The following is a 70,206-nucleotide window of genomic DNA, read 5'->3' on the forward strand; positions in this document are numbered from 1 at the left end:
AAGGGTTCGCACCCCCTGAAAACACACACATACATAATCCAGTCGACCGCCTCCGGGCACTGAGACGTAGGGCTATTACTTCCTCCGCGAAGGACCTGAACTCGTAAAACTCGTGTGTACAACTTCGCCATAGCTAGGATCTTGCCTCCTTATACCTACCGCCCATTCTACTGGCAGTCTTAGATCCACGACAGTTGGCGCCCACCGTGGGGTAGGTGTCTTAGCGACTTTCTGATGGAGTTGCAATTTTCCGATTGTCATCATCATGGTTTCCGCCGGTGGACTGGTTGAGGGCCACGAGATCCGTCTCGGCGCACTTGTGTTCATCGCCGACGATTCCGCATGGCTCCTAGAAGCTCCGCTCGATGTCGACGCGCTCCCCGTCCGCGGGTCGACGCACTTTCGCACGTGCGTCCGCGGCGTCCTCCTTCGGCAACTGTCGACTCAGTATTGGTCGGTCCCTATGGTGTCCTCATCCCCCGCTGCTCGCCAACACAAGCGTTCCGGTCGGTCACGGCTCCAGCGGTGGGTGAGGCACGCGGTGGCCCGCCAGTCGGCCACCTCACAGGTCGCGGCAATCGAGCCCGACAAAAATCTTTACTGCCTGTTCGACTGGCTCCGTCGAGACCGCATCCGAATGCGACAGCAGCGATCCCACGGCAGAAGTCTTGATGGTCGACGGACCACCCAGTCCCCCTGGCTTCCCCCGCAACGATGGTGGCGATGATGGCGGCGATCCGTCGGGCGTCCACGAGGAGTACCACCCTGAGCCCCTTTCTTCGTCGCGGAGGGAGGAGCTTCGCCGCCGCAACATGGATGCACTTCACACTCCTATCGTCGGAGAAACCCCCAAGGCTCGGGCCTTGGAGGAAGCGCGCCTGGCCAACTTGGCTGAGCTCACTCGACTGGAGAACCTGCAGTGTGCACTCGATGAGCGTGCTCGGCAGCGGATCCCCGAATCCAGTCGACGACAGCTTTTTCCACCTCAAACTCAGGTATACCGCACTCCGATCCAAAATCTCACAGCCGCAGCCCGAATAGCAGAGTCAATCCAGCCCTCCCAGTCAGAGGCAGGCAGAGGTTTGATGCAGATCCGGGCCTTGCTTCGAGCAGCTGGAGAACAGAATACAACAGTATCTCAGTCGCGGAATAGGATTCATAGGAGGTCTGTGGTGGCAGACACGGTCCAGTCGGCTCACAGCCCAAGATCGCCTCCGCAGCGTGAAGGACGTGGGAACCGGCAGGATCAGTACAGAAACCGCGAGCAGTATGATCATCGACTCAACCACGATGACCGTCGTCGAGTGCCCACGCCTCCTCCGAGGAGTGGGTCATACATGCCTCGGCGGCAAGATGACAGACACCCCCACAGCGGTGAGCGAAGAGTACCAGTCGACCCGAGGGAGCCAGGCTTCGATGCGAGATCGATTCTCGTTCAAGGTCTGGTCGACAGGAACAGAGCGCACAGAGAAGGTTATGACAGAGATTATCCGACTGGCAGCAGAGTGCACGTCTCCGGTCCCGAGTGTTTCAGCAGAGCCATCAGGGCCGCAGTGATTCCTCCCAACTTCAGGCTGGCGACTGGAGTCAGCAAGTTCACCAGTGAGTCTAATCCTGACACTTGTCTTGAAGATTAACGAGTGGCTGTGCAAATTGGTGGTGGCAATGATGAAGTGGCAATGAAGCACCTCCCTCTCATGTTGGAAGGCTCGGCCAGGGCGTGGCTGAACCAGTTGGCACCTGGTAGCATATACAGTTGGGAAGAACTCGCCAGAGTGTTTGTTAAAACTTTTGAAGGTACTTGCAAGCGACCAGCAGGGTTGACAGAATTACAGTGTTGTGTACAGAAACCGAATGAAACCTTGAGAGACTATATCCAGAGATGGATCACGTTACACCATACGGTGGAGAATGTGTTAGATCACCAAGCAATTTGTACCTTCAAGGAAGGCCTTAAGTATCAGGAGTTGAATCTGAAATTCGGTCGGACAGGAGATATGACTCTGACTCGGATGATGGAGATCGCCACAAAATACGCTAACGGCGAAGAGGAAGACCGACTCCGGAGTGGCAAGCACAAAGCAGTCGCCCAAGACATCGGTGGAGGTACTTCCAATCGGAAACAGAAACATAAGGCCGAGCCAGTTGCTCCTGGTGAAGCCTTAGTTGTGGCTCAAGGGAAGTTCAAGGGGAAGCCCAAGGGGCCCTGGAATCCCAAGAAAGTGAAAGATCAAGATGGAAATGATGTGTTGGATTTGCCGTGTCACATTCACACCAAGAAAGATGAAGAGGGTAATTTGATTTATCCTAAACACACCACTCGGCAATGTCGACTCCTGATCCAGCAATTCCGAGAGAAACAGCTCAAGGAGAAGGAAAAAGAGTCGGACAAGGATGAGGACAAGGAAGAGGATGATGATGGTTTTCCCAACGTCAACTCCACTCTGATGCTTTTTGCTGATGTTGAGAGCAAAAGTCGATTGAAAGTTATCAACAGGGAAGTGAACATGGTTGCTCCGATGACACCAAGTTATTTGAAATGGTCCCAGACTGCCATCACATTCGACCAGTCCGACCATCCAACACGTATAGCCACCCCTAAGAGGCAAGCGTTAGTGGTCGACCCAGTTGTTGAAGGTACTCGACTGACTAAAGTGCTGATGGATGGTGGTAGCGGCCTGAATATCCGTTATGCTGAAACCTTGAAGGAAATGGGGATTCCGATGTCCAAGCTCAGCGAAAGTAATATGAGTTTCCATGTTGTTATGCCCAGCAAGAAGGCTGAGTCACTCGGCCAGATCGTCCTTGACGTGGTTTTCGGTGATTCCAAGAATTACCGCAAAGAAAAGTTGACATTTAAAGTAGTGGATTTCAAGAGTGCTTATCATGTCATTCTGGGTAGGCTTGCCTATGCACGTTTCATGGCTCGACTGTGTTACGTGTACCTCAAATTGAAAATGCCTGGTCCCAGAGGAGTGATCACTATCACTGGCAATCGGCAGAAAGCGGAAGAGTGCTTCCAGAAGGGCTCAAAAATTGCCGATGCACAAATGGCGGCAGTCGAAAATGCAAGAATACCAAAAAAAAATGCAGATCCGAGTGATTTGCTGCGCTCCAAGAAGCCTGCCACTGATTCTGCATTTCAGTCGTCCGGTAAACCAAGCCGATTCATATTCACCCGACCGATCCTAATGCTGCTCCTACTCATATTTCAACTTCACTCGACAGCAAATAGGAAGAAGCGCTCACCCAGTTCCTCCGTGAGAACTGGGACATCTTTGCATGGAAATCTTCTGACATGCCGGGTGTACCCAGGGGACTGGCTGAGCATCATTTGCGAGTCGACCCGAAAGTGAAACCAGTCAAAGAACATCTTTGACGGTCCGCCGTACAGAAGAGAAAAGCAATTGGTGAGGAAGTGGCTCGGCTCCTGGCAGCTGAGTTCATCCGCGAGATTTACCACTCAAAGTGGATCACCAATGTTGTTATGGTCCCCAAGAAGGACGACTCACTTCGCATGTGCATTGACTTCAAGCATATCAATCGGGTCTGCCCGAAAGATCATTTTCCTCTCCCCCGCATCGACCAAATTGTCGATTCGACTGCGGGATGTGAGCATTTGTCTTTCCTAGACGCCTATTCCGGGTACCATCAGATCCGACTGTATGGACCCGATGAGATAAAAACAGTTTTCATCACTCCATTCGGGTGCTTTTGTTATGTCACCATGCCATTTGGTCTCAAGAAAGCTGGGGCCACATTCATGAGGATGATTCAGAAGTGTCTGCTCAATCAAATCAGTTGGAATGTGGAAGCATACATGGATGACATTGTGGTCAAGTCGTGTAAAGGTTCCGAACTACTGACTGACCTTGCTGAAACCTTTGCCAACCTGAGAAGATATGATATCAAGCTTAACACATCAAAGTGTACTTTCGGAGTTCCTGGCGGAAAGTTACTCGGCTTCCTTGTTTCCGAACGAGGGATCGATGCGAACCCAGAGAAAGTTGGGGCCATACTCCGGATGAAGCGCCCTGTGTGCGTGCATGATGTCCAGAAGCTTACTGGTTGTTTGGCCGCCTTGTGTCAATTCATTTCTCGCCTCGGTGAAAAGGCATTGCCTCTTTACCGACTGATGAAGAAATATGACAAGTTCAAGTGGACTCCTGAAGCTTATGCAGCGTTTGCAGATCTCAAAGCCCCGCTTTCCACCCAGCCAGTGCTCGCTGCCCCAATCAGCAAAGAGCCTTTACTGCTTTACATTGCAGCCACTAGACAAGTTGTCAGTACAGTGCTGACGATCGAGCGGGAAGAAGAAGGAAAAGCCTATAAAGTTCAGTGCCCAGTATACTGTTTCTGAAGTTTTAACTCCATCCAAGCAGAGATATCCACATTATCAGAAACTGGTTTATGGGATTTACATGACCACGAAGAAGGTTGCACATTATTTCTCTGATCACTCCATTACAGTCGTCAGCGACGCACCATTATCAAAAATTCTGAACAACAGAGATGCAACTGGTCGAGTGGCAAAATGGACGATTGAACTCCTTCCCTTAGATATCAAGTTTGAGGCAAAGAAAGCTATCAAGTCCCAAGCAATAGCAGATTTCCTCGCCGAGTGGATCGAACAGCAACTGCCGACTCAGATTCACTCGGACCACTGGACCATGTTCTTTGATGGATCTAAGATGTTGAATGGTTCTGGTGCTAGGGTGGTATTGGTATCCCCCCGAGGCGACAAGCTCTGCTATGTTCTCCAAATTCATTTCGATTCCTCCAACAACGAAGCTGAATATGAGGCACTATTGTATGGTTTGCGTATGGCCATTTCACTCGGCGTCCGTCGCCTCATGGTCTACGGCGACTCAGATTTGGTGGTGAATCAAGTGATGAAGGAGTGGGACGTCAGAAGCCCAGCTATGACTGGATACTGCAATGCGGTGAGAAAGTTAGAGAAGAAGTTTGAAGGTTTAGAACTCCATCATATACCCCGACTGAAAAATCAAGCAGCGGATGATTTGGCGAAGATAGGCTCCAAGAGGGAAGCCATTCCCAGTAATTTGGCGAAGATAAGCAGCGGATGATTTGGCGAAGATAAGCAGCGGATGTTTTTGGAGCATATTCATACACCTTCAGTCCAAGAAGATCCTTTCACTGAAGAGCCCCCGCAACCAAAGAGCACCACTGATCCGACTGAAGTCGAAGTCCCGGCCGTGGTCGACTTGATCATGGAGGTTTTGGTCATCACTCCCGACTGGACAGTGGCGTACATTGCGTACATCCTTAGGAAGGAACTCCCAGAGGACGAAGAAGAGGCCCGACAGATCGTCCGCCGATCCAAAGCTTTTATTGTGATAAGAGGGCAGTTGTTCAGAGAAAGTGTAACTGGAGTCAGCGAGAAATGCATAACACCAGAGGAAGGTCGAGTGATCCTCAACGACATCCACTCGGGGACCTGTGGTCACCATGCGTCCTCTCGGACCAATGTTTTCAAAGCATACCGAGCAGGATTTTTTGGCCACGGGCAAATGAGATGGCATAAAAAATAGTCGACAAATGCGAAGGTTGCCAGTTTTACTCCAACATGTCTCACAAGCCCGCGTCAGCCCTGAAGACCATTCCACTCGTCTGCCCCTTTGCTGTTTGGGGTTTGGACATGGTTGGACCTCTGAGAACAGGTAGGAGCGGCTTCACTCATGTACTCGTGCCAGTCGATAAATTCACCAAATGGATTGAAGCCAAACCTATCAAAAGTCTTGAAGCCAGTACTGCGGTCAGTTTTATCACAGAGTTAACATTCAGATATGGTGTTCCGCACAACATCATCACTGACAGCGGATCGAACTTCGATTCGGATGAGTTCAGAGCCTTCTGTGCTTCCCAAGGCACTCGAGTCGACTATGCTTCAGTCGCCCACCCCCGGTCGAATGGACAAGCTGAAAGAGCAAACGGGTTGATCCTCAAAGGACTGAAAACCCGACTAGTGCGTGATCTCAAACATGCGGCAGGCGCCTGGGTCGATGAACTTTCGTCAGTACTTTGGGGTTTGAGGACGACTCCGAATCGGTCGACTGGTCGAACTCCATTCTTCTTGGTCTATGGAGCTGAAGCTGTGCTTCTGAGTGACTTGCTTCACAATGCACCTAGAGTCAAGCTCTTCTCAGAAGCTGAAGTAGAACAGGCTCGGCAAGACGCAGTTGATCTCCTGGAAGAGGAAAGAGAGATGACTTTGATCTGATCGACCATTTATCAGCAAGACCTGCGTCGATTCCACGCCAGAAACGTGACAGGTCGAGCATTTCAGGAAGGAGATTTGGTTCTTCGAGTGGATCAACAGAAGCCACACAAGCTCGCCCCTACTTGGGAAGGTCCTTTCATCATCACCAGAGTGCTTCACAACGAAGCGTACCACCTCTACAACGTCGAGCATAAGAAAGACGAGCCACACGCTTGGAACGTGGAGTTGCTCCGCCCCTTTTACACTTACGCATTCAGACTGTTGAGATGTAATAAGAAATACCCTTTAGTTTGATTATCGAAGACACGGTTTTATAGTCTTGTAAATGATCGTTGTTCCTTTTTTGTATGTTCTAAATCCCCTAGTGGGTGCCTTAGGTGCGAATCTGTTTCGCCTAAGTTTAACAAATCCTACCGAGTGACGAGCAAGTCTCTCACTTGGGGGCTTAGCTGCGAATCCGTTTCGCCTAAGTTGAAAAAATCCTAGCGAGTGGTGAGCAAGCCTCTCACCCGGAGGCTTAGCTGCAGTCCAGTACTCGCCTAAGTTGAAAAAATCCTACTGAGTGGTGAGCAAGCCTCTCACTCGGAGGCTTAGATGCAGTCCAGTACTCGCCTAAGTTGGAAAAATCCTACCGAGTGGTGAGCAAGCCTCTCACTCGGAGGCTTAGCTGCAGTCCAGTACTCGCCTAAGTTGAAAAAATCCTACCGACTGGTGAGCAAGCCTCTCACTCGGAGGCTTAGCTGCAGTCCAGTACTCGCCTAAGTTGAAAAAATCCTACCGAGTGGTGAGCAAGCCTCTCACTCGGAAGCTTAGCTGCAGTCCAGTACTCGCCTAAGTTAAAAAAATCCTACCGAGTGGTGAGCAAGACTCTCACTCGTAGCTGCAGTCCAGTACTCACCTAAGTTGAAAAAATCCTACCGAGTGGTGAGCAAGCCTCTCACTCGGAGGCTTAGCTGCAGTCCAGTACTCGCCTAAGTTGAAAAAATCCTACCGAGTGGTGAGCAAGCCTCTCACTCGGAGGCTTAGCAGCAGTCCAGTACTCGCCTAAGTTGAACAAACCCTACCGAGTGGTGAGCAAGCCTCTCACTCGGAGGCTTAGCTGCAGTCCAGTACTCGCCTAAGTTGAACAAACCCTACCGAGTGGTGAGCAAGCCTCTCACTCGGAGGCTTAGCTGCAGTCCAGTACTCGCCTAAGTTGAAAAAAAAATCCTACCAAGTGATGAGGAAACCTCACACTCGGGGGCTTAGCTGCAGTCCAATACTCGCCTAAGTTCAAAAAATTCCTACCAAGTGATGAGCAAACCTCACACTCGGGGGCTTAGCTGCAGTCCAATGCTCGCCTAAGTTCAAAAAATCCCACCGAGTGATGAGCAAACCTCACACTCGGGGGCTTAGCTGCAGTCCAATACTCGCCTAAGTGCAAAAAATCCCACCAAGTGATGAGCAAACCTCACACTCGGAAGCTTAGCCGCAGTCCAGTACTCACCTAAGTGTAAAAAATCCTACCGAGTGTGAGCAACCCTCACACCCGGGAACTTAGTTGCAGTCCAGTACTCACCTAAGTTTAAAAACTCCTACCAAGTGAGAGCAACCCTCACACTCGGGGGGGGGGGGGCTTAACTGCAGCCCAGTACTCACCCAAGTTTGAAAAACACCCCTATCCGCAAGGACAACGAGGAGTTGGTCGACTATAACCCTCTCTTCGGAGCTGCGTCACAAGTACAACATGCGCTCCATCCCTATCCGCAAGGACGACGAGGTGCAGGTCGACTACAACCCTCTCCTCGGAGCTGCGCCACATGTACAACGTGCGCTCCATCCCTATCTGCAAGGACGACGAGGTGCTGGTCGACTGCAACCCTCTCTTCGGAGCTGCACCACAAGTACAACGTGCGCTCCATTCTCATCCGCAAGGACGACGAGGTGCGGGTCGATTGGGATATCTTCCTCAGAATTGCATCTCAAGTTCAAAGAATATTCCGAGTGAAGAACAAGTTTCACTCGAAGGCAAACACAAGCACATGCTGAAGATAAACCAAGTTCGAATAGAATATTAAAAGTTTCAGGACGAAGATAAAAGTACTCGGGCATCAGGCCCGAAGGATTTTAATGGTTACAAAATCACTCGGCATTCCGAGGCAAATTTAAGGCAAGGTATCAAGTTTATTCACTCCGCAGGAGGAGGGCTTGCAGGCTCGACGAACACGTCCAGATCGATCCCTCAGCGATCCGAGTGACAGTAGCAATGAAAGTCTCCATGAAGGATTGGAAGTCGTGTCTTTTGGTGTTAGCAACCTTGATCGCCGCCAGCTTCTCTTCTCGAGCTTCTTTGAAGTGGACCCTAACCAGCGACAGAGCCACGTTAGCACCGCATCGGGCAGAAGACTTCTTCCATTCCTGCACTCGACCAGGAACCTCATTGAGTCGAGTCATCAGAGACTCGAGATCATTCTGAAGTGTTGCCCTTGGCCAGAGTGATGTATCAATGCACGACGTCTCCACCTTCAAGCGAGCAAGATAACTGGTAACGCTAGCAACGCGAGATTCCAGTCGAAGCACATTCATGGCAGCCTCATCGTCGACTGGAGAAAGGATGGGATCCAAGACCGTCTCGATCCGTCCAGTTTCCTCTTCAAAATTTTGGCAAAATTCTGCAGATTCAAGGAGTTAATGATCCGACTGATCCGCAGTGACTTGCAAACAGTAAAACAGTCGGATAAAAAAAGGGGTGCCTTTGAGCATAAGGAAGAGCTTCTTGGCGAGGGCTTTCAGATAAGCTTCCAAGTCGTTTCTCCTACAAGACATGCTTTCCAGCTGCTCATTCAGAGTCACCTTATCCTTCTTCAGACGAGTCGCCTCTCGGTTGGATTCAGTAAGAGACGACTTCAGCTTTATTTCCTCCTCTAGCGCTCCGACTGAAGCCAGCTTTTTGTCAGCAAGGGCAGTCTTCTCCTGAGCCTCCTTTTGCGCAGCTGCAAGGTCGATGTCCTTCTTCGCTAGAGCCAGCCTCATTTTCTCTACAAAACACACATTTGGGTCAAACAGAAGAACGAAGGGATAACTTGAAGGATGGTCGAGATAAGCAGTCGACAGGCCGTTACCTTCCGTACCAGCAACTTCATCTTGAGCCTTTTTTAAGTTCTGTTGGGCCAGCTCCAAGTCAAGGTTGAGTTGCCTTTGCTTTTCCTCGAATTTAGCGAATTTGGAGATAAGCGCACATGATTTCTACAATGAGTAAAAGACATGTCAGTGGACAAGATCAACGATTATTTACTTCCGAGTGAATAAAACTTTAAAGACTACTGCAGAATCAAACATTCTATAGCAGTCTCGGGGACTACACCCAGTGGGTGCACTTAGCGTGCCCCCACTGGTTCAGACTCCACTTGACACGGTCCGCCTAGACCGAGTGGAAGAAGAATAAAAAAAATAAAGAAATACTCAGACCCCAACCGACTGCCAGCAGTCGACTGCGGTCTCGGGGACTACACCCGGTGGGTGCACTTAGCGTGCCCCCACTGGTTCAGATTCCACTCGACACAGTCCGCCTAGACCGAGTGGAAGAGTGAAAACAACAAAGATGACAAAACACCCAGTGGGTGTGCAGATGCGAAGTGCGGGACAACAAGAGATTACATGGATAAAAGTATTCAGGTAGCATATCCTAACAGAACAAGTTCAGTCGGAAGCCAACTTACTTGGACATTGTCTCGAAGGGCCGCGTTGACGTTGTAAGCAGCCTAACTATTTTTGTGCACCACCTTCACCAGCTCCATCATTATGCTAGCCTGGTGAATGGCTTTCGCAGCTGCGTCCGCCTGGCTTTCTGGAACGTGATGAGTGGTGAAGGATGGGACTGACAGTCCAGACACAACAGCTTGAAGTTCTGAGGTATGAAGTTGCACGGTTGAAGCAAGCATTGGCACAGTCGACGATGTGGGGCGTACACTCAACACTGGATCAGCAAAAGTAATAGAAACCCTGCTCACATCTTCAAGCTGTTGAACTACTGGCTCTGCCGCCGGTTCCGATTGGGATGTCTTGCCAGCTGACATCTTCTTGTTCCTCCTGGGCCTCAGCGGCATGTCCTCGTAATCATCTGGAAGCTCAATGATATTGGGATGGACTGCAAAGAGATCAGTCGACCCCAGATCAGTCGTCAAAATTTAATCGACCAAGTAACCAAGGACAGGATTACGAGAGTTGTACCTGGGTTGGAGGTGACTGCATCTTCCATCTCTTCATCTTCGTACTTGTGGGTGGAAGTCCCGGAGGTAGCAACTCTGCAAATTTCAATATTCAGTCAGTCACGTCTATCGCACCGAGTCAACCAAAGAATCGGGTCTGATTATTACCCAGAGACAGTAGGAATGGCCACTTTGATCTTGGGCAAAGCCTTCGGCGGTTTGGATGACACGGCCTTCAGTTGTTTCGGCACCTTATCAGTCGGCACTGGAGACGATGCAGCTTTCGGTTGCTTCGGTGTCCTCTCAGTCGGCACTGGAGAAGACGTCTGAGGGCGCTTCGACGACTGTCCAGTCGGCGCGGTCGCTTTGTCATGGATGCTTGTCGGGTCGTGAGTGTGCTTGGATCTTTTTTCCCTACGAGGAGGTGAGTCGACCTCTTCTTCATCACTTGGATTGTCACTCTCCTCGTCCTCCTCTTCGTCAGAGTGCCACTCGCCGCTCTCGCCCCCGCTCGCCTCCCCCTCCGGATCCTGCTCCCCGTTGGGCATCGAGTACATCTCAGTAAGGGCCTGAAAGATAACAAGTGAAGTAAAAAATCAGTCGGTTGTCAACAAGCGATTACATGATGAATCAAGAGAACACTCGGCAATCCAGAGTCGGACCTAGTCTGGCTGGCGCGAATTGTCGAATGGAGGGACTCTCCTGGACCCCCTTGGGTTATCCTTGTTGCCAGTGATGCCTTTCAGCCACTTCTCCACCGTGTCCTCGTCGACCTCCTCCGGGTGGATCCAAGTGGAATCCTAAATACCTGAGTACATCCACATCGGATGGTCACGGGCTTGGAGCGGCTGGATGTGTTGTTTAATGAAGACCTCCAACAGATCCGTACCGGCCATGCCGTCCCGGACGAGCTAGACCACCCGCTCGACCAACACCTTCACCTGCGCCTTCTCCTCTGGGATCACTTTCAAGGCGGAGGGCTTCTCGACCCGAGCCATGGAGAAAGCAGGAAGTTCGGTCGACTGACCTGGAGTCGGCTGGTCTTTGCAATAAAACCAGGTCGACTGCCATCCTCGGACCGACTCGGGAAGGATCATGGCTGGGAAAGTGCTTTTACCTCTCATTTGAATCCCAAGACCCCCACACATCTGAATCACGTGCATCCTCTTGTCACTCGGGTTGGCCTTCTTGACCGACTGGGAACGACACGTGAAAATGTGCTTGAAAAGACCCCAGTGTGGCCTACAACCTAAGAAGTTCTCGCACATGGACACATAGGCAGTGAGATATACGATGGTGTTGGGAGTAAAGTGGTGGAGTTGTGCTCCAAAGAAGTTCAAGAATCCCCGAAAAAAGGATGGGGAGGCAAAGAAAATCCACGGTCAACATGGGTGGCGAGGAGAACGCACTCACCCTCTCGCGGATGCGGTTCGGTCTCGCCTTCCGAGAGTCGCGCCGATTCGTGGGGAATCAGCCCCCCTCGACCAGATCGTTGATGTCGTCCTGACTTATCATCGACCGAATCCAGTCGCCCTGGATCCAGCCACGCGGCAGGCCAGACCTCGACGAAGATCCGCCCCGGCTGGACTTCTTCCCCTTCGCCTTCACCGCGCTCTCCAGAGCCACCGTCTTCTCCTTCCCCATGGCCGTGGGCGAAACTCGAACAGAGCAGTGACGCCGGGAGTAGAGGTGGGTATGGCGGAGAGAGCGGAGGAGAAAGGAGGAGAATGGGGACGCACTGTGCACAAAACCCCAATCTGGCACCTTATATGAGGCCGCTTCCGAGTGGCTGACCTGTAAGTCTGGACGATCCTATCAAATCCCGTAACAGTCGCGCGTGAGGTACGTGGCAAAAAAGGTGGTGCGGTGATCGAGGCAGCCTTGCCTAATCTCATCCGATTACTGCGGCCTCCTCCGTCCCACACGCTTCCCCAAAATACGAATCCCACGATATCCGCAAGCAGCAGGGCAACCTGTCAGACGGAAGATTTCTTTCATATCAATACTCAAAACATCACAGTAAAGTTCACTCGGCAGAACCAAGAATGGATCAAGGCGACTGAAAAAGAAGTTGAAGTCATCATGGTTGTTCATTTGGTCCCCATAAGGCGCTTCCGAAGTGCGAAAATTGAATCGGAGGTGTTCTCAACTCCTTCTCCACTCAAACCCTGAACCATTCGGGGGCTAATGATGAAGCTATGTACCTAGGGTAGGGTCATAGGCCTGACCTAGACACCCTCCCCTAGGACACCATCTTAAAACCAGAAACGTTCAAGGGATAGCGTCATCAACTTGACTACAAGTCGTTCCACTCGGAAGATCCAAAGTCACTCAACCGTAGCAATTATCACTCGACGGCAGAAGGCCTAAAGTCACTCTGCACGGCAACGGTCGGACGTTTACTTCATAGACTTAATAGGCATTTATATCACTTAATTGCTAGCGTTAGCAGTAACGCCTCCTTCTTAATGTACTTTAAACCCTTTGTAACGTGGGCTGGCTGGGGTCCTGACGCACTCTATATAAGCCACCCCCTCCACTGGCACAAGGGTTCGCACCCCCTGAAAACACACACATACATAATCCAGTCGACCGCCTCCGGACACCGAGACGTAGGGCTGTTACTTCCTCCGCGAAGGGCCTGAACTCGTAAAACTCGTGTGTACAACTTCGTCATAGCTAGGATCTTGCCTCCTCATACCTACCCCCATTCTACAATCAGTCTTAAATCCACGACACCCACCGATGACGTACCCTACCGCCCCGGTCCCCCGCCGGAGCGGCACCCAATGGATGCCGAGGAGGGCCGGCTCCTCTTCTTCCTCCTCCCGCTCCTCCTCCCACTCCCCCGGGCCGTTGGTGTTGTTCGACGTCAAGGCCGAGCCCGCGGAGGCCGCGGACACGCCGCTTGGCCGGCGCATCCGCAGCGCCGGCATCGTCATCAACAAAGGCGGGCGCGCCTCCTCCTCGGCTCCTCCCCGCTTCGTCAAGCCGAAGACGGAGCCAGGGCGTGCCGGTGTGAAGACGGAGCCAGGGCTCGACGACGCGGCGGCCTTGAAGTGGGCGCGCGAAGATTGGGCGCGAACGGAGCTGGAGCGCCAGTGCCGCGCCTTTGAGCAGTTCGCCGCTCGGCACCGTGGCCGCGACGAGGGAGGCATCGTCGTCCTCAACAACGACAGCGACGACGATGCGCCGCCACCGGTTCGTCAGGGCGACCCCGGCCAGGGGTCCAGCAGGGACGGCCGCGTGAAGGAGGAGAAGGACGACGAGGGCAACGGCAGCTGCGCGGCGGCGACTTTGCCTCTGTGAGCGTGTTATTCGGCCTGTAATCGCGGCCTCTTTGTTTTTTTCCAAGTGTTTTGTTATCTATGTAAAAAACAATTTCAGTTCGCCGAAGTAATGTACTGTTTTGTCAAATATTTGTTCCGTTCGCTGAATTTTAGTCAAATAAATGTTAAAAAATGTTTAAAACAGACGTCTAGGCCGACCTTGGGGGCGTCGGCTAGGAACCCGATCATCATCAGGCCGATTTTAACGCCGGTTTGCCTCCAAATGGCGACGGCTGGAGATGCTCCAAGAGGAAGGGTCCATGAAGGATGCACTACAGAACAACATGTGGATTGCCGACATTAGAAGGCATCCTCACTATGAGACACACATCTGAGTACCTCCGTGTTTGAACCTGCTTCATGCTGTAAACATCAAACTCAAACCTGACGAAGACAATGAGATTATCTGGAAGACTACGGCTTCGGCTTCAACTTCCTATCGCAGTCCAGCAGCCTCCATAAAATTTTCTAGAAGGCCTGGGCGCTGGCATGATGCAAGTCTTCAGTTGTCTAGTGCTTGAAGACCGCATCTAGTGCGCCAAATTGGCTGCTTCGATGGGGATGGCCAAATGGATATTTCTACCTATCTATATATAGGCGGTCACCAAATCGGGGCCCTTAAACATCCGCCGAAGCGTCCGGGCGAGTCCATGGGCACTGACCGGTCCATTCTTAAGTCGTGTCGTTCATTTCCGTGTATCTTATATTGGATCCCTTATATCCATACTAAACCATGCAACATAGATAAAACTATGCAGATCGTGCAATGTACATAGAATCGGACATAGAAATGCACAATCCGTTCATCAAAAGATCACCAACGGATCTGCAAAAGATCACCAAAGTTTACATAATGCACATAGACGATGGACAAGCTTAAACTACATTACTAAAAACTTGAAATTAATGTGAAGACGGTGGATCTTCACCACTTCCTAGCCGGCCCTTTGCCCTTCCGGTCGACGACGCAACTGTAGGCGTCGGCGCCTGGTGGTGGATCATCCAAATCGTCGTCGGAGGCGTTGTGGTCGTTGGACAAGGAGTCAGAGAGGGCGATGAGCACTTTGAGCCGCCGGATGGCCCCGTCCTGCTACCGCTTGAGCTTTGCCGCCCGAGCCGCTGCCTCCGCCACCTTGCCCTTCGACTGCTCAATGCAAGCTGGAGCGCCTTAGCGTTCGTCTGACAGAGCCGCCGAGTGTTCGTCTCCGCCGTCAGAAGCGACCGGCAGTAGACCCAAGCAAGGAGCCGCTCGTCCTCGTTGGGCTCCGTTGGCAACCCACGGAGGCGACACGGATTGCTCCGTCGTGTTCCTCTCCCATGCCTGCTGCCTCTTGCGACGAGCCAGCGCGGTGGGCACAAGTACCCACCGCTACCATTGCGGAGCAGCGGCCAGCGGGGGCAGGGGACGGCGTGGGGGAGGCACGGACTACACAACCTTCGCGTGAAATGCGGAGGGCCAACTCCTCGTCGACATCGAGGTCGGAGTCGAAGCGGATGCCGGCGCTCGACATGGTCGCTCGAGTCGTCAGAATGGATCAGAATTGGAGAAATCGGAGTAGTGGGAGAAGAAGAGACGGAGCGAGAGTAGAGTGAATTGCGCTAGGGTTTTTTGATTAGCAATTTTGTAGGGGCGGAGTGGGGCCGGGGTCGGCCAAGCTGACGTGCCAGACATGCCCGGGCCGCTCCATATTTGTCCTACATTTGGACTGGATATGAGAGACGCTAGACATCCCGCGCGTTTAATGCCAGTTTGAGGCGCCCAGGTGGGTTGATTTTTTTCACCGATTAATGACCAAGCCGACTGTCTGGGCGTTTAAGACGGATTTGGGGTGCCCGGCTGTCGGTGCTCTTATGCACCAGAAACTTGGAGACACCTACACATATGTTTTGATATCGATGTTGGACAGTGGGATGCGATCGTCTCGGCGACACCGACTATAGCTATCTCAAGAAGAATCATATCGCTGATGATCTTGACTATGGGGGATCTATGGTTGGAAAAAAACAACCGCCTTTTCTGGGAAAGAAAATCTCCAATATAGACAACATAAACCTTTCTATCCTTAGATCGATCTAGACATGGCACATTGTGTTTTTTTTTTGGCGGGTGGACATGGCATGGCACATTGTTAGAGCACATGCATGCAGCAGCCGTTCGGGGATCCTTTGTGAAATTGTAACTATAATATAGGGTTTATCTGGGTTTTTTTCTTCTTCTTCTTTCTCCTTTCTTCCTTCTCTTTCATTGCCTCGTGCAAATGAGCCATGTATATATTGCTACCTATCTATCAATATATAAGCCAGCAACTGTTGGTTCTTTTTTAAAAACAAGAGTACCAAAGAGTCGTTGCACCTTCTTTTTTTGCGAAATAGAGTCATTGCACTTTGTGTGCACACTTCCATCTTTCAGCTGATTTTCGGTTGCTGGAGAGTGCCGGCGATCAAAAAGTTAACGTTGTTCAGTCAGATCTTTTTTTTCGATGAAAAAGGAGTTTTATTCCAAATTGATAGAGTTATAGTTGAGAGGCAAAAGATCCGCGACACATGGTAGTCCTAGATGCATCCACATAGCCGTGGTACACTCTACATGACTATAATTTGTCAAGCAATCAGCAACTCTTTTCATTGATAGAGAGTGAGAGTTACAAGGATTGTACCCGACTACGTAGACACTAAGGCGTAGAGGAGTACAAGGAGGGTAGGAGAAGTGGGGGTGCCCAGCCCCAAGTACAATCCCTTCGCGCCGGCAACTACCACAAGCGCGCTTCATCCTGGATGGTGACTAGTAAGTGCGTCGAGAAGGGCTGCAGGCCATCAAAAAATGGCAGCATTCCGGTGCTTCCATATGAACCATGCTGTGAGAATAGCCAGTGAGGCCAGGCCTTTGCGCAAGGCCACGGGAGAGGATTCCCGCGCCGATAAGAGCCAGTCAAAGAAGCCAACGGTGCCATCAGGGGGTTGAGTGGTGATGCAGCACCAAGACAACACCTCATGCCAAATCACACGAGCGAAGACACAACCGACCAGGAGATGATCAAGAGTTTCCGGCTCCTGATCGCACATAACGCAGACCTGGTTGTGAGGGAGGCCATGGCGAGCAAGCGGGTCGGCGGTCCAACATCGGTATTGGACTGCAAGCCAAAGAAAGAACTTGACGGTTAGGGGGCCCCAGCTCTTCCAGATGATCCTCCAGAAGGATGAGGTAGTGCTGCCCAGAAAGAGGGCATTCTAACAGGAAGCCGCGGTATAATTGCCGGAGCTCGTCCAACGCCATAGAAGGGAGTGTGGCTGGTCCGAAAGAGTCACGTGCTGAAGAAGCCGCCATACATCGACATGTTCAACTAGGGCGGCCGGTCCAAGGGCCCCGTGGATGTCAAGAGTCCAGGTACGGTTGGAAAGAGCGTCTTTGACGGTGCGCGAACGCCTACGCTGGCGTGAGGAACAGTGAAGTGAGGCCGACGGGGTAGAGAAATACATTAGGAGTAGAGAAATACATACAGTGTTACCGTTGTCCCGCCTCCCTTCCTCTCCCTCCCGTCCTAAGCGTGACCGAAGACGGGCTCTTCGGCCGAGGCCGACAAGGTCATAGTTTTGATTTTTCTTCCAAATTATTAGGGCATATATTTTCGGAATTTGTGATAAAGAAACATTAAAAAAAAACTCTACGCAACGCAGCTGCCCCCACCGCATCTTCTCCCGCACCCCGACGGCCGCCGGCGCCTGGCACCTTCGCCATCTCTTTCCTCGCCCTCTCACCGGCTGCCGACCGACCGTCTGCGCGAGCGCGAGCGCGAGAGCCTCGCTGCCTCCCAGGATCCAGGTTCCAGGCACGGCGGCGCCCCTCCTCCGCCCCCACGACTCGTGATCGACCGAACCGAATGTTTCTGCTGTACACGGGTCCCTTCACCACCGCGGCTCCTCTGACAGACAGAGACCCCGATCAGGCCGATCTCATTCCCCCCAACACCGCCAAACCCTAACCCCCTCCCCTCTGTTTCAAATCTACAAATAGCCAGTGTTACCGTTGCCTCCCCTCCCCTCCCGTCCCCTCCGGCGAAATGGATCTCTCCGCCACCCCCACCAAATCCAAATCCAAATCCAAGCCCGGACCCTCCCCGTCCAAGGCCGCCGCCGCCGCCGCCGCCCAGATGGACTTCTCCACCCCGTCCAAGCCGGCGCCCACGCCCACGCCCCGGCGGAAGTCCAAGCCCGTGCCCTACGCGCCGCCCGCGTCTCCGGCGACGCCCTCCGCCGTCCGCAGGTCGCGCCGCCTCCTCGACACCCCCACCAAGGACCTCTCCGAGGCCGCCCTCTTCGAGACGCCCGCCAAGCCCGCGCCCGCGCCCACCCTCAAGCGGAAGCGGGCCGCGCCGTCGCCGTCGCCCAAGACCCCGGCCCGGGCCGAGCCCAAGCCCAAGCGGCAGCGGCGGGCGCCGGCGAAGCGGGCCTTCTACCGCAAGGTGGTGTACGACGGCGGGGAGTTCGCTGCCGGGGACGACGTGTACGTCAAGCGGCTGGAGGGCGCCGAGTCGGACGCCGAGGACCCCGAGGAGCCGGAGGACTGCCGCGTCTGCTTCCGCGCCGGCGGCGGGGTCATGGTGGAGTGCGACGCCTGCCTCGGTGGCTTCCACCTGCGCTGCGTGCGCCCGCCGCTGCGCCGCGTGCCGGAGGGGGACTGGGCGTGCCCCTACTGCGAGGCAGAGCGTGCAGGGAAGGTGATCGACAGGCCCAAGCCGCCTGTCGGGAAGAAGATCAAGAGGACTGCCAAGGAGAAGCTTCTCGACAGCGATTTATGGGCTGCACGCATTGAGAGGTTAGTGGCGCTCCAATTTTTTTTTAGGTTTGTGTTGCGAAACTTTTGTGAATTGGTTTCCTTATTCACGTGATAATTAGCTATAATTGGTCACATTTGGAAAAGTTTGCGAAATTGGAACCGTGTTGGCAGTTTGCTGTAGTGATGGGCTGATGGCTACTGATGTGTTTTCTGATAAATGGATGTGGAATAGTGTGTCTGACTGGTATATTTGCTGAGAATAGGAACTGTAGAACATCCCTTCCAAGTGCTAGGCGATGGTGCATAGACTTAACTTTAGCTGTGGAGTTTTTATTCGAGTTAGGTGTAAGACATTGTTTTGTTATGGGTCTGACCCCTCCTTCCGTCAAAACAATAGTTCAATCTACAATGATGTTTTGGGATGGTAGAAGAAGGCGGGAATATGCTTTCAGACATGCTTCTTGTTAGAATGATATTTACTAAATAGCAATAACGTGTAACAGTTTAAGGAGGGAACCAGATGGAGCATTCTGGGCAAAGGTGAGGTGGTACACTATCCCTGAAGAGACCGCAGCAGGAAGGCAGCCACATAATTTGCGGAGAGAGCTCTATCGTACTAATGCTCTTGGAGACATTGAGGTGATTAGTGTTTTCCCTGTCTATGTTTGGTTCCTCAAAATTTTCCATGTTTATTGATTGTACTTGCTTTCTTCTTGTGGCTTTTACAGATGGAAAGTATCGTTAGACATTGTTTTGTCATGAGCCCCAAAGAGTATAGGGATGCCACTAATGACGGAGATGATGTATTTTATTGTGAATACGAGTATGATGTACATTGGCATAATTTTAAGCGTCTGGCAGATATTGATGATGAACCTGAGGTACATCTTCTGAAACTTCAAAGCTGTGAAGCTCTCTTCATAGAAATCTGGATCATCATTGTGGTATAGTGAATAATCTTGTCCTTGCTCTATTATGTAGACAAAAGAAGATCCCAGTGACGAGCCTTACAATGCTGCTAATGATTATAACAGTGATACCGATGAAGATTCAGAATACGATGAGGAGGATGAACCGGCTGCACGTTGCTCAGCCAGAAAGAACCAATCTAATGAGAAAATTTTGGCTGCTGTACTAACTCTTCCTCCCTTTCCCTCTACAGTTTTGCATCGCTTTACTGAAATGCCTGTTTGTTTGTAGAATTCATGGAAAGGGAGGATATATGGCCTGCAAAAGATTGGGATCCGAAAAATACCTGAGCATGTTCGGTGTCATCAAAAGACTGCTCTGGAGAAGGCGAAGGCGACCCTGTTATTGGCTACTCTTCCCAAGTCATTGCCTTGCAGGGATAAGTATGTCTATTCATGTTTGTTGCATGTTTCATCAGCTTCTTATGCAAACTGTTACTGAGTAGAAGTCTTGTGCCAGAGAAATGGAGGAGATCTCTACATTTGTGAAGGATGCAATTTGCAATGACCATTGTCTAGGACGCTGCCTTTACATTCATGGTGTGCCTGGTACTGGCAAGGTAACCTACCTTATTTCATGGCCGTCATGGTGGATTGATTTCTTCTACTGTGGCTGAATGCTAAACTGCATTTTCTGCACCTGCTTTGTTGACTGGCAGACTATGAGTGTACTTGCAGTCATGAGGAAGTTGAGATCTGAATTTGATTCTGGAGCTCTGAGGCCCTATTGTTTTATAGAAATCAATGGTCTCAAATTAGCTTCTCCAGAGAACATCTACAAGGTATACAATACAAACTTCTAAGTTGGTTAAGAAATGGCAAATTCATACTCAAGCATAGCATATGCATTCCCTTATCAGTCAACATAGACTTATAACAGGTCCACTTCATTGAATATGCAGGTTATATATGAACAATTGAGTGGCCATAGGGTGGGATGGAAAAAAGCTCTTCATTATTTAACAGAGCACTTTTCAGATGGCAAGAAAATTGGAAAGCAAGCAAACCAGCCAATTGTTTTGCTCATCGACGAGCTTGATCTCCTTTTGACAAGAAATCAGTCGGTAATTAATCTAACTGAATGTAATTAAATATCTGTACAAATTTTTAGTTTATTTTTGAGAAAATGCCCAACATTGCCATCATTTAGTCTTCTGATTGCTGTATGATATATATTCATGTTCATTGACATTTGGATTAATCTTTCTATCAGGTGCTGTATAACATTCTTGATTGGCCCACCAAGCCAAATTCAAACCTAGTTATTATAGGTACCTATAACTCTTTCTTGGTTTGTGATTTTGATCTCTAGCCTATTATTTATTCTTTGGTGTGTTGTTACTGAATGCAGGTATAGCAAATACAATGGATCTTCCAGAAAAACTGTTGCCTCGTATCTCAAGTAGGATGGGTATTCAACGGCTGTGTTTTGGCCCCTATAATTATCGGCAACTGCAGGAAATCATAACAAGCCGTCTTAAGGGTATCAATGCCTTTGAAGATCAAGCTATTGAGTTTGCTTCTAGAAAGGTTTGGAACTTTGGATCACAGTATCATGTGTACACATTTACTGTTATATACTTGTATCTTCTTGTCCATGATTGTTCTTCTGTCATCTAATCTGAGTTTTGGTCAGAAACTATTTAAACACCAGGTCCTTGACTTAAAGGTTAATTTCTCCTACTTGCGTGGAGACCCTCCATGTTGTTTCATAATAAATACTTAAGTAAGACAGAGTCCCATGAACCAGTGGAGTGAATCATGCTTTGATCATTTTTGCACTCTTCCCTTCTTGAGTAGTTTGATACGAAACATCTCATAATCTGTTCAACACAGCTGGGAGCCAGTGGAATAAACAGAGTTTCAGCAGTGCGGTGTGGTGCCATTGAGTATTAGTTGTCAATTGCTACTGCATTCAGCATGACATTTGCTTGTACCATTGAGTTTCATCATTCCATAGCACAAGGAAAGATGTTGATTTTTTGGAGCAAAAAGATTGAATTAAAATAAACAATTGTTTATCCATATCTCCCAGCTAATTAGCTTTTCTGTTCTGTGAAATGAGGTCAAACCATGCAAGTGTTCTGTTAACATACATGTTCATTCATCTGAGTAGATTACTTTTTCCCGCAGGTAGCTGCTATGTCCGGTGATGCTAGGCGGGCCTTAGAAATTTGTAGACGCGCAGCAGAGTTTGCAGACTACCGTGTTAAACAATTTCAACAGGTTGAACAGACTCCCTCTTCTGCAAATACAGGTAACCCTCCACATTTGTACTACAATTGTAAATAACCTATTCATTCAAGGGTACTTGGGGTTTATGCTAAGCTCTTAACTATATATAGCCCACTGAACATTTGTCCAATACTTGTAGGAAATGGTTTTGTTTGCATGGGTGACATAGAAGACGCTATTCAAGAAGTCTTTCAGGCACCACATATTCAAGTAAGTGGAGATAATGGTTGCTTCTTATCTGAACTCATACTTTGTGTTAGCTTTGCTATGTAGTATACAGTTTGCTCAGTTACGGTAACCACATGTACTTGACTTATGTAATCAGATCAAATAGTAATACTAGCCGCGTCCAACCTTACATTACCAACTTCTCCTCACTTACACTACAGGTAATGAAGAATTGCCCAAAATTTGGAAAAGTTATACTGGCTGCTATGGTCCACGAATTATACAGAAGTGGCCTAGGTGAAGTATTGTTTGATAAGGTGAGCACAACTTTTTTTAATTCGTGTGTTTGTCTTTAGCATTGCAGTCATGCAGAAAATTTGCAGTTATAACTGCTTTTCTTTGATCCACTCTTTTCCTTAGGTCGAATTTTCTGATGAATTTAGCCAACCTAATTTGCTGCATAAAAAATTATTCGGAGTACCTTGTGGACCTATTTTAGGCAACTCAGCTTGCTTACCACTAACTAAGTTATCCCCGAATTCGTGTCTGCTAGCTGCCACAACCTTAAGTTGGAACTGTTACCATTATGTGGTTTCCAATATTCTAATTGATTTATACCTGTATTCAAATGAGGATACTGGCTTGCCTTAGCTCTATCTTTCATGAATGCAGTAAATTTGTGTTGTTTTGATGACTTCCAAGTTCTGATTATTTTCTGGATCAGTATATTGGTCTGCAACAAAAAACCATGCGAGTAATTACTCCGTAGTCATTCATTCTCTCATTAAACTATTCCTCCATATAACCAATAGTTCTCTCCAATCTCTTCTTTGGTTGAGTTTCCATCTGAATTAGAGGCTTTAATTTTTTTGTCTCATGCTTGCTACAGAAGTTTCATTGTGTGAGCATTCCTTCACTGTATTAGGCATTACTGTCCATTTGGTACTGAATTAAAACAATCTTGCTCTTATGGAAGTTATTCCCACCGGGAAACTAGAAAGAGTGCCTACGCTATATGTGCATTTGAAGAATTCCAGAAGAATTCTCATGGAATATCTTTTTATCCTGTAGCTGGCAGCGACTGTTTTCTCTTGGTGCCACGTCAACAGAGAACTATTGCCCGGATACGACACTCTCCTGAAAATCTGGTAAGTGATTCTGATTTAATCTGTATTTGGTATTCACATTGCATGAAACTGTGCTAAAGTTGCTTTTACATACGGTTACCTTGAGTTCATGTGCACGTGCCATCATGTATGACGTGGATAGTGCTGCTGTTACCTTTGCTTAGGTGCACTGTTACAAATGTAGTCCCGTTGTCATTTTCTTGTTCCATGAGAAGTCATGCCATGATTGTAAATGCCATTTCCTTTGAACTTCAGGGATATCGTTGTTGTAGGCACACACTGGTGGGTATAGTGCATGTTTGTGTTTCCCCCAACCTAACTACTCTTGTTTCCTTTTACTAATATATGCCACCAAATTCCGTGTAAGCGAAAGATATATGATAGGTTGATTGTACAATGCAAAAGAAAAGTGCTAAAGGTCATGTGAACACTACAAAATCACACTGGTGCTCTGTTTCGTTCAAGCACTTCAGTTTTTCTACCTTGCTTTGTTTGGCCCTTTATGTAGGTATTGAAGAAAGACAATCATGGTTAGTAATTTATAATGGCAATCTTGATTTTGCTGTTTTTTTAGTAAAGAAGTACAAGCCGGTCTAGTCGGTCTTACTGCTGGGCAATTACCGCATTTAATTTAATCAGCTGCAAATTCTTTGGGGAAATGATTACATCTCTTGTCTGATCCTAGCTTGTTGTAGGACTCATTTCCACCACACAAAAAGGTTACTTGCACAGAATTTGTTACATGGAAACTACTTAGTAAACAATGCTTTCATCACATACTTTTTAGGTTGCATAGGTAGGAATCAATGTTGCCATATTTTTTTTATTATGTTTCCATGATCCTATGGTAGGATTAGACTACCTAACCGTAGCTATGTTATCTGCATACATTCCATCATTCTCATTATTTTCCTACCTATGGTTCATCTACAATTTGAAAAAGGCAAAACCCTTAGCCCCCAATGCTCAATTCTCTATTATCTATGCAAAATGCTGTTCTAGTTTAGTGTTGTCTAGAAACAAATTGTTCTAAGTTTCTCTTACAGTTGCAAGCTTGGTGAGAGCAAGATCGTTCTCTGCGAGGAAGGCACCAAACATAAGTTGCAGAAGCTGCAGCTCAACTACCCAAGGTTAGCTTGCAAAAACTACATTGCCCTTCCAAACAGGCATTACAGAACAGTCTGAAGACCAACATCCTTCCTCAGCAGCTATTTAATTTTTAATAAGTATGAGTTTGCTACGCGGATGGGCCAAGAGCCCAATGCATAAGCTATGGCCACCGGCCAGATATACGAAGAAATGAAGCAGGTTCTGATAGTTCTGGGATTAGTTAAAATTTTGATTCACAGATAAAATTTGATACCCAATTTGCATCGAACAAGGATAAGGAGGCTTTTCCCCTTTTACCCATCTGAACCAAAACCCTAGATCCACAGGACAGTTGGAAGCTAGTATTATTGTCTGGTTAAACCTCTTTTCTCATATACTAATCCTTTCATTTTGTTGTTTGGCAGCGACGATGTGACCTTTGCACTCAAGGAGTCCCCAGATCTTCCTTGGCTGTCCAAGTACCTCTAGATCTCATACCTGCAGTGGCCAAATTTCCCAGCGCTCGCATTGCATTCCTGCTTCTCTTGGGGAGCAACAGCCCTGTCTACATGTATAGTGAGTTCACTCCCTCTGTTTCTCACCTTTCACTGAAGTTTGTGGTTTGTGGCCATCTTGTTTCCAGTGATGAGCATTATTATCTTGCGAACTAAGAAGCTCTGTGTATCTTCTGTAGAAACTTAGAAAAAGAAAAGCGAAAACACCGTTGTTGATCTCTGGAGCCGATTGCCGCACCAATTCCATATCGGTCGCCATGTAAACCAAGAACTCAGCCATATATTGCATCAGATGCATCTTGGTTTCCATTTCAGGGAAAAAAAAGAAAAAGTTTCAGTTGTGTGTCGAAGTTGTAAGATGTGAAAAAACTTGTATTTCTCGATTTTCGCCGCATTTGTGGAACTCGTGTGGGACCGTGCTGTAATGTTGTCAGTTGCACTCTCATTTGAGCTCATGCTACTGTCAATTGTAACATTAACTTGTTTGTGTGTGTTCACTAATCAGTTTGTTCAAAACGTCTTTCAGCTTGACAAAGATTTTAGAAAAATATATCAACGTCAAAAACATGTACTATATGGTTGATGTGGTAGATGTTAATACATTTTTCTATAAATTCTCGATCAAAGTTAAAAGATGTTTACTTAAGGTTAAACCTAGAACTTCTGATATTCTGTAACGGAGTAAGTAGTTCACAGTGATGCTGTCGATAAGGTTGCAGTTGAAAAGCGCAATGTTACCCTGTAACTTTTTATAAGTAGAACAGTAATTAACAGTGATGCTGTCGATAATAGTGTAAATAAAAACTGAAGAAACGCAGAAGCAGCAGTACTTAACAGTGTGGGAAGTCCGTCTGTATTTCGTCGTGTGTTTACTGCATCCCGTTCGTGCGAAATAGCTGAAGGAGTTCCGTCGGAAGAAGGATCTTAGGCATCTCTAGCCGCACTTCCAGGAAGGCCCTTTTAGGGCATCTTCAGCCGCGCCTCCAAGAAGGCCTTCTCAGGCGATTTTTTTGCGCCGGCGCCGAAAAAACGGTTCAGTCGCGTCTCCAGGAGCCCGATTTTCGCCGGTTTGGGTCGAAAACAGCGTCGGCGGACCCAGGCCGAACCCGGCGCGCTGGGGGCCGCCAGGGCGAGCTGTTTTGGCGTGAAAAAGACGCGGGCCAGCTGCGTCAGCGACTCGGCGCCTCGTCTTCCCCCAACGGCCTCGGTTCCCGCGAAGAATCAATGGCAAGGCTGCCGCCGGTCAGCCTTGCCATTGATTCCTCACGGGCGGCGCGTCACGGGACGGCACGCCGACGCCTCCCTTCCCTCGCACGCATACACACGGGCGCGACGCGGCTATAAAAGCCGGTGGCCTCCACTCGCCTGTGCCCACACCAGCCCCGCCCCTTGCCGCCGTCCAGCCCCTCCCTCTCCCTACCTCTCCCGAGCGCCGCCGCCCAGCCCCTCCCTCTACCTCTCCCGAGCCCGCCCAGCCCCGCCGTCGCCATGGCAGAACGCTTCCCCGGAGACGAGGCGGCGGCCAACGGCTTCGGCCGTCGTTCGCTCCGCGAACAGGAGTCCTGGCTTCTGTTCCAGGCGAACATTCCGGCGCCGCCGGACATGCGTGCCGGGCCGACGGGGTGGAGACTCAGCGCCGGGGGAGTGCCCATTCCCCCGTTGCCCGACGCCGTGGCGAAGCCGAAGTACTTCGCCGAGGAAGTCGAGATCGTGCGCGTGTCCCTCACCGACGCCCAACTCTCCCTCCCCCAGTACGCTGTCGACAACCACGCGGCATGGGCGGCGTATTTCGAGCGCCGCCAGCAGCAGCGCTTGACGTCCACCAACGGCGCGCTGGTGGTCGGCGGCTGGCAGAACAGCGAGGGGCGCCACCTTTGGTGGGGCGTCCCCGGCCGCACACTCGAGGGCGTGCTCACGTACCTCGAGGGCAGCAACGACCCGCCATTGGCGTACCCCCCGGCGAGGGTGGCCGCCCCGGCGCAGCACCGACGCGCCGGGCCATGGGCGCCAAGGAGGTTCGGGTCCTCCTCCTCCTCTCCCTTCTCCCGATCCTCATCGCACTCCTCCGACACTCTGGCCCTGCTCGGCGTCAAGGCCAAGCCCGCGGCGGAGACGCCACTCGACCGGCGCACTCGCAGCTAGGCCTGGGCGTTCGGTTCCCCCGAACCGAACGGTTCGGTACTTCAGTGTTTCAATTTTCTCGGTTCCTTGAAAACGTGGACCGATCGGTCTCTAGCAATAAACGAAACCGAGGCTTCGGTTCCCTCATCGATCGGTTCGGTACTCGGTTTTGTACCGAACAGACAGCTGGCGGGTTGGGCTAGCCGGATGGGATGGCTGCTGTACTCATTTTCTCGGCTGGGCTAAGAGATATGGTTTGTGTGGGCTAGATAACAACACGTGTTATGCTCAAAGAAAAAAAAAACAGGCTGTGAGCGAGACAACACGCAACAACAAACAACACCTAGGCTAGGTTCAATAAAAAAAGAAAGGCAGGCGGGCGTCCAGTACACGTGACGAGAAGCATGGAGGGAATCTCGGGCCAGCCGGCCAGCCTATGGCACTGTTCGCCACTAAATCACATTAACGCGCCATCAATTCATTTGATTTTTTTGCAAGGATAATTGATGTTCGTTGGCTAGTAGCACAAAGCGTATAAATGGGAGCTAATTTATGGAGACGCGCCAGACAGTTAGTGGTAGGCCTCGGTGCTTCGGTCAATTCGGTTGACAGACTGTGTAGACCGATTTCACCGAACAAAATTCGGTTTCTCAGAATTGCTAACCGAGCATAGTATCCAACAATTCGGTTTCGGTCACTTCGGCTTCGGTTCAGGTTAAATCGGTTCGGTTGTTCGGTTTATATGCCCACCCCTACTCACAGCGCCGGCATCATCATCAATAAGGGCGGTCGGCGCGCCTCCTCCTCGTCGGCTCCTCCGCGCTTCGTCAAGCCAAAGACGGAGCCGGGGCTGCCGCCAGTGAAGACGGAGCCGGGGCTGGCGCTGGTGAAGACGGAGCTGGGACTGGCGCCGGTAAAGGCGGAGTTCGACGGCGACGACGCGGCCCTAGAATGAGCGCGCCAGGACTCTATTGCGATGGAGAAGGCGCGCCGGGAGAAGGAGAAGGAGAAGGAGCGCCAGTGCGCCATCCTACGCCGCTTCGAGGAGCGCCGACGCGGCCGCGAGAAAGGCGGGGTCGTCGTCTTATGCGACAGCGACGACGACGACGACGCGCCGCCGCCAGTCCGCCATGGCGACGCCGGGCAGGGGTCCAGCAGGGGCGCCCGCGTCAAGGAGGAGAAGGCTAACGACGACGATGGCGACGACTTTAGCCCCTTTCTTTTTTTTATTAGGTTAATGTAATGTTTGGCCGAATTTCGCCGAAATTTGACATGTTTGACCGAAATTTAACTAATTTTTACCATAACTTCACCGAACGGTTCTTTTTTTTAATACGCGCCTGAGGCGGCCCTCGAAGCCGACGGCTGGGGACCGACTCACCCCAGGATCATTTTTTGCGCCGGCTCATCTCGGGCGGCGCTTTTAAACGCCCCTGGAGGGTCAACGGCTGGAGATGCCCTTAACCTGCCAAGCACGCGAGAAGCCCAACGGAGAGATGGCAAAAGCGAGTGCCACGCCGAAGGTAGCTCGCCGGCGAGCCAACGCCGTGAGGGCCCTACCGAACGGGCCCCATCGCTTCCTCCGCCTGGTCGCCACCATCCGAAAAACCACCCGCCGCCGCCGCTGCCGCCGGGGCCTCGCCGCAGTCTCCCCGTCCTCGCCGCCGCCGCTCCCGACCTCCGACAGGCGGCAATGCGCGGCCCGACCTCCAGCCCCCTCGTCGCCGCCGCCCCACGAGGCCGAGACGCCGCAGGAGTCGAAGCGCCCGGAGGAGGAGGAGGAGCACGCCGCTGATGCCGCCGCGGAGGCCGTCGCGGGCAAGTACTGGGCCCACCGCCACAGCCTCTTCTCCCTGTACGACCGCGGCGTGCGGATGGACGCCGAGGGCTGGTACTCCGCCACCCCGGAGGCCATCGCCGCCGCGCAGGCCGCCCGAGCTGCGCCCGCAGGCCTCGTCCTCGACGCCTTCGCCGGGGTCGGCGGCAACTCCATCCAGTTCGCCGCCAGGCGCGTGCCCGCCGCCCCTTTCCGTTTCCGGGTCGCTCGCCTGCTCTGCTCCCGCACTATTAACATGAGACGTCGCCGGCATCTTGTACTCGTGCAGGGGCTGCTACGTGGTCGCGGTGGAGATGGATCCCCGGAAGGTGGAGCTGGCGAGGCACAACGCCAGGATCTACGGCGTGGAGGACATGATCGAGTTCGTTGTCGGCGATTTCTTCCACCTCGCGCCTTACTTGAAGGTATGCTTGTTCAGTTTTACGATGAACAAGACCACATTTAGTAGTTCAGTGAATATTTTATCAATGGACATACCTTGATCTTGTCTGTTGGGGGAAATCCAGAAATGATATGAAACCAGCCAAACCAGTGTATGCTTCCAACTATGATATGGCATGCTCAGTTAATAAAAAGATTCACAAACCTATCTGTAACTTCTGATGTTATCAATTCTCTTTGCGCAATTAAGCCATGAGTCACACCAGGATTCTACCTGCATGAATTACATGAGAAGTCGATAACTATGTGGAACAAAAATTCAGGGATCTCAATATCGGAATCTGTAGAAAGCCATTTTTCCCCCTAAATCTACAATTGTTGGTAGTGAGTTACTTGTTAATTTAATTTCATCTATAAACACTTCAACTGCCCAAGTCCCCTTGTTTTCTGAACTTTATTATTACTACCTGTACTCCTTCACCAGCCTGACATTGCTGACAGGAGTTTCGATAAAACTAGGCACGTCCTACCCATTTTGTGATGTAAATCACTTAACTGTTTATTTTAGTTTGATGTTGAGGCCAGATATATTCTGAAAACAGTACAAGATAAACTTTAGATTCCTTGTCATGTCAACACCATTGGCTAATAACCGAATAGTACATCCAGAATATTTAGTTAAGTGCCTCATTTAGGACTATCTGCTTATTCGGTTATTTATTTGAAGTTTTGAACAGATTATTGCTTTTATCTTTATCCTACATTGTTGTCAGTCCATCTGCAAATGAATCAAAAAGTATCATATATAAAGGGTCTTCCTGTCTCAGGCCTTGGACAGCATAGTAACACCTATTGTTCACCATACAGTGCAATATTGACCCGGCCCTTTGTTATGCCCATTATCCTGTCAAACCATTTTAATTGAACGCCTGTAGCAAGCAACACTGCTCAAGGTACCCCGTATTAAATTTGTCAATTGTTTTCTTGAAGTCTATTTTCAAAATGGTACTTCCTCTTTAGTATGATGAGATTGGCATAAAACATCATGAGGGATAACTACATCATCCGAGATGAACTAGTGAGATTGAGTGACAGTTATAATTTTCATATTGTTGAGTAGCCATTTAATGAATGGTTTGCTGATTGCTACTACTTTACCAGGCAGATTTGGTGTTCCTTTCACCACCATGGGGAGGGCCATCATATAATCAAACACCAGTGTACACCCTCGATATGCTGAAGCCAAAGGATGGGTATGCTGCTCACCATCTTCCAAATTGTCCTTACACCAGATGATGAATTAGAATAAAAAACACAGACAGGTTTGAAACAGTTTATGCTTCTTTGAAGCGAGCATACTGATGGAGTGCTTTGTAGTCGTTGGCCTACAATTGTAGCCTTGTAGCTGTTAGTCATGGAAGCTTTGCACATTCCAAGTGAAACTGGACTGGTGAATTATTACTCTTGTACATTTGTGGTACTTAGGGGTGTTGGATGAGGGATATTTCTGTAGATAGTTTTCATATTTAGTTGATCCAAACTAAATACCAGAGCTCTTGAAGAAACATACCCCTCATCCAAACAGCCCCTATTGTTACATTCAGATAAAATCAGAATGAACAATTTTTTTTTTGCGGGTGAGAATGAACAAAATTAACTCTGATACAGTAAAACAATTGTATTATTGATATATGGTTTTGCACGCAGGCATGCAATATTTCAAGCTGCTCAGAAAATAGCTCCTAATATCATCATGTTCTTGCCACGGAATGTGGACATAAGCCAAGTAGAGGAACTTTCGTGGTTGTCTTCTCCTCCCCTGGATTTTGAGGTATGATACTGTTCTCCTCTCCTTTTGGTCGCATTTTTCATGACTCCGAGCATTTTACAGCTATCATCCTAGGACGAGACCTTAATATTCAAGTTTTCTATAGAGTGAAGAGAGCTACGTACAGCACAGATTCAAAGGAATCACTGCTTACTTTGGAGACGTGGCACGATGATCCAGTTCATTATCGAAGTTGAGAACAAGGACCCAGTGAGGCGAAGTTCTTCCTAAGCTACTTATGTTTTTTCCTCCTAAGTCCTAAGTTGGTGCAGGAGGAATTAGTCTTGCAGATGTGACATCCATGTACATATCAACTGAATTTCGACCATTTCAATAAATATATGAGTTGGTCATAGCCAAGAGATCATTATTCTAATAACAAGGATTTAGTTTAGGCTTCTCGAATTGGGTTCCATAAGATCGACTCTAATTGTTTAACCCCCAAATCCAGTTTGGAAAATCTCTTGGTTCCCATTCGCATCCCTGGAGTCAGGTATGGGAAATGTCTACTGAAATCTCAAAAGTCCTCTCATTGAATCAGCAATGACGGGAGAAGTTTCATAATGTGTGGCTATGACATGATCATAGCTGTGCCAACTGGAATCAAAATCTTTAGTTGGATAGTTACCACCTGGGGATGTATGAATTTTCTTAAATGTAGATACATAAAAATGGGAACAAAGGGATAGGAATAGGAACAGGAAATATAGTACAAATGGAAGAAGAGGCACCAGTGGGAACATCTCTGCTGACTAATTAAATGTGGCCCGTAATACATGAAGAAACCTGTTTATGTCTGGATATTTCACACCATTTTGTTGTCAGCCAAGGAACCCATATTGGTAGCATGTTGTTTCCTGTCTGATCGTGTTGTCTCGGCGCAGTGTTGTTTCCTGTCGGATCGTATTGCCTCGGCGCAAACTGAAATCTCAGAAGTCCTCTTGTTGAGCCTCTCCAGCCGAGGAGCTGGATGTGACATCCACTCCCTGGAGGATATGATTTTTAAGGTACGGTATTTCCACCTCGAAGTTTCATGCCATTGACTTGCTCTTTCCCAACCTGTGACAAGATGAAGAAGAGAAAGTTCAAAGTAAACAGCAATTGTTTAACGCTTCTGGCCAGGGCAGCAATGAAGATGGAAGTAGACAGCTGAAATGTCAACTTCAGAACTAGCCTACTATATTTGCGAAGTCTTTGCATTATTGTTGCTTGTACGAGTACATTCCCAGAATCACATACCGAGGCTGGACTGCAATTCTTCTGGCAGCATCGTCGAATGGATTGGTCATCTCTCAGCTGTTCCGCTTGCGTACTGATCATTCTGTTCCTGCCGTTGGGTGCATCTGATGACCGGCTTGTCCCCGGCAAGCCGCTCTCCCCCGGCACAACCATTGTCTCGGATGGCGGTGACTTTGCCTTGGGCTTCTTCTCCTCATCCGGCTCGATGCCGTCCAACCTGTACCTCAGCATCTGGTACAACGGCATCCCCGAGCTCACCATGGTATGGGTCGCCAACCGGGAAACCCCGGTCACGAACAGCACTTCCTCCGCGTCGACGCTCTCCCTCACCAGCACCTCCAATCTTGTTCTCTCTGATGGTGCTGACAGTCATGTTGTCTGGACAACTGACGTGGCTTCCTCAAGCTCGTCTTCACCAGTGGCGGTGCTTCTGAATACTGGTAACCTCGTCATCCAGTCACCTAATGGCAGCAGGGTGTGGCAGAGCTTTGACCACCCGACCGACACGTTCCTACCTGGCATGAAGATGCGGATCAGGTACAGGACACGCGCCGGTGAGCGCCTGGTGTCCTGGAAAGACGCCAGAGACCCCTCTCCTGGGAGCTTCTCCTACGGCTGTGATCCGGCCACGTCCATCCAGATGTTCCTCTGGGACGGGTCGCGCCCGGTGTACTGCAGCACCCCATGGACGGGGTACCAGGTGAAGAGCGAGGGCGAGTTCCTGATAACCAACACCAGCGCCATCATCATATCCCTGGCCTTTGTCACCAACGACGAGGAGAGCTACACAATGTTTAGCGTCTCGGATGGTGCCTGGCACACCAGGTTCGTGCTGACCTACTCTGGCAAGCTCCAGTTCCAAAGCTGGAATAGTAGCTCTTCGACTTGGGTAGTCTTTGGGCAGTGGCCACGCCACAAATGCAATCACTATGGCTACTGCGGCACGCATGGCTACTGCGGCACGCATGGCTACTGCGATGAGACTGTGTTGCCCGTCCCGACGTGCAAGTGCCTCGATGGTTTTGAGCCAACGAGCACGGAGGAGTGGAACAACAGTGAGTTCTCAAAGGGGTGTCGACGGAAAGAGGCGCTGCGTTGCGGTGATGGTTTCTTCGCCTTGCCGGGCATGAAGCCACTGGATAGGTTCGTGGTCGTTGGAAACACATCGTCGAAGGAGTGTGCGACGGCATGCGGCCGCAACTGCTCCTGCATGGCCTACGCTTACACCAACCTGAGCAGAAGCATTGCCAACGGAAACATGACAAGGTGCTTGGTGTGGGTTAGGGAATTAGTTGACACCGGGAAGCTAGGCACAAGCACCGACAGCGATACGCTCTATCTGTGACTTGCAGGCTTGGACGCAGCAATTGGTACCAAATCTCTCCTTTATATCTATAATAACTCTTTTTTGTCTCGTGGATGTGCTCCACTATATATGATACTTTGTTTTTATGTTATTCTGTTCGCCCATAGGTAAAAGGACAAGGAGCAACACCATGAAAGTTGTGTTGCCGGTTGTAGGAAGTATTGTTCTGATACTCGTGTGCATTTCCATTGCATGGTTGAAATTTGAAGGTGCGTTTAGTTTACATTGCTTGGAGATATACTGATTTGACCTTTCCGAAATATTGTTGTTTGCGTACTGTACCCTCATTCTATGGAATCCTCTGAAACCCATGAAGATGCAAATCCAGGCGAAATAGCCCCTTATCCTTATGTAGTTTAATCACAGTGTCTGGTAATGTAGTTGTGGCAATTTGTCGGTAAATAAGATATGACGGAACCACATTGTCTCTATACATCCTCCACCCAGGGTGAGCCCCATGGATCATCAGGGTTGTGCTCCCGCTGCCAATCACCGCTGTAGGTATACTCGTTGCGGTCTAGTAGTGCGGACATAAGTGTTCAAAACTAAGGGAGAAGTCAGAAGGGGTGGAGAAAGCTAGTGAGAATGGGTTGATTTTTCTAATATGTCAATTACATTTTATATGTCTGAGTTGCCGCCACATCAAGTATGTCATTTGATGTAAATTGGCCATTCAGTTTGAAATATAGTACTTATAAGGTAGAGACCGCTCTACCTTTTTAAAAACCAATAGTTAGGGTCAAATAGAGCTCTTCTTAGCTGTTGTTATGATGGTTGGACAAGAATTATTATGCAACTGTATGGTGAGCAGGCAAGAAGAGAAACAAGGCACACAGGAAGTTGCCATCGGATGGTTCGAGTGATCTTGAATTTCCATTAGTAAGATTTGAGGAAATTGCCCTAGCAACACACAATTTCTCTGAAACATGTATGATTGGGCATGGAGGCTTTGGGAAAGTTTATAAGGTGGTTATTCAGCACTAGTTTCCTCTTATTCAGTCCAAAATCAGTAACCTAATTGATATATTCATATGAAAAACTCAAATCTTTTTTATTGCTTAATATTATACAGGGAACACTATGTGGTCAAGAGATTGCTGTCAAAAGGCTAAGTAGGGATTCTCAACAAGGAACAAATGAATTCAGGAATGAAGTCATCCTTATTGCCAAATTGCAACACAAAAACTTGGTTCGACTTCTTGGATGTTGTGACAAGGGAGATGAAAAACTACTGATCTATGAGTATTTGCCTAATAAAAGTTTAGATGCCACCCTTTTCGGTATGTTCTAGCACCACACCAGGTATTCATGGAACAACTCAACATATTTTTTCTTACATTTGCTTTTGTCTTAAGATGATTCAAGAAAACATTTGCTGGATTGGGGGACACGGTTAACCATAATTAAAGGTGTCGCAAAGGGTCTTCTTTATCTTCATGAAGATTCAAGAATGACCATAATTCACCGAGATCTCAAAGCTGGGAACGTTTTGCTAGATGCAGAGATGAAACCTAAAATAGCAGATTTTGGTATGGCAAGGATCTTCAGTGATAACCAGGAAAATGCGAACACCCAACACGTCGTCGGAACATTGTAAGTAACTGTTTGAACCAATAGCTCATATTACCCCATGATTATGTTCAATTCCCATTTGTGCAACTATTGCATGCCAATAATCAAGCAGCGGCTACATGGCCCCTGAGTATGCAATGCAAGGCATCATCTCTACCAAATCTGACATCTATAGTTTTGGCGTGTTACTACTGGAGATTGTAACTGGTATGAAGAGAAGCTCCACTAGTCACGCCATGGGCTTTCCAAGCCTCATAATCTACGTGAGTATATACATGCTTTCGCCGAAGTTCTCAATAAGGAAAATAGTTTTTTAACCCGAGATGTTTTTGTTTGTTTCAGTCGTGGAATATGTGGAAAGATGGGAAGGCAGAGGAATTGGCTGACTCATCTATTGTAGATACATGCCTACTAGATGAGGTGTTGCTTTGCATTCATGTAGCACTCTTGTGTGTCCAAGAAAACCCAAAAGACAGACCACACATGTCATCGGTTGTGTTCACCCTAGAGAATGGAAGCACTACACTCCCAACTCCCAGTCGGCCTGCATACTTCGTGGGACAGAGCAATGAATTGGACCAACTCACAAATAATATTCAGAATTCCGTGAATACTTTAACTCTTACTGGTATAGAGGGTCGATGAAATAGTTCATTACTTTTATGTGTTGGACATGGTGTAAAGAAAGGCTTGTCCACCAGTGGTCGTTGTTTGTAGCCTAGTGGTGGAGGGAAGTTGTTTGATCCCATCTACACGGGTTTGATCCATGAAGTTTTTGTTCTACTGAATGATTCTTGTTCGTGCCCATGAAATATGTTCATAATAGAGGATGGCCGAGTGTCAGTGTGCATGAAGTTTTTCTTTTTTCACGAACTTGTGATGGACGCCGAGGGCTGGTACTCTGCCACTCTGGAGGCCATCGCCACCGTGCAGTACACCTTCTCAGTGCCTGTCGGTCTCGTTGTCGACACGTTCGCCAGGGTCGGTGGCAATTCCATCCAGTTTGCCGCCAGGCACGCGCCGCTGGCCGACCCCTTCTCGTTTCCAGGACACTGCTTTCCCCCGCTAACACTGGCGTTTCGTTCTCGTGCAGGGGCTGCTACGTGGTCACGGTGGAGATCGATCCCTGGAAGGTGGATCTGGTGAGGCACAATGCCAGAATCTATGGCGTGGAGCATTTGATCGAGTTCGTCGTCGGCGATTTCTTCCACCTCGCGCCTTACTTGAAGGTAGTATACTCGTTCAGTTTTAGGATGAACAAGACCACATTGAGTAGGCCAGTTAAATTTTGATAAATGGACATGCCTATTGGGGGAAATCCTGAAATGGTATGAAACCAGCCAAACCAATGTATGCTTCCAACTATGATATGGCATGCTCAAGGTATGCACAGTTATAAAAAAAACATAAACCCATCTGTAAGACTGTAACTGTTAATTTTACAAACTCTTTTCACGCAATTAAGCTATGAGGCGCACCAGGATTCTACCTGCGTGGATTACAGAACTCGAGAACACTCTGTATGTCCAGTATATCGGAATCTGTAGAAAGCCATTTTGATTTCTAAAGAGAAATCTACAATTGTTGGTAGTGTGGTATTTTTTATTTTAATCTATAAGCACTACAACTGCCCAAGCGACCTTGTTTTTTGAACTATATTATTACTACCAGTACTCCTTCACCAGCCTATTTTTTTGTGATAAACTCCTTCACCAGCCTGACATTACTGACAGGAGTTCCAACAAAACTAGGCATGTCCTCACACATTTAGTGATGTACTCCCTCCGTTCTGAATTATAAGATGTTCTAACTTTTTGTGAATCGTATGTATATAGATGTGTTTTGGTGTGTTTGTTCACTCATTTCAGTCCGTATGTAGTCTATATTGAAATGTCCAAAACATTATATAATTTGGAACGGAGGTAGTAGACCACCACCTTTTAAAAATTTGATGTTGATGCCTGATGTAGAGGGAGGAGAGGGTCACCCGACGCCCTTCAAGAAGGATGGCGGCGCCCGCAGGCGTCACCGCGTTGGTGCCGGCAAGACCCGACATGGATTTCTCCCGACCTCTCGCGCCCACCATCCAGGACCAACCTTCGGCTCCACCACACCCGCCGCCCACCAACATGCGCCAACACAGTCACGAGGACACCGCCATCGTCTCACCACGGCCAACGAAGCGAGGCCGGCCGGATCCAAACGAGACACCCGTAGACAAGGACCAGCAGCACCGCAGCCACGAGGGAGGGAACAACCTCCACCGGCTTAGGCGGTAGCAGACCGGGCATAGCAGCAGAGGCACACCAGACCAAATGTTCGGCCGGGCCCAGCGCGTGCCCGCGAAGCTCCGCCGCCGTGCTTCAGCAGTCACGGCACAACAGCCGCCGTCCCTGTCGCGAGGAGCTCGCCGGAACCACCGGAGAACAACCCACTGCGGCCACCCAGCAGGCCCGCCCTGACCCAGATCAGGCTCGTAGGGCCTAGATCTGGGCCAGCCGGGCGCCGCCGGCCGCCGCAAGCCATGGGCCGTCACCGCCGCCAAGGGGCAACGCCTCCGCACCGCCGCCGTCCAGATCCGTGCCGGAACGCCGCCGGCCGAAGGGCTCCGCCGCCAGGACTGCTCGCCCGAGCCGGGGTCCAGCGACGGCGGAAGAAGGAGGGCCGCCACCGCCGGACTGCGGGGCACCGCGCGGGCAACGCCCGGCCGCGCCCGCCGGCGGCAGCGGCGAGGGGGAAGGGGGGCGGCGACTCGCGGGGAGGGGGAGGAGTGGGGAACCGCCCTGGTCGCCTCGCTCGGGGAGGGCGACGCGGGGGGCACGCGGGGAGGGGGAGGAAAAATAGGAAATACACAGCAACTAGAAGTGATGGTGCTCCCTGACTGGCTATTTCCCAGTTCAAAGTACACGTAATGGCGGTTGAGACTGGTTATTTCCCAGTTCAAAGTACACGTAATGGCAGTTGAGACTGGTTATTTCCCAGTTCAAAGTACACGTAATGGTAGTAGAATGGACACACATTATCCTTTGATTTTTAATATCTGCATTTACGTCAGGCCAATCGTGATGAATTATATCCTAAACGCACAGAATGAAGGCGGACCGACGTAGACAGCCAGAATGTCAACTCTGAAACTAGCCTACTATAATCGTAATGTTGCTTGTCTGGCCAAGGAGTCATGTAAGACCACCAGAATCACATTTCGTGCCTGTACTGCAATTCTTCTGGCAGCATCGTCGAATGGATTGGTCAGCTCTCAACTGCTCCATCGCCGTGCTGATCATTCTGTTCCTGCCGCTGTGTGCGTCCGACGACCGGCTTGTCTCCAGCAACCCGCTCTCCCCTGGCACCACCATCGTCTCGGATGGCGGTGACTTCGCATTTGGCTTCTTCCCCTCTTCTGGCTCAACGCCGTCCAACCTGTACCTTGGCATCTGGTACAACGGCATCTCCGAGCTCACCGTGCTGTGGGTCGCCAACCGGGAAACCCCGGTCAGGAACACTACCTCCTCCACGCCCATGCTCTCCCTCACCAACACCTCCAATCTTGTTCTCTCTGATGGTGATGGCAGTCGTGTTGTTTGGACGACTGGCGTGGCCGCTGCCTCGATCTACAATTCATCAGAGGCAGTTCTTCTGAAGACCGGTAACCTCATCATCCGGTCATCCAACGGCACCACGGTTTGGCAGAGCTTCGACCACCCAACCGACACGTTCCTACCTGGCATGAAGATGCGGATCAGGTACAGGACACGTGCGGGTGGACGCCTGGTATCCTGGAAAGGCTCCGGAGACCCCTCACCAGGGAGCTTCTCCTACGGCTGCGACCCAGCCACCATCATCCAGATGTTCCTCTGGAACGGGTCACGCCCGGTATACCGCACCGCCCCATGGACGGGGTACCAGGTCAAGAATGAGTACCAATACTTGAGGACCAACACCAGCGCCATCATGATATATCTCAGTGTCGTCAATAATGACAAGGAAACCTACGCAATATTTAGCGTCTCGGACGTTAGCTGGCGCACCAGGCTTGTGCTGGCCTACTCCGGCGCGCTCCAGTTCCAGGGCTGGAACAACAGCTCCTCTGCGTGGGTAGTCTTTGGGCAGTGGCCACACCACGGATGCAACCGCTACGGCTACTGTGACGAGACGGTGTTGCCCGTCCCGACGTGCAAGTGCCTCGATGGTTTTGAGCCGACGAGCACAGAGGAGTGGAACAAGGGCAAGTTCTCAAAGGGGTGTCGACGGAAAGAGGCACTGCGTTGCGGCGATGGTTTCTTGGCCTTGCCGGGCATGAAACCACCGGACAAGTTCGTGTTTGTCGGAGACACGTTGTTGGAGGAATGTGCGGCGGCATGCCGCCGCAACTGCTCATGCGTGGCGTACGCCTATGCCAACCTGAGCAGTGGCATGGCCAGCGGAGGTATGCCAAGGTGTTTGTTGTGGGTCGGTGAGTTGGTTGACACCGGGAAGTTACACGCAGACCCCGTGAGCGACACACTCTATCTGCGGCTTGCAGGCTTGGATGCAGTAGCTGGTACCACTTTATTACCTTATATATACTTGTCTACACTAACTCTCTTTTTGTTTTAGATTGACAAGACACAGCACAACTCGGGGACGACCTTGGCTATGCATAATACTTTATTTTTATGTGCGCTGCACAGCTAAAAGGACAAGAAGGAGCACTGCAGTGAAGATTGTACTGCCAGTTTTAGGAAGTAGTGTCCTGATACTCATGTGCATTTCCCTTGCATGGTTGAAATCCAAAGGTGCGTTTAGTCTACATTCCTTACATTCCCGAAACATTCAAGTTTCTGTATCTATTGTACCCCCATACCACGAAAGCTTTATAAATCCCATGAAGATGCAAATCCATGCTGGCAATGTGGTGGTGGCAATTCATCAATAGATAAGACATGGCTGAACCACATTATTTCTCTTGATCCTGCGCTGGTTGGGTTCTACGAGTGATGACTTGAGTGTTCAACTAAGGGACAAGTTCGGGGGGCTAATTGCATAGTACTATGTTATATTTACTGGAGAAGAAATGATCATGCCATTTTGTTTGAAGAAGGCAAGAACAGGACCCAGGGAAAGCACAAGAAGGCGCTATTGGATGGCTCAAGTGATCTTGAATTCCCATTTGTAAGATTTGAGGAGATTGCCCTAGCAACACATAATTTCTCGGAAACATGTATGATTGGACGGGGAGGCTTTGGCAAAGTTTACAAGGTAATTATTCAGCACTACATTGTTTTTATTCTAACTGATATATTCACATGACAAATTCAGATCTACATATTCCCTTAAAATCATACAGGGAACACTAGGCGATCAGGAAATTGCTGTCAAACGGCTAAATAAGGATTCTCAACAAGGAACAAATGAATTCAGAAATGAAGTAATACTTATTGCCAAACTTCAACACAGAAATTTGGTTCGACTTCTTGGATGTTGTGACGAGGGAGATGAAAAGTTGTTGATTTATGAGTATTTGCCTAATAGAAGCTTAGATGCCACCCTTTTCGGTATATTCTAGCAACACACCAGTTTTTAAAACATGTCAAAATTTTGTTTTCTAACATTTGCTTTTGTCTAAAGATGATTCAAGGAAATTGCTGCTGGATTGGGGAACACGTTTAAATATAATCAAATGTGTCGCCAGGGGGCTTCTTTATCTCCACCAAGATTCAAGGCCGACCATAATTCACAAAGATCTCAAAGCCGGAAATGTTTTGCTAGATGCACAGATGAAGCCCAAGATAGCGGATTTTGGTATGGCGAGGATCTTCGGTGATAACCAGGAAAATGCAAACACCCAACGTGTCGTCGGAACATAGTGAGTAACTGTTTGAACCAATAGCTCCAATTGATCTGCAATTATATCCAAACCCCATTTCAAATAACCCTTGCAAGTCAAATAATCAAGCAGCGGCTACATGGCTCCTGAGTATGCAATGCAAGGCGTCATCTCTACCAAGTCCGACATCTATAGTTTTGGCATGTTGCTATTGGAGATTGTAACTGGTATGAAGAGAAGCTCCAGCAGTCCCATGGGCTTTCCTAGCCTCATAGCTTACGTACGTACAGCATGTTTTCAAGTTCCCAACTATCTACAAAATTGCCCGATATTTTTGAAAGAAAATAGTCATGTAACACAAAAGAGATGATGTTTTTGTTTGTTCCAGTCATGGAATATGTGGAAGGACGGGAAGGCAGAGGAGTTGGCCGACCCATCTATCATGGACACATGCTTACCAGATGAGGTGTTGCTTTGCATTCATGTAGCCCTCTTGTGTGTCCAAGAAAACCCAAAAGACAGGCCACACATGTCATCAGTTGTGTTGGCGCTAGAGAATGGGAGCACTACACTGCCAGCTCCCGACCGGCCTGCATACTTTGCAGGATGGAGCACTGAACTGGAGCAGCTCAGAAACAATATTCAGAATTCTGTGAATAGGTTAACTCTTACTGGTATAGAGGGTCGATAAAATGGTTCGGTACTTTTATATGTGTAATTCGATGTGTTGGACATTACGTCGTTTGTAGCTAGTGGTGAAGGGAAGTTGTTTGAGCCCATCCACACCGGTTTGATGCATGAAGATTATTGTTCTACTGAATGTGCTCGTGTGTTTGCGTCGTCGTGGTGGTGAAAAAAAAGGCAATCTTAGTTAGCAAAAATATGTATGCACTCTTTTACTGAGAACATCAAACACAAAATACAACAAAAATACTTAATATAATTATAAGGCCTTTTTACATTATATTTACTCTACTCTTATAAAAAAACAGAGTTGGTGATGATGGTGTGTCTGCCATCCTGCAATATAGGCCGTCTGATTTATATCCGACGGATAGGAAGAAAAACTATGACAATTTTGCAAAAAGATACCCACACCCCTCTTCACATTTGCAAATAAAGCCTTCCCTCGTTTATCTTTTTCTCTTACAAGATAAACTACTCATATAAATGCATTTTGATGTTACGTGCAACACATAGACATCTTGCTAGTTATAGTAATTTAAAATTTTCTTTGCTTGGTGAATCGTGAAGCATGTCCTTGTGCTGCTGCATTGGTGCATCCTCATTGTCGTTTCACCAATTCAAGCCAAGGAAGTGGGATTACACGGCCCAACCACAAACCCCTTCCCCAACCCAGGGCGAGACACCTAAGAGGCCAAATTTCTCCGGAGCTAGAGGCTGAGTAACCGTGGCTTGAGCAGCACACCGACAATGTCGATGCTGCTGCGGAGAGGGCAAGTAACAGGTCCATGGCCCGCCGACGTAGTATGTTCACCCGATACCATGAAGGCGCAAACAAATGTCAAACAGGAGAAATCTAAACAACTAAGATTTAGTAGAAATATGTATATTACTAGCAAAAGGGCCAGTGCATTGCAACGGGAGAAAAAATAAATCATAATCTCCAATGGCCATGATCAGATTTTGCTGCATTACCGAGATACACTATCACTCACAATTTCGTGAAATCATGACCATTTTTTTAAACTATGAACATATTTGAAATAGTGAACATTTTTCCAATTCATGAACACTTCTACAAATTTATGAACATTTTCTAAAATCAAGAACATTTTCGAATTCATGAACATTTTATACTATTTGAATTTTTTTAAATGTGAACATTTTTTAACAGTTTTCCTGATTTTTTTTAAATTCATGAATAATTTGTTGATTTAACGAACATTTTTTGAAATGCATAAATTTTAATTAGAGAACATTTTATGAATGAATAGACTATTTTGTAAGTCACGAACAGTGTTTGATTTTTTTGGATATTTTCCCATTAATGAATATTTTTTGAATTGGCAAAATTTTGTTCAATTTTGTTAACATTTTTAATACACGAAATTAAAAAAATCATGAACATCTTTTGATTTTGCGTATATTTGTTTTAAAAAATTCGAGCATTTTCTGAATAAACAACATTTTTTATAAACTCACGAATATTGTTTGAATCCACAAACATTTTATGATTTACTAAATATTGTATTTCAAAATTCTCATTTTTTAAAGTTCAGAACACTTTTGAAGTTCCAAGTTATTCAAAGTACGAAAAAATATGGAAAATAAAAATAAAAATTTGAAAACAAAATTTTAAAATTAGGCCATGTGGACACAGGCCGGCCCAAACAGATGTGTTGTGTCTTTTCCCAGTGCACAGAGCGCAGTATAGGAGGTCCCTGCGTTTTTTTCACAGTTATATGGGGCATTGATGGGTAATATTTTGCAACATTGGGGGCAATTACCTTGACGTATCGTAAGAAGCAATAGCCCTTTATTATTAGGTATAGATTAAGGACATCGATATATGTCAAATGGCAGATTTTTAGCAATCTTCCACCGAACGCTCCATTCGGTCTGGAAGGTTAGATTTTTTTTTTGAGGGGTGGTCTGGGAGGTTAGACGGAACGAACGTTTTCGTTTGGCGGGGCAACCCTCTCAGTGCGAACCATGGCCCAATAGGTTGCTGGGCTTCCCCCAGTATAATTCCTTGTACCTAAAAAAACACAATCCAAAAATTCCTGTGTCAACACAAAATCCAAAAATAAAAACAAACATGCGTGTCATCTAAAAAAAGATATGTCGGGATATATATAATGAATTCGTCAGTTGTATGTGGAAATAGATATGTTCAAAATCTTTAGTTGCCATGATATTATGAAAAATAAAAAACCCACAAACAAGGGCATTAACAAAAAAGAACAAAGAGAATTCCTACACAATTTTCCATTGGACATGAGTAAATTTTTGCAACATCAACATATCAACTTTTTATTCAATTTGCCACCTTTCAAAAACATAAAATTGCCTAAAAAGTTTCGTCTATGCAACCAAAAATGTAAAAGCATATAGAAATTTTCATGGTATGCTCGACGAATTTCCCATACAAATATAAAAATAAGATTGCCAATGGTAAAAATAGAGACAAACAACATACACAAGGATTTTTTTGCCATGGTATTAAAATGAGAAAACATGGGAGTAGATATTTTTGCCATGGGCCATGGCAACTTTGTTGGAAATGTTCTATATATCATGATCCATAGACTATATTTGCCATGGTCCCATGCAATTTTTTTTTGCCATGTTGCAAAAAAGGAATAAATTTGCTATGGTACATATAATAAAAAATGCCATGATCCGTAAACTATATTTGCCATGCTCCATGAAAGTAATTGCCATGGTCCAAAAATAAAGTATATTTTTGCCATGCTACAAAGAAAAGAAAACTACCATTATCTGTAAACTATATTTGCCATGCTCCATGAAAGTAAATTGCCATGGTACAAAATAAAGTATTTTTTGCCATGTTGCAAAGAAAAGAAAATTTCCATGATCCATAAAATACATTTGCCATGCTCGAACAACTTAATTTGCCATGGTCCAATAAAAATATTGCCATGGTATTAAACGAGAAAACATGATAACTATTTTTTTTTGCCATGTGCCACAACAGCTTTGTTGGAAATGTTTTATATATATATATATATATATATATATATATATATATATATTGTAGACTACAATGCCATGATCCATACACTGTAATTTCTATGATACATACACTAAATTTGCCATGGTTTCGTACAAAAGAAAATTGACATGTTGCAAAAATGAAAGAAATTTTCCATGGTCCATATAATACAAATGACATGCTCGATAAACTACATTTGCCATGATACATTAAAGAAAATTGCCATGGTCCTAATAAAAAGTAATATTTGGCCATGTTGCGAAGAAAAGAAAATTGCCATGGTCCATAAACTACATTTGCCATGCCCCCAAGAATTTAAATTGCCATGGTCCGATACAAAAGTTATTTTTCAGCATGTTGCAAAGAAATAAAAATTGCCATGATTCGTAAACTATATTTGCCATGCTCCATGAAAGTAAATTTCCATGGTCCAAAAAGAAAACAATTTGTTTGCCATGTCGCAAAGAAGTAAACTGCATCATCCATAAAATAAATTTGCCATGATCGAACAACTTAATTTTTCATGGTCCAGTAAAAATATTGCCATGGTATTAAACGAGAAAACATGAGAACTAATTTTTTTGTTATGTGCCATTGCAAATTTGTTGGAAATGTTCTATATATCATGATCTGTAGACTAAAATGACATGATCCATACACTGTAATTTCCATGTTACATACACTAAATTTGCCATGGTCCCGTACAAATTTTTTTGCCATGTTGCAAAAATGGAAGAAATTTGCCATGGTCCATATAATACAATTGCCATGATCCATAAACTACATTTGCCATGATCCATTAAAGAAAATTGTCATGGTCCTAATAAAAAGTAATTTTTGGCCATGTTGCAAAGAAAAGAAAATTGCCATGGTCCATAAACTACATTTGCCATGCCCCCAAGAATTTAAATTGCCATGGTCCCATACAAAAGTAATTTTTTGCCATGTTGCAAAGAAAGAAAAATTGCCATGGTCTACAAAGAGTTGTCATGCTATATTGAAGAAAAGAGTTTTCATGGTATGTTATATAAATTTTCCATGGTGAGAAGTATGAATTTGCCATGGGTGTAACAATAAAAATGCCATGGTCAGAAAATATAACTTTGCCGTGATTAAAAGAGTAAAATTTCCATGGCCAGAAAATAATTCATCTTTTAAAAAATGTTGTGTAGAAAAAAGAAATCTAAAAGTTGCCATGGCAAAACAACTTAAGTTGTAATATGGCTAATATTGTTAATTTTCCATGGCCTAAAAAAAGCATCTTTAAAATTGACGTGTGGCAAGTACAAACAAGGATCATGGAAAAGACTACACTAATTCCGAAAATGTCGCAAGGTCATATGGAAAAAAAAGAATGATATTGTGTAGATCATGGAAATTGTAAAACAATTGTGTGCATGATACATGGAATTTGCCATGGCAAAAACCATTCCGTAGCATATTCAGCCCATATGAATTTACCAAGTGATGCTACAACAAATTGCCATGATATATTAATTTGAACATTGTATCAATGCATAAGAAATTGCCATGTGGTGCTACAGCAATTTGCCATGGTATATTAAATTGTCATTGGATTCTAAAAGTTGCCATGCCAATCTAAAAAATTTCTTTAAGAAGGTGTTGTGATATTGCCATGTGCAAAGTTATTAGTTTTCCAAGGTAAAAAAGCATTTTAGTTTGACATAAAAATTTGCCATGCACACAAATATTGAACTTCTCTGATCTGGTGAGAAAATTAATAACTAGGCAACATGAGCACACAAAATCAAAAAGAACAATAACATTCTGTCCTCAAACACACCCGCACCCACGTGATGGGCTCCTTTTAGAATCAACACACATCCACTATCTCTATCTAGAAAAATAGGCAAGAGAAACATGGAGAGGAGTAAAGGAACTAACCTGGAGGTAGTGGTCCTTGAGATCCCACTAGTTGCTCTCTAGTTCCCGGTGTGCGTCTGCACCTTCTGATAAAATGAACGACGAAGGCCGCCCTAGCACCTGCTTGAACCTCCATTCCGCCACACCACCTGCTAGAAAACAAGTCTAGAATTTTTAGGGGAATCATTCTAAACGTCAGATTTTTAGGGGGAGCGTTCAATAATGCCGCCTAAAAACGGAGCGTTCGCTTCGCTCCGCTTCGGCCCAAGCCTACCGGCGACGAGCCTCACTCCGCTCGCTCGTCAGAAGTTAGTCTTTATCTTTATACTTGAATTTGGATCATGACATAATAATAAAATATCTAACCCCTTTAGAATTTGAATACAACTTTGGAAGAAAAATTCGCCCCACAACTCACTCGGCCCAACTCAATAAGAAACTAACCAAATTTGACACTTGTTTACTATGTATAAATAGTACATGAAATTTGTCATTTCAGTTTTACGCAAACTACATAAGTTATTAGGTCCACGACACGTAAAATACTGAGTTATTAACACCAAACTTACCGTGGTATGTTTTCAACAAAAAAAATCCCAGGGTCAAAAGTTACCATGGTGTTTGTATATGAGCTATCAGCTCTATGGTGTGTAATTTAACATGCTATTTACATAGATATTATCTGGGGCAGGTGGTATGATTTCAACAACTTTTCCCCTTTGGGTCGAAGTTACTAGGGTGTTTGCAAAAATACGAAGATGAATATGGTTCCACACGCACCCACATGAATAGTAAAATCGAAAAATACTAGAAAAATAAAAAATTCTGAAATTTTGAGGTATGAAATTTAGTCGACCATTCTACTCATGTGTGAAGTTTCGTGATGTATTGACACCCATGATATTCTTAGTGAAGAGAATACAACTAGGACCATACTATTCATCAAATAATGGTTTTTAATATAGCTTCAATTTTGTCATTTTTGCCTAGATTACCATGGTTATGATTTCTTTGTGAAACTTCACACGCGAGTATACCGGTTGACTATGTATATTACAAAAAAGATTCGGTTTTTTCTAGTATTATTTTTGAATTTACTATTCATAAAGGGTGCGCGTGGAACTATCTTCACCAAATCCGCGTCCAGGTGTTTGTATCTAATTTAGTAGGTTTGTGGTACATAGTTACCATGCTAATTACCTAGAACATATCGAAGGTATGTTCAATAACTTTTTTCAATTAGGTCAAAAGTTACCATAGTATTTGTACATACTTTATCAAGTCCGTGGTGCATATATTACCACGCCGTCTGCACATAAGTTACCATGGGGGTATGTTTTCAACAACTTTTTTCCTAGGGTCAAAAAGTTACCATGATGTTCACCATCCTATTTGTTGGGGAACACAGTAATTTCAAAATTTTCCTATGCACACGCAAGATCATGGTTATGCATAGCAACAAGAGGAAAGAGTACTGTCTACGTACCCTCGTAGACCGTAAGCGGAAGCGTTATGACAACGCGGTTGATGTAGTCATACGTCTTCACGATCGACCGATCCTAGCACCGAAGGTACGACACCTCCGCGATCTGCACACGTTCGGCTCAGTGACGTCCCACGAACTCACGATCCAGTAGAGCTTCGTCAGCACGACGGCGTGATGACGGTGATGATGATGCTACCCGAACAGGGCTTCTCCTAAGCATCGCTACGATATGACCGAGGTGGATTATGATGGAGGGGGACATCGTACACTGCTGAAAACAATCAACTTGTGTGTTTTAGGGTGCCCCTGCCCCCGTATATAAAGGAGCAAGGGGGAGGCCGACCGGCCCTAGTGGCACGCCAAGGGAGGAAGAATCCTCCTCCTAGTAGGAGTAGGATTCCTCCTTTCCTAGTCCTACTAGGAGGAGGGGGAAGGAAGGAAGGGAGAGGAAGAGAAGAAGGAAAGGTGGGGGCGCCCCCCCTCCCTAGTCCAATTTGGACTCCCTATAGGGAGGGGGCGCGGTTGCCCCTTGTGGGCTGCCTCCCCTCTTCCCTATGGCCCATGAAGGCCCAACTTCCCCCCCAGGGGGTGGGGGGGTGGGGGGTGTTTCGGTAACCCTTCGGCACTTCGGTTTTCTTCAAAATCACCCGAAACACTTTCGGTGTCTGAATATAGCCGTCCAATATATCAATCTTTATGTCTCGACCATTTCTAGACTCCTCGTCATGTCCGTGATCAAATTCGGGACTCCGAACTACCTTCGGTACATCAAAACACATAAACTCATAATACCGATCGTCACCGAATGTTAAACGTGCGGACCCTACGGGTTCGAGAACTATGTAGACATGACCGAGACACGTCTCCGATCATTAACCAATAGCAGAACCTGGATGCTCGTATTGGTTCCTACATATTCTACGAAGATCTTTGTCGGTCAAACCGCATAATGATATACGTTGTTCCCTTTGTCATCGGTATGTTACTTGCCCGAGATTTGGTCGTCGGTATCTCAATACCTAGTTCAATCTCGTTACCGGCAAGTCTCTTTACTCGTTCTGTAATTCTACATCCCGTAACTAACTCATTAGCTACATTGCTTGCAAGGCTTATAGTGATGTACATTACCGAGAGGGCCCAGAGATACCTCTCCGACAATCGGAGTGACAAATCCTAATCTCGATCTATGCCAACTCAACAAACACCATCGGAGACACCTGTAGAGCACCTTTATAATCACCTAGTTACATTGTGACGTTTGGTAGCACACAAACGGTTCCTCCGGTATTCGGGAGTTGCATGATCTTAGTCATAGGAACATGTATAAGTTATGGAGAAAGCAATAGCAACAAACTAAACGACCATCATGCTAAGCTAACGGATGGGTCAAGTCAATCACATCATTCTCTAATGATGTGATCCCGTTAATCAAATGACAACTCATGTCTATGGTTAGAAAACATAACCATCATTGATTGAACGAGCTAGTCAAGTAGAGGCAAACTAGTGACACTCTATTTGTCTATGTATTCACACATGTACTAAGTTTCCGGTTAATACAATTCTAGCATGAATAATAAACATTTACCATGATATAAGGAAATATAAATAACAACTTTATTATTGCTTCTAGGGCATATTTCCTTCAGTCTCCCACTTGCACTAGAGTCAATAATCTAGATTACATTGTAATGATTCTAACACCCATGGAGTCTTGGTGTTGATCATGATTTGGTCGTGAGAGATGCTTAGTCGATGGGTCTGCAACATTCAGATCCGTACGTATCTTGCAAATCTCTATGTCTCTCTTCTTGACTTGATCGCGGATGAAATTGAAGCGTCTCTTGATGTGCTTGGTTCTCTTGTGAAATCTGGATTTCTTTGCCAAGGCAATTGCATCAGTATTGTCACAAAAGATCTTCATTGGACCCGATGCATTAGGTATGCCACCTAGATCGGATATGAATCCTTCATCCAGACTCCTTCATTTGTTGCTTCCGAAGTAGCTATGTATTCCGCTTCACACGTAGATCCCGCCACGACGCTCTGTTTGGAACTGCACCAACTAAGAGCTCCACCATTTAATAAAAACACGTATCCGATTTGTGACTTAGAGTCATCCGGATCAGTTGTAACATCCCAAATTTTCAATTTGGATTGTTATACATAGGTCATCATATGCATATCATATTTTATTTGCATTTTGGTTGTGATCCTAAAAATTCTAAGCAACTTAAGGACCCACGGAGAGAGTTAGGGATTTTATTATTTTCATATGTGATTTTTTCTCAAATATTGAAAAGAGGGTCATTTTGATTTAATTATTTTTCTCTACGAATATTTCGTATTAAAATATATGAGAGGAGATAATATGACTTCTCTAAAATAAAAGAAATATTGGAGGAAAAATGTTAAAATCAAATAAATAATTTTATTTGGATTTTGTTGCTATTTTATTTGAATTAGAAAATATGCATTTTTCAAAATTGCATTTTTAGGCCAAGAAAATGTTCACTTTGTTCTAAATATTTTATTTAGACGGTGAAAATTGTTTTTGGCATTTTTAGAATTTTTTTAATATTTATTTATGATTTTCCTTTTCAGCGGTTTTGTTTTTAAAAAAAATTCCTGGGCCGAACCGGGCCAAGGGCCCAGCCGGCCCAGCTTCACCGCCGCCTTCCCCCACTCGCCTGCGTGCCGCCACCGGACTCGGAGGGAGTCCGAGCCCCGCCCGCCGCCGCCGACCCCCTCCCCAAGTCGGACCCCGCCGCTGCCTCTTCCTCCCTTTTAAATACCACCCGGGGCCCCTTCCCTTGGACCCCGAGCCACCCCGCCGCCTGCGCCGCACCTCGCCGCCGTAGCCGCCGCTTGCCTCGCCGCCGCGCGCCGCGCGCCGCCTGCCCCACGCAGCCCGTTGCCGCGCCGCACCACCCCACCACCACCCGCACAGCGCCCTGCCTCGCCGGAAAGCTGCCAGAGCCGCGCCGGACCTCGCGGATTCGCTGCCCGGTTTTTTTTCGGTTTTAGGTAAAACCCATCGGTTTTTCTTAGAAACTCTAGATTGGTATTTTTATTTATTTAGATCGGTTCGGTTTTTCTTGGTTTAGTTTTGTTTGCGAACGTTTGTTCGTTCGTTCGTTTTAACGAACGCTTTCGCCCGTTCGTCTCTGTTAATGAACGTTCATGCCGTAGTCTTTTTCTTCTTTTTTTCTGCCAGGGACCTATCCATGATTACTTTTATCATAGATTAGCCCCTGATCTTCAAACCCTCCCAACTTTTTAACCGTTCGTCCAAATCCAGTGAAACCAACGCCAAAATCTTCGTCGCGAGCCCCTCTTTCTGTTTAATCAACTTGAACAAGGTTTTGACAATTTAAAATTTGGTTTCAAGCATATTTGTTTTTGAAGTTCTTTTGACCGTAGTTTCAGTTCCGTAGCTCCGATTTGACCGATCCTTTTTGCAAATCGAATCTCTTCAATTGAATTTTCAGATTGGATCTTGTTATTTGAGTTTTACCCTTGCATCATTGCTTGAATGCTTATGTATGCTATTGTTTGTTTGTGATAGAATTCTCGGAGTGCGCGGCGTGCTACTACGAGTCTCTAGGTTTTGCAGATCATCAGCAGGGCAAGTAACACATTGATCATACTCTTTTCATACCCATTTTTATGCATTAGTCTCAACCCTCAAACACTGCATGAATAGGATGTGATTAACTTGTGGGTATTGGGAAGTAGATGATGAGGTAGAACCTATTGCCTTTTTTATCAAACCTTGGGAGTTACTTCTACGCTATGCTTATATTGCCATGTTATGCTCGTAGACGTGGATTGGGATTGATTGTTTCCATGACAGATGTGAGATTGTTAATTAATGGTTAACTTAAGGTGGCTACTTAAATACACATCTGGGTGGATTGGTTGCGGGAACCTGGAGAATCCAGTGTTGTCCTAGGATATCCCGGAGTACCCGTGTGATCATCCTATGGTTCGCCACCCAGGCTGAAAGGGATCATAAGATTATTCATGCTAGAAACTTCCGTGTGCAGCCACAAGCTATTATGGGCTATAGCATAGTTGAGTATGTTGCATGACCTCTTTTAGTGGTAGACTAGCAGATGTAGGGGATGTAGGTTGGTACTGTCTACCCAGAGTAAAGAGTTAATGTTTCTGAATGGTCGTGTCTCAGTCATCCGTTTCTCAAACACCATGTAGTGCGAGAAATCCAACGGAGAAAATCGAGTCTTGTGGGGGAAAAGTGTGCAAACCTCTGCAGAGTGTACAAATTAATCATGGTTAGCCGTGTCCCCGGTTATGGACATCTTGAGTATCTGGTTCTTAGATTATCATGTTGATCTCAACACTCTAATTAATTTGTTGGGGTTTTGTTACTATCTAATTGGGATTGAGTTGGAGGAACATTCTCAATGTTTAACAACTACCATGATAGTTAAATAAAATATATTCCTTTGTTGTAGGAAAAAAATTGGATTTTCGCAAAACATTGTAACCATAGAGCCTCCACCAGCCATATATGCATGTAGTGATAGCCTTTATTCCGTTCATTGCTCTACTGTGTTACATTGCTAGCATATTCCATGTGCCGACCTGTTTCGGGCTGCAACGTATCATGTTGCAGACTTTTCAGACGAAGAGTAAGGTGCGCTAGGTTGTTGTCGTGCACTCAGCTATGCCGTTGGAGTTGATGGACTCACTTTGTCTTCCAAGCCTTATGCTGTTATCTTTTTAGATGGCCTTAAGCCATATTTATTGTAATAAGTTCTCTTTTGAGACATTCGATGTAATAAGTGTGTGATTGAACTCTGTTATAAATCCTTCAAGTATTGTGTGTGTCAGCATTACCGATCCAGGGATGACACTTATGCACAGAGATTTGACCATCTGAGGTCGGATCTCTACAAGATGGTATCAGAGCACATGCTGACTATAGGACACGACCACTAAGTTAAACCATAGGTCACTCTTCTCTACTCATTTCTGACTCCTCTCCATTCTCTACTCTATAGGATGGCAGACTCAAGGAACAAGTTTGCACAATCGGGTGAAGACACACCCTTTGGACGACACTTGAAGGAAGTCACTAGGTACCTGAACATCGGAATACCAAGCTTCACTGGGACCCACACTGCCACTTTACCAGAAGAGGAGCGTTGGATGATTCGAGTTCAAGTTCCAAGAAGGACATTCACGCCAGTCACTGAGCCCATAGAGTTTTCCTTTGATGCCCCAACCTGGAGTCTAGGTAAGAGCATGGCAGCCCACATTGTCATGGGACGCATCAGCGAAGTTTATCACAAAGATCTTAAGGACACTATCTACCAGATATGTGGGCGCCGAGATGAGCAATGGGAGATGATCAGCACCAGGAGGGACAGGTCCATTGCAGCCTTTATCCAGGAGTTAAACCAGCACATTCGTCGCCAGGAGAACCAGATGTGCGCAAGCATGATAGATCTGAAGAAGTTGATGACTAGGAACATGGAGCTTGAAGAGGAACTCAAGTCTACACGTGACGGATACGAGGAGGAAATCACAATACTAGTGGAGAAGAATGACGAACTGACAAGGAAGCTAGGAGTATTCATGGGAGACCCCGCGCTAGGAGGAGATGACGACCATCCCGAGGACTACATCATCATCGATGACACTGACTCCGACCCCGACAGTAGTGATGATGATTATGAAGACGAAGCTGGAGCGGATATCATGGAGTCTTCCACCGATCAAAATTTCTAGTCGACCACCATATTATTATTAGTATTTTCCCCCATGTATATAGTAGTAGTCCAAGCACTGTAACGGTAGTTAGATCGTTTGTATGCCCTTGCTTGAATTGATTTGGTGTGATATGAATGTGTTTGTCTCATGTGCATATGGTAGTGCTTTCTCACTAGTCCCCATTCTATTCTAATCTCTCCCCTCTAAACCCATCAGATGCCTCCGAGACGTGACCCTGGATTTTCCTTCTAACTAGACCTCAGTTGATCCAAGGCAACAACAACAACAACAACCCACCACCACCACCACCTCCAGTTGACAACTTAGCCTGTTTTCTAAGGTTGCAACCGCCGGTGTTTTCCAGTAGCCCCGAGCCAATAGTTGCTGATGACTGGCTACGAAGGATTGGAAGATAGTTGACCACTGCAGGTTGCACAGAGGCTGAGAAGGTGCGTTTTGCCGCACATCAATTGGATGGACCTGCAGCCTCATGGTGGGAGAATTGCACAACCACTTTCCCTATAGCCAATGTCACTTGGGAGCAGTTTCAGCAAGCATTCTGCACTGCTCATGTCTCAACTGGAGCTATGAGCATGAAGAAGCGTGAGTTTCGCAACTTACGCCAGGGAAACTGTACTGTGGGGCAGTACGTGGATGAGTTTAGCAAGTTAGCTCGCTATGCCCTAGATGATGTGGTCACAGATGCCGCGAAGCAGGAGAAGTTTATGGAAGGGCTGAATAATGAGATGAGTATGCAGGTAATGGTGGCAACATTCAACAACTACCAGGAGTTGGTAGACAAGGCTCTTATGATTGAAGGGAAGCAGTAGCAGTTTGGGAGCCGCAAAAGGAAGTATGGACAAGGGAAGTACAATTCAGAGCTCAGCAGAAGCCTCGTTTTACCCCGAACTCGGGAGGATATACCCAGAACCATGGAGGCCATACCCACAATGGAGGAAGTTCGCATAACCACAGTGGCCCCAAGAATGGAAACAGGAATGGAACAGGCAGCAATCAGAGTCGCTCTAACCCAGCCACACCTGCCAAGAAGGATCTAAGTCACATTACTTGTTTCAAGTGCGAGAAGACTGGACACTACGCCACCGAGTGTTCTGAAGCAAAGAATGGTAACGACAATGGAAGATCTGGGAAGAAGCCCAACCCTTTCAACATGGGACAAGTGAACCACATGAACGTGGAGGAGGTTGAAGAGCAGCCAGATGCAGTTATCGGTAAGTTTTTGGTTAAGTCATTTACCGCTCTCGTTCTTTTTGATACTGGTGCATCGCATTCATACATTTCAAGGGGATTTGTGGACAAGTTTAAGTTACCCACCTTAGCCCTTAGGTCACTCATGCTAGTAAGCTCACTAGGAGCAGAGTATATGGCCAGCCGATGGTGCGATCGGATACCCTTAACCATTGGTAGCCATGTTTTCCCCTCAGACCTAATAATTTTGGAGTCACAAGGATTGGATATGATACTAGGAATGGATTGTCTGACGATGTATGGAGGAAACATCGATTGCGCCAGTAAGTCAATTTTGCTCACCACCCCGGAGGGAAAAAGGATCAAGTATGTGTCCAGGCATGCGCCAAAGAGAACCCAAGTAAATTCCCCCTCAGGAGTTGTTCAGGAGGAAGTGCCGATAGTGAAGGATTATCCGAATGTATTTCCAGAGAGCTACCAGGCATGCCGCCGGATCGAGACATTGAGTTTTTGATAGAGCTGTTGCCAGGCATCGGACCCATATCGAAGAGACCATACCGGATGCCCACAAATAATCTGGAGGAGATTAAGAAGCAGATTAAGGAGTTATTGGAGAAAGGTTACATTCGACGAAGTTCGTCACCATGGGGAGCCCCAGTGCTCTTGGTTGAGAAGAAGGATGGATCCTTGAGAATGGTTGTTGATTACCGGGCATTGAATGAAGTGACAATAAAGAACAAGTACCCACTGCTGATGATCAATGATTTGTTTGACCACCTGCAAGGAGCTAAAGTATTCTCCAAGATCGATCTGCGATCAGGATACCACCAGCTGAAGATTCGAGAACAGGATATACCCAAGACAGCTTTCAGCACAAGGTACGGGTTATATGAGTATACTGTTATGTCATTTGGATTGACTAATGCCCCAGCCTATTTCATGAGTATGATGAATAAGGTGTTCATGGAGTTCTTGGATAAGTTTGTCGTGGTGTTCATTGATGATATTTTGGTATACTCGAAGAATGAAGAGAAACACAAGGGGCATTTGCGTTTAGTGTCGTGGTTCTAAGTCTGACAGTAGAATGGGGGGTAGGGATGTAGAGGCAAGATCCTAGCTATGGAGGAGTTGTACACGCGAGTTTTACGAGTTCAGGCCCTTCTCAGAGGAAGTAACAACCCTACGTCTTGGAGCCCGGAGGCAGTTGTCTGAATTATATGCGTGTGTGTTACAGGGGGTGCGAACCCCTGTCCCTGAGAAGGGGGGGTGGCTTATATAGAGTTTGCCAGACTCCTCCCGCCCTCAGTTACAAAGGGTTTAAGGTACATAAAGATGGGGATGTTACTAGTAACGCCTGCAATAAAGATACATAATGACCATTAGAGCTATGACTTAATTACCGACCGTTGCAGAGTGGAGTGGCTCTAGATCTTCTAGTAGTCGAGTGATTGTCCATACGGTCGAGTGTCTTCACGACTGTCGAGTGGAACATAGCTTCATAGTCGAGTGGACGATGATTTTTCTTCGAATGCTTCTGGTTCTTTTAGAGATGTCCTTGGGGAGGGTATCTTGGACAGATCCATGACCCTACCCTAGGTACATAGCTTCATCATTATCCCCCGAATGGATCAGGGTTTGAGTGAGGAAGGAGTTGAGAACACTTCCGACTCATTTTTCGTGTTATGAGTATATCTTGTTCTGGATCAATGAACTGAGGTGACGACACCAACTTCTTTTTCAGTCGCCTTGATCCATTCTTAGTTTTTGTCGAGTGAACTTTTACTAAAAAGCTCCGAGTGATGATGTGGAGGATGTCTTCCGTTTGACAAGTTGTTCTGCTGTCCGCGGATTTCACGGGATTCGAATTTTGGGAAGCGCGCCGGGCGGGGGAGGCCGCGTAATCGGGACGGATTAGGCAGGTCGCCTCGATCCCCGTGCCACCTTTTTTGCCACGTATCACACACGCAACTGTTGCGGGATTTGATAAGATCGTCCGGGCCTACAAGTCAGTCACTCGGAAGTGTCCTTATAAAAGGCACCGGACCGGGCTTTTGAACAGTGCGCCCTCATTCTCCTTCTTCCTCCTCAGATTTCTCCACTGCACCTGCTTCTGCTCTCGGTGTCATAGCCCCGCTCGGACTCGATTCGCTGCCATGGGGAAGGAGAAGACGGTGGCGTTGGAGCGTGCAAAGAAGGCGACGGCGAAGGCGAAGGGGAAGAGGACCAGCCGGGGTGGATCCTCGTCACGGTCCGACCTGCCGCCTAGCTCGATCAAGGGCGACTGGATCCGCTCGACGATCAGCCAAGAAGACATCGACGATCTGGTTGAGGGGGGAATGATCTCTCACCAATTGGCGTGGCTCCCGGGGAACGAGACCGAGCCGCAGCCGCAGGAGGGTGAGTGCGTCCTCCTCGCCACTCATGTCGATCACGGGTTTTCTTTGCCTCCCCACCCTTTTTTTCGTGGTTTCTTGAACTTCTTTGGGGCTCAACTCCACCACTTTACTCCAAACACCATCGTGTATCTTGCTGCTTTCGTGTCCATGTGCGAGAATTTCTTGGGCCGCCGACCGCACTGGGGTCTCTTCAAGCACATATTCACATGTTGCTCCCAGACGGTCAAGAAGGCCAATCCGAGTGACGAGAGGACGCACGTGATACAGATGTGCGGGGGCCTTGGAATCCAAATGAGGAACAAGAGCACCTTCCCAGCTATGATCCTTCCCGACTCGGTCCGGGGCTGGCAGTCGACCTGGTTTTACTGCAAGGACCAACCGACCCTGGGTCAGTCGACCGGACTTCCCCCCTTTTCCATGGCTCGAGTGGAGAAGCCCTCCTCCTTGAGAGTGATCCCGGAAGAGAAGGCGCAGGTGAAGGTGTTGGTCGAGCGGGTCGTCCAACTTGTCCACGACGGAGTGACTGGTATGGACCTGCTGGAGGTCTTCCTCAGTCGACACATCCAACCACTCCAAGCCCGTGACCATCCGATGTGGATGTACTCAGGACTCGAGTATTCCACTCGGATCCACCCGGAGGATGCTAGCGAGGACACATTGGAGAAGTGGCTGAGAGGTATTACCGGCAACAAGGATAATCCCCGGGGGTCCAGGAGGGTGGTTCCATTCGACCATTTACGCCAACCGGAACAGGTACGATTCTGCTTTATCGAGTATCTTCTTGATTCACTATGTAACATCTTGTTGATGGTCGATTGTATTTCTTTTGTTCATTGTCTTTTCAGGCTCTTATTGATATGTACTTCATGCCCAATGGAGTGCAGGAGCAAAATGTTGAGGAAGGGGCGAGCGGGGGCGAGAGTGGCGAGTGGCACTCGGATGCAGAGGAGGACGAGGAGAGCGACGACCTGAGTGACGAAGAAGAGGTCGACTCGCCTCCTGACAGAGAAAGGAGGTCCAAGCACGTCCACGACCTGGCAAACACCCTTGATCTGGTGGCCGCATCGACCGGGCAGTCTTCAAAGCGCCCTCGGACGTCTTCTCCAGTGCCGACTGAGAAGGGACCGAAACAGCTCAAGACTGCGCCGCCTCCAGCGCCGAAACCATCGAAGGCCACATCCTCCAAACCGCCAAAGGCTTTGCCCAGAATCAAAGTGACCATTCCCACCATCTCTGGGTAATCATCTGGCCCGATCTTTTCGTCGACTCAAGTAACAGAACATAACTGACTGAATGTTGACATTTGTAGTGCTGCTACGTCTGGAACTTCTTCCCGCCAATACCGAGACGAGGAAATGGAAGACGCGGTTACCTCCAACCCAGGTAAAACCCTCGTGATCTTGTTCTTGATTATTTGGTTGATTAAATTCTGGCGATTCACTTGGGGTCGACTGGTTTATTTGCAGCCCCACCCAACATCATTGAGCTTCCGGATGATGATGAAGATGTGGCCTCTAGGCCCAGAAAGAACAAAAAAGTAGCAGCTGGCAATACGTCTCAGCAGGGACCGATGACAACACCAACCGTCCAGCAATCTGAAGACGCAGGTGGGGCCTCTGTAACTTTTGCTGTCCCATTGTCGAGTGAGCGCCCTACACCATCAATTGTACCGGTGTTTCCTTCAGTCGTCCAACCTCACGCTTCGGAGCTCCAAGCTGTCGCACCTGGGTCGTCTGCCCCCTTCTTCACCAACTACCATGTTCCGGAAAGCCAGTCGGACGTGGCTGCGGAGGCCATCCGTCAGGCTAACGTGATGATGGAGCGGATGAAGATGGTGCACGTGAACAGCCAGGCTGCTTACGATGCCAGCACGGCTCTCCGGGCCAATGTGCTGGTAAGTAGGCTTTCGACTGACCTTGTTCTATTAGGATATGCTACCTGAAATATTTTCTTTCATACAGTCTCTTATTGTTTGCGTCGAATCTGTACACCCACTGGGTGTTTTGTTGTCTTTTGTATTTGTGCTCTTCCACTCGGCCTGGGCGAGTGCGATCTGAACCGGTGGGGGCACACTAAGTGCACCCGCTGGGTGTAGTCCCCGAGACCGCAGTCGACTGCGGGCAGTCGACTGGGGTCTGAGTACTTTTTACTTTCTTTTCTTCCACTCGACCCGGCTGACCGGTCGAATGGGATCTAAACCAGTGGGGGTACGTCAAGTGCACCGTGTAGTCCCCGAGACCGCCGTCAACTGCTGGCAGTCGGCCGGGGTCTGAATAGTTCTGTTCTCTTTCTTCTCTCTCTTTTTTTACTCGACCCGAGCGGATCGGTCGAGTGGGGTCTGAATCAGTGGGGGCACGCCAAGTGCACCCGCTGGGTGTAGTCCCCGAGACCGCGGTCGACTGCGGGCAGTCGGCCGGGGTCTGAGCAAACTTTTAAGTTTCATTCACTCGGAAGTAAATAATCTTTGATCTTGTCTATTGACATGTCTTTTTCCTTCTGCAGAAGTCTTTTACTCTCATTTCTAAGTTCGCTGAATTTGAGGAGAAGCAGAGGCAACTTAACCTTGACTTGGAGCTGGCCCAACAAAAATTGAAGAAAGCTCAAGATGAAGCTGCTGGTATGGAAGGTAACTGCGTGTCGATTGTTCACGCCGATCGTCCTTTTAAAATATTTCTTCGATCTCTTGCTTGACCCGATTGCTTATTTTGCAGAGAAAATGAGGTTGGCTCTGGAAAAGAAGGACTTGGACCTTGCAGCTGCGCAGAAGGAGGCCCAAGATAAGACTGCCCTTGCAGACCAGAAGCTGGCTTCGGTCGGAGTGCTGGAAGAAGAAGTAAGCAAGCTGAAGTCCTCTCTCACTGAATCCAACCGAGAGGTAACTCGTCTGAAGAAGGATAAGATGGCTCTGAATGACAAGCTGGAATCCGCGACTCACAAGAGAAATGACGTGGAAGCTTATCTGAGAACTCTTGCCAAGAAGCTCTATCTTATGCTAGAAGGTACTCCTTTTAATCCGACTGCTTTACTGCTCGTGAGTTAATCCCGTCCAGTTGACTCACTATCTCTTTGACTGCAGAATTCTGCCAAAACTTTGATGAGGAAACTGGACGGATCGAGACGGATTTGGACCCTATTGCTTCTCCAGTCGGCGATGAGGCTGCCATGAATGTGCTTCGACTGGAATCTCGTGTCACCAGTGTGACAAGTTACCTCGCTCGTCTGAAGGTGGCAGTTTCACGGATCAACTCATCACTCTGGACAAGGGCGACACTTCAAAATGACCTCGAATCTCTGATGACTCGACTCAACGAGGTCCCTGGTCGAGTGCAAGAGTGGAAGAAATCCTCTGCCCGGTGTGGTGCTGACGTGGCGTTGTCCTTGGTAAGAGTCCACTTCAAGGAAGCCCGCGAAGATAAGCTGGCGGCGATCAAGGTCGCCAACACCAAAAGGCACGACTTCCAGTCCTTTATGGAGACTTTCATCGCTGCTGCCACTCGGATCACAGATGGAATCGACTTGGACGAATTCGTCGAACCCGCCAGCCCTCCTCCTGCCGAGTGAACGAACTATGAGATTTATGTTGGGTTTCGTAGTAATTTCAAAAAATTTCCTATGCACACGCAAGATCATGGTGATGCATAGCAATGAGAGGGGAGAGTATGATCTACATACCTAGTAGATCGACAACGGAAGCGTTTGGTTGATGTAGTCGTACGTCTCCACGATCCGACCGATCAAGCACCGAAACTACGGCACCTCCGAGTTCTAGCACACGTTCAGCTCGATGACGATCCCCGGACTCCGATCCAGCAAAGTGTCGGGGAAGAGTTCCGTCAGCACGACGGTGTGGTGACGATCTTGACGTACTACTACTGCAGGGCTTCGCCTAAGCACCGCTACAATATTATCGAGGACTATGGTGGCTGGGGGCGCCGCACACGGCTAAGGAATAGATCACGTGGATCAACTTCTGTTCATGGGGTGCCCCTTGCCTCAGTATATAAAGGATGGAGGAGGAGGAGGCCGGCCAAGGCTAGGTGCGGCCAGGATGTGGAGTCCTTCTAGGACTCCAAGTCCTAGTAGGAGTCCACCAAGAGGGGAGGAAGGGAGAAGGAAGTGGAGGAGAAGGAGAGGTGGCCGGCCCCCTTTTCCCTAGTCCAATTCGGACTAGAGGGGAGGGGGGGGGGGGCGCAGCAGCCCCTTGGCCCTTTCTCCTCTTCCCACTAAAGCCCATCAAGGCCCATTGCTTCTCCCGTAACTACCCGGTACTCTGAAAAATACCCGAATCACTCGGAACCTTTCCGATGTCCGAATATAGTCGTCCAATATATCAATCTTTACGTCTCGACCATTTCGAGACTCCTCGTCATGTCCCCGATCTCATCCGGGACTCCGAACTCCTTCGGTACATCAAAACTCATAAACTCATAATATAACTGTCATCGAAACCTTAAGCGTGCGGACCCTACGGGTTCGAGAACAATGTAGACATGACCGAGACACGTCTCCGGTCAATAACCAATAGCGGGACCTGGATGCCCATATTGGCTCCTACATATTCTACGAAGATCTTTATCGGTCAGACCGCATAACAACATACGTTGTTCCCTTTGTCATCGGTATGTTACTTGCCCGAGATTCGATCGTCGGTATTCCAATACCTAGTTCAATCTCGTTACCGGCAAGTCTCTTTACTCGTTCTGTAATACATCATCTCACAACTAACTCATTAGTTGCAATGCTTGCAAGGCTTATGTGATGTGCATTACCGAGAGGGCCCAGAGATACCTCTCCGACAATCGGAGTGACAAATCCTAATCTCGAAATACGCCAACCCAACATGTACCTTTGGAGACACCTGTAGAGCACCTTTATAATCACCCAGTTACGTTGTGACGTTTGGTAGCACACAAAGTGTTCCTCTGGCAAAAGGGAGTTGCATAATCTCATAGTCATAGGAACATGTATAAGTCATGAAGAAAGCAATAGCAACATACTAAACGATCGGGTGCTAAGCTAATGGAATGGGTCATGTCAATCAGATCATTCACCTAATGATGTGATCCCGTTAATCAAATAACAACTCTTTGTCCATGGTTAGGAAACATAACCATCTTTGATTAACGAGCTAGTCAAGTAGAGGCATACTAGTGACACTCTGTTTGTCTATGTATTCACACATGTATTATGTTTCCGGTTAATACAATTCTAGCATGAATAATAAACATTTATCATGCTATAAGGAAATAAAGAATAACTTTATTATTGCCTCTAGGGCATATTTCCTTCAGTCTCCCACTTGCACTAGAGTCAATAATCTAGTTCACATCGCTATGTGATTTAACAGCAATAGTTCACATCACCATGTGAGTAACACCCATAGTTCACATCGATATGTGATCAACACCCAAAGGGTTTACTAGAGTCAGTAATCTAGTTCACATTGCTATGTGATTAACACCCAAAGAGTACTAAGGTGTGATCATGTTTTGCTTGTGAGATAATTTTAGTCACCGGGTCTGTTATATTCAGATCCGTAATTATTTTGCAAATATTTATGTCAACAATGCTCTGCACGGAGCTACTCTAGCTAATTGCTCCCACTTTCAATATGTATCTAGATTGAGACTTAGATTCATCTAGATTAGTGTCAAAACTTGCATCGGCGTAACCCTTTACGACGAACCTTTTTCACTTCCATAATCGAGAAACATATCCTTATTCCACTAAGGATAATTTTGACCGCTGTCCAGTGATCTACTCCTAGATCACTATTGTACTCCCTTGCCAAACTCAGTGGTAGGGTATACAATAGATCTGGTACACAGCATGGCATACTTTATAGAACCTATGACCAAGGCATAGGGAATGACATTCATTCTCTTTCTATCTTCTGCCGTGGTCAGGCTTTGAGTCTTACTCAATTTCACACCTTGTAACATAGGCAAGAAACTCTTTCTTTGTCTGTTCCATTTTGAACTACTTCAAAATCTTGTCAAGGTATGTATTTATTGAAAAACCTTATCAAGTGTCTTGATCTATCTCTATAGATCTTGATGCTCAATATGTAAGCAACTTCACCGAGGTCTTTTTTTGAAAAACTCCTTTCAAACACTCCTTTATGCTTTGCAGAATAATTCTACATTATTTCCGATCAACAATATGTCATTCACATATACTTATCAGAAATGCTGTAGTTCTCCCACTCACTTTCTTGTAAATACAGGCTTCATCGCAAGTCTGTATAAAACTATATTCTTTGATCAACTTATCAAAGCGTATATTCCAACTCCGAGATGCTTGCACCAGTCCATAGATGGATCGCTGGAGCTTGCATATTTTGTTAGCACCTTTAGGATTGACAAAACCTTCTGGTTGTATCATATACCACTCTTCTTTAATAAATCTATTAAGGAATGCAGTTTTGTTTATCCATTTGCCAGATTTCATAAAATGCGGCAATTGCTAACATGATTCGGACAGACTTAAGCATAGATACGAGTGAGAAACTCTCATCGTAGTCAACACCTTGAACTTGTCGAAAACCTTTTGCGACAATTCTAGCTTTGTAGATAGTAACACTACTATCAGCGTCCGTCTTCCTCTTGAAGATCCATTTATTCTTAATTGCTTGCCGATCATCGGGCAAGTCAACCAAAGTCCATACTTTGTTCTCATACATGGATCCCATCTCAGATTTCATGGCCTCAAGCCATTTTGCGGAATCTGGGCTCACCATCGCTTCTTCATAGTTCGTAGGTTCGTCATGGTCAAGTAGCATGAACTCCAGAACAGGATTACTGTACCACTCTGGTGCGGATCTCACTCTGGTTTACCTACGAGATTCGGTAGTAACTTGATCTGAAGTTACATGATCATCATCATTATCTTCCTCACTAATTGGTGCAGGAGTCACAGGAACAGATTTTTGTGACGAACTACTTTCCAATTATGGAGCAGGTACAGTTACCTTATCAAGTTCTACTTTCCTCCCACTCACTTCTTTCGAGAGAAACTTCTTCTCGAGAAAGTTTCCGAATTTAGCAACAAAAGTCTTGCCTTCGGATCTGTGATAGAAGGTGTATCCAATAGTTTCCTTTGGATATCCTATGAAGATTTACTTCTCCGATTTGGGTTCGAGCTTATCATGTTGAAACTTTTTCACATAAGCATCGCAGTCCCAAACTTTAAGAAACGACAGCTTAGGTTTCTTGCCAAACCATAGTTCATATGGTGTCGTCTCAACGGATTTAGATGGTGCCCTATTAACGTGAATGCAGCTGTCTCTAATGCATAACCCCAAAACGATAGTGGTAGATCGGTAAGAGACATCATAGATTGCACTATATCCAATAAAGTACGGTTATGACGTTCGGACACACCATTATGCTGTGGTGTTCCATGTGGCATGAGTTTGTGAAACTATTCCACATTGTTTTAATTGAAGACCAAACTCGTAACTCAAACATTTGTCTCCACGAGTTGCACGCAACTCTAAAGAAGACGATGACGGAAAAAAGGACGGCTCGAGAAAAGGTACCTCGAATATATCTAAGAATCCGATGAACTGCTGCAAAGTGAACTAACCGGGGGGCAGCCATGAAAGGCTGACTTTCTTAGGAAAAGCCATCTGGGCAAGAGATCGTCAGATAAACCAAACTGCTGACCTACTGTCTGTACTGCGCCGGATCACATAATGGTGAGCCATCAGTCGGACGGAGTGTAACGTATCGTAGAAACTTTATTTTCTTGTCACGATGATTTTCCACTTCACTCTGAAATTCTTTGAACTTTTCAAACATTTCAGACTTATGTTTCATCAAGTAGATATACCCATATCTGCTCAAATCATCTGTGAGGTTCAGAAAATAACGATACTTGCCGTGAGCCTTAACACTCATCGGACCGCATACATTAGTATGTATTATTTCCAATAAGTCAGTTGCTCGCTCCGGAGAACGGAGTTTTAGTCATCTTGCCCATGAGGCATGGTTCGCAAGCATCAAGTGATTCATAATCAAGTGACTCCAAAATCCCATCAGCATGGAGTTTCTTCATGCGCTTTACACCAATATGACCTAAACGGCAGTGCTACAAATAAGTTGCACTATCATTATTAACTTTGCATCTTTTGGTTTCAATATTATGATTATGTGTATCACTACGATCGAGATCCAACGAACTATTTTCATTGGGTGTGTAACCATATAAGGTTTTATTCATGTAAACAGAACAACAATTTATTCTTTTACTTAAATGAATAACCATATTACAATAAACATGATCAAATCATATTCATGCTTAACGCAAACACCAAATAACACTTATTCAGGTTCAACACTAATCCCGAAAGTATAGGGAGTGTGCGATGATGATCATATCAATCTTGGAACCACTTCCAACACACATCGTCACTTCACCCTTAACTAGTCTCTGTTTATTCTGCAACTCCCGTTTCGAGTTACTAATCTTAGCAACTGAACTAGTATCAAATACTGAGGGGTTGCTATAAACACTAGTAAAGTACACATCAATAACATGTATATCAAATATACTTTTGTTCACTTTGCCATCCTTCTTATCCGCCAATCACTTGGGGTAGTTCCGCTTCCAGTGACCAGTCCCTTTGAAGTAGAAGTACTTAGTCTCAGGCTTAGGACCAGACTTGGTCTTCTTCACTTGAGCAGCAACTTGCTTGCTGTTCTTCTTGAAGTTCCCCTTCTTCCCTTTGCCCTTTTCTTGAAACTAGTGGTCTTGTTAACCATCAACACTTGATGTTTTTCTTGATTTCTACCTTCGTCAATTTCCGCATTACGAAGAGCTTGGGAATCATTTCCGTTATCCCTTGCATATCATAGTTCATCACGAAGTTCTACTAACTTGGTGATGGTGACTAGAGAATTCTGTCAATCACTATCTTATCTGGAAGATTAACTCCCACTTGATTCAAGCGATTGTAGTACTCAGACAATCTGGGCACATGCTCACTAGTTGAGCGATTCTCCTCCATCTTTTAGCTATAGAACTTGTTGGAGACTTTCATATCTCTCGACTCGGGTATTTGCTTGAAATATTAACTTCAACTCCTGGAACATCTCATATGCTCCATGACGTTCAAAACGTCTTTGAAGTCCCGATTCTAAGCCATTAAGCATGGTGCACTAAACTATCAAGTAGTCATCATATTGAGCTAGCCAAACGTTCATAACGTCTGCATCTGCTCCTGCAATAGGTCCGTCACCTAGCGGTGCATCAAGGACATAATTCTTCTGTGCAGCAATGAGGATAAACCTCAGATCACGGATCCAATCCGCATCATTGCTACTAACATCTTTCAACACAATTTTCTCTAGGAACATATCAAAATAAACACAGGGAAGCAACAACGCGAGCTATTGATCTATAACATAATTTGCAAAATACTACCAGGACTAAGTTCATGATAAATTTAAGTTCAATTTAATCATATTACTTAAGAACTCCCACTTAGATAGACATCCCTCTAATCCTCTAAGTGATTACGTGATCCAAATCAACTAAACCATGTCCGATCATCATGTGAGATGGAGTAGTTTCGTTGGTGAACATCGCTATGTTGATCATATCTACTATATGATTCACGCTCGACCTTTCGGTCTCCGTGTTCCGAGGCCATAGCTGTATATGCTTGGCTCGTCAAGTATAACCTGAGAATTCCACGTGTGCAACTGTTTTGCACCCGTTGTATTTGAACGTAGAGCCTATCACACCCGATCATCACGTGGTGTCTCAGCACGAAGAACTTTCGCAACGGTGCATACTCAGGGAGAACACTTCTTGATAATTAGTGAGAGATCATCTTATAATGCTACCGTCAATCAAAGCAAGATAAGATGCATAAAAGATAAACATCACATGCAATCAATATAAGTGATATGATATGGCCATCATCATCTTGTGCTTGTGATCTCCATCTTTGAAGCACCATCGTGATCACCATCGTCACCGACGCGACACCTTGATCTCCATCGTAGCATCGTTGTCGTCTCGCCAATCTTATGCTTCCACGACTATCGCTACCGCTTAGTGACAAAATAAAGCATTACAGCGCGATTGCATTGCATACAATAAAGCGACAACCATAAGGCTCCTGCCAGTTGCCGATAACTCGGTTACAAAACATGATCATCTCATACAATAAAATTTAGCATCATGTCCTGACCATATCACATAACAACATGACCTGCAAAAACAAGTTAGACGTCCTCTACTTTTTTGTTGCAAGTTTTACGTGGCTGCTACGGGCTTAAGCAAGAACCAATCTTACCTACGCATCAAAACCACAATGATAGTTTGTCAAGTTGGTGCTGTTTTAACCTTCGCAAGGACCGGGCGTAGCCACACTCGGTTCAACTAAAGTTGGAGAAACTGTCACCCGCAAGCCACCTATGTGCAAAGCACGTCGGGAGAACCGGTCTCGCGTAAGCGTACGCGTAATGTCGGTCCGGGCCGCTTCGTCCAACAATACCGCCGAACCAAAGTATGACATGCTGGTAAGCAGTATGACTTATATCGCCCACAACTCACTTGTGTTCTACTCGTGCATATAGCATCAACATATAAAACCTAGGCTCGGATGCCACTGTTGGGTTTCGTAGTAATTTCAAAAAATTTCCTACGCACACGCAAGATCATGGTGATGCATAGCAACGAGAGGGGAGAGTATGATCTACATACCTAGTAGATCGACAACGGAAGCGTTTGGTTGATGTAGTCGTACGTCTCCACGATCCGACCGATCAAGCACCGAAACTACGGCACCTCTGAGTTCTAGCACACGTTCAACTCGATGACGATCCCCGGACTCCGATCCAGCAAAGTGTCGGGGAAGAGTTCCGTCAGCACGACGGCGTGGTGACGATCTTGACGTACTACTGCTGCAGGGCTTCGCCTAAGCACCGCTACAATATTATCGAGGACTATGGTGGCTGGGGGTGCCGCACACAGCTAAGGAATAGATCACGTGGATCAACTTCTGTTCATGGGGTGCCCCTTGCCTCAGTATATAAAGGATGGAGGAGGAGGAGGCCGGCCAAGGCTAGGTGCGGCCAGGATGTGGAGTCCTACTAGGACTCCAAGTCCTAGTAGGAGTCCACCAAGAGGGGAGGAAGGGAGAAGGAAGTGGAGGAGAAGGAGAGGTGGCCGGCCCCCTTTTCCCTAGTCCAATTCGGACTAGAGGGGAGGGGGGGGGGCGCAGCAGCCCCTTGGCCCTTTCTCCTCTTCCCACTAAAGCCCATCAAGGCCCATTGCTTCTCCCGTAACTACCCGGTACTCCGAAAAATACCCGAATCACTCGGAACCTTTCCAATGTCCGAATATAGTCGTCCAATATATCAATCTTTACGTCTCGACCATTTCGAGACTCCTCGTCATGTCCCCGATCTCATCCGGGACCCCGAACTCCTTCGGTACATCAAAACTCATAAACTCATAATATAACTGTCATCGAAACCTTAAGCGTGCAGACCCTACGGGTTCGAGAACAATGTAGACATGACCGAGACACGTCTCCGGTCAATAACCAATAGCGGGACCTGGATGCCCATATTGGCTCCTACATATTCTACGAAGATCTTTATCGGTCAGACTGCATAACAACATACGTTGTTCCCTTTGTCATCAGTATGTTACTTGCCCGAGGTTCGACCGTCGGTATTCCAATACCTAGTTCAATCTCGTTACCGGCAAGTCTCTTTACTCGTTGTGTAATACATCATCTCACAACTAACTCATTAGTTGCAATGCTTGCAAGGCTTATGTGATGTGCATTACCGAGAGGGCCCAGAGATACCTGTCCGACAATCGGAGTGACAAATCCTAATCTCGAAATACGCCAACCCAACATGTACCTTTGGAGACACCTGTAGAGCACCTTTATAGTCACCCAGTTACGTTGTGACGTTTGGTAGCACACAAAGTGTTCCTCTGGCAAACGGGAGTTGCATAATCTCATAGTCATAGGAACATGTATAAGTCATGAAGAAAGCAATAGCAACATACTAAACGATCGGGTGCTAATCTAATGGAATGGGTCATGTCAATCAGATCATTCACCTAATGATGTGATCCCGTTAATCAAATAACAACTCTTTGTCCATGGTTAGGAAACATAACCATCTTTGATTAACGAGCTAGTCAAGTAGAGGCATACTAGTGACACTCTGTTTGTCTATGTATTCACACATGCATTATGTTTCCGGTTAATACAATTCTAGCATGAATAATAAACATTTATCATGCTATAAGGAAATAAATAATAACTTTATTATTGCCTCTAGGGCATATTTCCTTCAGTTTAAACCTGTCTTAAATTTGCCTCGGAATGCTGAGTGGTTGCTGTAACCATTAAACTCCTTCGGGCTTGATGCTCGAATACTTTTGATTTGTCGCTTGGAACTTTAGGATTTATCCGAACTGCTTTTGAATATGCTTGTGATTGCTTTTGGAATCTACTCCCTATTTGGAATGACCTTCGTGTTTCAGATGCAGCCTTGAAATGGAGACTTCAATCGAACTGCGCCTTGTCGTCCTTGCGGACAAGGATGGAGCGCACATTGTATTTGTGGCGTAGCTCGGAGAAGAAGGTTGCAGTCGACCTGCGCCTCGCCGTCCTTGCGGACAAGGATGGAGCGCACGTTGTATTTGTGGCGTAGCTCGAAGGAGAAGGTTGCAGTCGACCTGCGCCTCGTCGTCCTTGCAGACAAGGATGGAGCGCATGTTGTATTTGTGGCGCAGCTCCAAAGGAGAAGGTTGTAGTCGACCTGCACCTTGTCGTCCTTGCAGATGGAGATGGAGCGCATGTTGTATTTGTGGCACAGCTCTGAAGGAGAAGGTTGCAGTCGACCAGCACGTCGTCGTCCTTGCAAATAAGGGCAGATTTTAAACCTTAGGTGTCACAGCCCTAGAACACCTGAGTGTAATAGTTGCATCAGTGAGCATGCATCATGTTTAAATTCAAGAAACTTAAATT

At 46.9% G+C, this 70,206-nt stretch overlaps 4 protein-coding genes, 1 non-coding gene and 1 pseudogene across 13 annotated transcripts; 5 read left to right on the forward strand and 1 right to left on the reverse strand.

Moving 5' to 3' along the window:
• Positions 1 to 8,404: 8,404 nt before the first annotated feature.
• Positions 8,405 to 9,046, reverse strand: LOC147958459 (uncharacterized). The gene is made up of 2 exons (XM_087536211.1): positions 8,974 to 9,046; positions 8,405 to 8,892 (listed from the first exon to the last, which is right to left on the reverse strand). Exons 1-2 carry the CDS (start codon positions 9,044 to 9,046, stop codon positions 8,405 to 8,407), a joined length of 561 nt encoding a protein of 186 aa, XP_087392337.1.
• An 8,448-nt stretch (positions 9,047 to 17,494) lies between these two features.
• On the forward strand, positions 17,495 to 25,149 carry LOC125519925 (origin of replication complex subunit 1). The gene is made up of 17 exons (XM_048684699.2): positions 17,495 to 18,570; positions 19,035 to 19,170; positions 19,260 to 19,412; positions 19,513 to 19,662; positions 19,732 to 19,883; positions 19,960 to 20,059; positions 20,159 to 20,281; positions 20,402 to 20,563; positions 20,713 to 20,770; positions 20,851 to 21,029; positions 21,633 to 21,756; positions 21,874 to 21,944; positions 22,124 to 22,219; positions 22,974 to 23,050; positions 24,076 to 24,159; positions 24,544 to 24,694; positions 24,813 to 25,149. The coding sequence occupies exons 1-16, from the start codon at positions 17,816 to 17,818 to the stop codon at positions 24,605 to 24,607; spliced, it is 2,484 nt and encodes an 827-aa protein (XP_048540656.1). The 5' UTR covers positions 17,495 to 17,815; the 3' UTR covers positions 24,608 to 24,694; positions 24,813 to 25,149.
• LOC125526170 (small nucleolar RNA snoR28) lies at positions 19,320 to 19,397 on the forward strand. The gene has a single exon (XR_007291590.1). It is a non-coding gene; the product is annotated as a small nucleolar RNA snoR28 (small nucleolar RNA).
• A 3,028-nt stretch (positions 25,150 to 28,177) lies between the features above and the next one.
• On the forward strand, positions 28,178 to 39,711 carry LOC125522115 (uncharacterized). 6 transcript variants are annotated; one of them, XM_048687189.2, is made up of 6 exons: positions 28,178 to 28,762; positions 28,860 to 28,995; positions 30,134 to 30,225; positions 30,680 to 30,803; positions 36,071 to 36,206; positions 36,948 to 37,666. In XM_048687189.2, exons 1-6 carry the CDS (start codon positions 28,209 to 28,211, stop codon positions 37,247 to 37,249), a joined length of 1,344 nt encoding a protein of 447 aa, XP_048543146.1. In that variant the 5' UTR covers positions 28,178 to 28,208; the 3' UTR covers positions 37,250 to 37,666. The 6 variants fall into 6 exon arrangements, with proteins under 6 accessions (XP_048543146.1, XP_087392320.1, XP_087392321.1 ...); XM_087536194.1 differs by lacking the exon at positions 36,948 to 37,666 and adding an exon at positions 39,574 to 39,711 and having other exon boundaries at positions 28,181 to 28,762; XM_087536195.1 differs by lacking the exons at positions 36,071 to 36,206; positions 36,948 to 37,666 and adding exons at positions 31,685 to 31,807; positions 31,928 to 32,184 and having other exon boundaries at positions 28,181 to 28,762.
• LOC125522114 (putative G-type lectin S-receptor-like serine/threonine-protein kinase At1g61610) lies at positions 32,077 to 35,802 on the forward strand (annotated as a pseudogene). Its single transcript, XR_015611301.1, has 7 exons — positions 32,077 to 33,409; positions 33,513 to 33,614; positions 34,217 to 34,371; positions 34,478 to 34,685; positions 34,761 to 34,998; positions 35,090 to 35,240; positions 35,320 to 35,802. The product of XR_015611301.1 is annotated as a putative G-type lectin S-receptor-like serine/threonine-protein kinase At1g61610 (transcript).
• LOC125522113 (G-type lectin S-receptor-like serine/threonine-protein kinase At1g11300) lies at positions 37,804 to 41,596 on the forward strand. Of its 3 annotated transcripts, none has more exons than XM_087536192.1 (7): positions 37,804 to 39,517; positions 39,648 to 39,808; positions 40,081 to 40,215; positions 40,304 to 40,511; positions 40,585 to 40,822; positions 40,916 to 41,063; positions 41,172 to 41,596. In XM_087536192.1, exons 1-7 carry the CDS (start codon positions 38,131 to 38,133, stop codon positions 41,472 to 41,474), a joined length of 2,580 nt encoding a protein of 859 aa, XP_087392318.1. In that variant the 5' UTR covers positions 37,804 to 38,130; the 3' UTR covers positions 41,475 to 41,596. The 3 variants fall into 3 exon arrangements, with proteins under 3 accessions (XP_087392318.1, XP_048543143.2, XP_048543144.2); XM_048687186.2 differs by having other exon boundaries at positions 39,648 to 39,752; positions 40,055 to 40,215; XM_048687187.2 differs by having other exon boundaries at positions 39,648 to 39,752; positions 40,058 to 40,215.
• The last annotated feature ends 28,610 nt before the right edge of the window (positions 41,597 to 70,206 follow it).

Source organism: Triticum urartu, chromosome 7A (genome assembly GCF_056163025.1).
Source record: "Triticum urartu cultivar PI428250 chromosome 7A, HENAU_Tu73, whole genome shotgun sequence".
NCBI classification, from domain to species: domain Eukaryota; kingdom Viridiplantae; phylum Streptophyta; class Magnoliopsida; order Poales; family Poaceae; genus Triticum; species Triticum urartu.

Excerpts from the sequence above, each read along its gene's own strand:
- LOC147958459 (XM_087536211.1), bottom strand. The coding sequence starts at position 9,046 with ATGTCTTGTAGGAGAAACGACTTGGAAGCTTATCTGAAAGCCCTCGCC. Across the intron at positions 8,893-8,973 it reads GCTCTTCCTTATGCTCAAAG|AATTTTGCCAAAATTTTGAA; the intron begins GCACCCCTTTTT and ends TTGAATCTGCAG.
- LOC125519925 (XM_048684699.2), top strand. The coding sequence starts at position 17,816 with ATGGATCTCTCCGCCACCCCCACCAAATCCAAATCCAAATCCAAGCCC. Across the intron at positions 19,663-19,731 it reads ATGAGAAAATTTTGGCTGCT|AATTCATGGAAAGGGAGGAT; the intron begins GTACTAACTCTT and ends GTTTGTTTGTAG. Across the intron at positions 23,051-24,075 it reads GACACTCTCCTGAAAATCTG|TTGCAAGCTTGGTGAGAGCA; the intron begins GTAAGTGATTCT and ends TTTCTCTTACAG.
- LOC125522115 (XM_048687189.2), top strand. The coding sequence starts at position 28,209 with ATGCCCTTAACCTGCCAAGCACGCGAGAAGCCCAACGGAGAGATGGCA. Across the intron at positions 28,996-30,133 it reads ACCTCGCGCCTTACTTGAAG|GCAGATTTGGTGTTCCTTTC; the intron begins GTATGCTTGTTC and ends CTACTTTACCAG. Across the intron at positions 30,804-36,070 it reads CTCCTCCCCTGGATTTTGAG|GGGCTGCTACGTGGTCACGG; the intron begins GTATGATACTGT and ends GTTCTCGTGCAG.
- LOC125522113 (XM_087536192.1), top strand. The coding sequence starts at position 38,131 with ATGTTGCTTGTCTGGCCAAGGAGTCATGTAAGACCACCAGAATCACAT. Across the intron at positions 40,216-40,303 it reads GCTTTGGCAAAGTTTACAAG|GGAACACTAGGCGATCAGGA; the intron begins GTAATTATTCAG and ends AAAATCATACAG. Across the intron at positions 41,064-41,171 it reads TTCCTAGCCTCATAGCTTAC|TCATGGAATATGTGGAAGGA; the intron begins GTACGTACAGCA and ends TGTTTGTTCCAG.